Here is a 70,680-nt window from a genome sequence, read left to right on the forward strand (position 1 = left end):
TTCTTACCAGCTGTGTGACTTTCTAAAACTTACTTTACCTCTCTCTGTCTCTGTTTCATCGTCTGTAAATGGAGGCAAAAGTGTGTTTCTCAAAGAGGGACAGGGAAGTTGGCCTGGCAAAGCAGGAGGTAAGTAAATGTCCCTTCTCTTACCTTTTCTTTCCTGGCTTTTCGCTCACACCCACCTGCCTCTCTTTCCCCCCTTAAAGCTGCTCAGAAACACCCATGCCTCCCGGAAGGCTGGGCCTGCAGGATCATAGGGCACGGCACGGCCCCAGGCTCTGAGGACTGGGCAGTTCCATCCGACTGGGGGGCAGAGCCTGGAGAGAGGCCTCTGGACATAAGGAAAGTCCCGGCCTCTTCCCCAAGGGCAGTAAGAAGGGCCTTCGGCCTGCAGCCCAGAGTCTCCGGATGTGTGTATCGTGAAACGTTAATGTCTACCTTCCAATCAAGCTCAGCTCCTAGGAACCACAGCAGTCCCAACCAGAACAAGGAGAATCCAGGAAAACCCGGGGGGAAAGGCACACAGCCGAGGGCTCGGGGGAAGGGACACACCGCAGTGGCTTCTGAGGACGAGCATCGGACAAGGCTTAGGAAGGCTGAAGCTCAGGGCTTCGAGGCTGTCAAAAGACTGAGGACTTCCTGGCTGGGTGGGTCCCCGGTGCTGGAGCGGATGGGCAGCCTGGAGGTTGGCAGGCAAAGGGCCTGTGATGGTGTCTGAGCCGTGGTAACACCGGCCATGTCAAGTGGGGGTCCCAGGAGGGCCCAGGGGCCAGGGCCCGAGGTCCACGGTGGCCCCAGGTTCCCGGTGCCTCCCCTTCAGGCACACAGGACATCACCTGCCTCCAGCCACCTCACCCATCCAGGAGGCCAGAGCCAGCAGGGCCAGGACAAGTGCCCGGGGCTCCACCCCAGGGGTATAACCTAGGAGAGGAGGGAGAGCCACGCAGCCCCCAGCCCGGAGCCCCCCGCAGCACCCTGTGACAGTGAAACGCTTCTGGGGTCAGGTGTTTTGCCCCTTGTTTTTGTTCTGTCTTGCTTGGTTTTAAGTTTCCAAATCAAAATGGAATGGTGAGGAGGAGGGAAGGAGTCTGGCTCGATTTAAAAGGCCAGAAACTGAGCAGAGAGCAGAGCCTGTGGAACATTCTAGAAAGAGTTCACTCAAAAAGGGGTTCAATGCAGCACACTCCACCTGAAAAGAGGAAACCTGGCATCTGAAACGCTCTCGTACCCCCGGATCACAGTAGATAAAGGAGCCATTGTCCTTTGGGGGCTGCTGGGAGGCTGGCCTTGGGGAGCACTGGTTTGTGGGAACACGGAAGCATCCCTCATCCAAAGATCCAGCACCTCAAATGCTCCACAATCCAAAACGTTAGGAGCACCAGTGTGACTCCTCCGTGGAAAATTCTGCATCATGAAATGTTATTTCATGCACAAAATTATTGAAAACATAAAAAAAAAAAAAACCCTGCCTTTCGGCTGGTAATAGAAGGTGTACATGAAACACAAATTAATGTGGCAGGTTTGGGTCCCATCCCCAAGATCTCTCATTATGTGTGTATGCAAATATCCCCAGTCCCAGAATCCAGACACTGCTGGTCCCAAGCGTTTTGGAAAGAGGGACTCACTCACCATGAAGGCACGCCCTTCTCCTCCGGTGACTTCTGGCCTCCCACAGGGTGAGGCTGGGGCTTGCCGGTGACAGTCCCACTCCCTGGAGGAGGACTCTGCAGGTTGGCTCTGGAGCAGAGAAAGGGCTCTGTGGCCGTCAGGGAGGCTGGCCTGGCCACTGCTGGGCCGTGTGGCCGCAGGCAAAGTGTTGGAGTTCTTCGCAGAGCTGTTCCTGGTCTGCCCCGCAGAGGCCCCACCCCCTTCTGACAAAGCCACCTCCTACTAAAGGGGTGAAACAGCTGGGGGGTGCTCCTCTGGTCCTTCCAGCTCGGACATGAATGGGTCCTGGTCAGTGAGGACCTACAGAATCAGTTGGAAGTCTCTAGAAAAGACTGTCCTGCCGGACTTAAAAGAGGGGTGACTCAGGGGTAGAGCATGTGCTCAGCTTGCCCAGGGCCCTGGGTTTGATCCCAGCACCAGTAAAATAAAATAGGGAGGGAGAGATAGACAGACAGATAGATGGATAGAAGGATAGATAAGAGGGGAGGGGAGGACAGGGGTGGAGGAGAGAACCACAGGGAGGCCTGAAGCTTTTGCCACCAGCAGCTTTGGATGCAACGGGGGACTCAACACCACAAAGAGGCTGCCCAGAGCCCTGGCCTCACCGTGCCTCAGAGCAACCCCAGAACACTGTTCCCCGATTCTTCATTGAGGACAAAAATGATCAAAGTCACTTTTCGTTGGTGGTGTTTCTGGCACCCCAAGCCCTTATGGCTTAGCTAGAGTCAAGAGAGAGCAGAGGGAGTGACACTGAAGGGACGCCCCCAAAACACAGCAAACATGAAGTACAGCAAGGTACGTCCCTCGAGGGATGGCCACCAGACGTGGCCCCTCTTCTTATGGCCAGACCTAGGCCTTGGCCTCCAAACCCAACCATGTCTGTGAGGCGTAAAGGCCAGGTTCCCTGGGCCCACCCCACACCCAGGGGCCACCGGGGGCCAGGACTTAGGAGAAGCCTCGAGGGCCCAGAGGAAGAGGAACTGCCCAGGCAGCCCAGGAAGGCCGGGAGCAAACACGTGAGCGCGTGGAGCGGGAGGGACAGTGTCAGGACAGTGGCTCACAGGGCCCGGGAGCGCCTGACCCCTCCGGAGAGCACCGCCTCGCGTAAGGCCAGCGAGCTTCATTTCCAGCCCCTGATTTCATTAATAAGATAATGATGAGTCATTTAACTTTGCATCTGAAGAGTGAAGCAAATTACCTGTGTCGCCATTGCCTAATGACGGAGGCGCTAACAGGACCTTTGCCGCCTGCCAGAACCGCAGCTGGCCAACTGCAGGAGGCACCTTTATGCCCTGGGGTTTGCCAGTGCGCTCTGTGCCGGAGCCCCGCATCCCCCACCGCCCTCCCTAATCGGCTCTGGGTTTTTATAACCCGGTGATCCTGCGACCATGAGTTCCTCCCTGGGCATGAGCCGCTGGGCCCCCTCAGCCGACGCTGGGCACACAGGTGTGAAGCTCCGCCCCTCCTCACCCCCAGGAGATGCCAGCACTGCCCGTGGCCTTGGGGCGGAGGATGGTGAAGGCAGTCAGGGCACAGCCGGCCCCGAGTCTTCTGCGGCCAGAGAGGCTCTGGCCATTTCCACATTTCAGGGTCCCTAAGGGTTTTTGTTTGGTTTTTTCTTCTAATCACGATATAATTTCCAAATAGTGAAACTCACCATTTGTGAAAGTGGGTGGTTCTGAGTGTTTACAAATACATCGCCACGCAGCCACCACCACATTCAAGCCCATGCCACCCGCCACGCCCAGTGCCCTTGTGCCCATGACGGAGGGTCAGCTCTCCTCCCATGCCCAGCCCCACCCTGTGCTGTGGCCGGGCCATTTCCAGCGGGTTCTGTACACTGGGCGGCCCTTCCAGTCTGGTTTCTTTCATTTGGTCCCCTACGTTCCAGGGTGACCATGGGGTTTTGCACGCTGTAGTCTGCTCTGAGTGGGTGTTGGTGCTATTGCACAGTATGCATGGGTCACAAGGGGTTTGTAGGGTCAAGGGTTTCAGTGGGGACCTTGCTGTCCTGAGCCGGGCACTCAAATGTCTATTCTGTTGACCTGTCTTAAGAAAAAAATGGAGGTAGGCCTTCCATTATCTTTAATTTAGAGAAAGGAGCACGGGCCACACAGCTAGCAAGAGAGGACACAGGCAGGGTCCAAGCAGGCACACAGCGCCACCATCCCCCCCCCTCCCCGGCTCCCCTCTGCCTTCCAATCTGTTTCCAGTCATTTGCTGAAGCAGCAGCTCGGGCAGCCCCTTCCAGGGACCAGGGAACCCGCCCTGTGATGGGCAGCTGGGGAGAAGCTCAGTCCAGCCCTGCACCCTGGGGCTTGGGGTCCAGGCCCCTCCTGACGTGGGGAGGCCACTGGGCTTTTCTACACCTGACACTGAGGAGGCCACATTGGGTGGGTGGGTGATGGCCCAGAGGACCCTCCCCGAAGCGTTGGGAGAGAGAAGACTCAGGCAGCCCCAGCCTCCGGGAAGCGACCGGCAGCCGGAGACGTGGAGAAGAGGCCTCAGAGACGTTTCCCCAGCCCGCGTGCTCCTCAAACAACAAATCGCAGGTTTCACACACAGACCTGCCAGCCCCGGCCTGCAGCTAAACAGAGCTGCCCCCGCATCCAATGTCTCCATCACTTGAACTCGGGCCACAAAAGCAGAGAGGACCAGGGGGTGGGGGGAAGGAGGGGACAGCAGTCCAGCTATCACGGCCTGGTCTGTTCCATCCCCTGCCCTGAAGCCGGCCCTCCCCAAGGAGGCTGACACCCTCCCACAGCCTCCCCTGCCTAGGGAAGTCCTCCAGACCTTGCGGCATGAGCACCCATGGCCTGCAGGGCCCAGATTCTGCCTGGGAGCCCGGCTCCTGGGAAGAGCTTGGCTTCTGTGCCCTGAATTACACAGGGCACCCCCTACATTGAGGGTACACCCCGTCCTTCCCACATGGGAGGTCCCCGCTGGAAAAGTCCACACAGATTCTAGAAGCTTCTCAGGAAGGTACCCTCTTCATATCTGTTCTCCCAGCTCCTAGCAAGGTGCCCGGTGAGTAATATTTAGAGAAAGAGAGAAGGAAGGTGGGGAGGGGAAGAGGGGGAAGAGGAGTCCTTGGAGGGTCTCCGTCCCCCACTTCTTACTGAACAGGGGAAAGACGTGATTTCTCCTGGGTGGTGAAGAGCAGGAATTTGGGGATTCGAATGCTACCTTCTACCACTTCAGAACTGGACAGGTCACTTTGCTTTTCTGAGGCTCGGTTTCCCGTCTGTAAAACCTGGGACCCATCTCCTGGGATTTGAGGGAGGGTGGTGTGAAATCACTTTAGACCCCAGGCTGACGCCCAGTCCAGGGTGATGGGTGACTGCAGCCATCCCTGCTGCTCTCCTGGGTTTAGCTAAAGGGCCCTGTGCAGCCGGAAGTGAGCAAAGGCCACACTGTGGCTGGGCACCCTGCTCAGAGTGGACCCTCCTGGAGACTCGGCTTTCATTGCTGCCTTGGGCCTCAGGACGGACAGTCCTGCCGGGCTCCAGGGTGTGCATTTTTTGGAGTCTCCTCTTGCACCAGTCACGTCCCCGCCCCACCTGTGAGTGGGAGGCTGGGAGGGGTGGAGATGTGCAGGGGTCATTGCAGGCCACGTCCCCCTGGCCTAAGCTTGAGGAGGGGTGGAAAGAACTTTATTAAAATGGATGTCAGAGCTCCGGTCAGCCCTCACCCAGCAGCTTACACTAAATTATTAACCATCAGCAAGGACGCCGGGGGGCTTTGCCATTTGCTAACAGATGGCTTTCAGCTGACTCTGTGCATCGTCGTGATGGAATACCATCAGGAGAGTGAGCACAGCCCAAGGGGCACAGCCCTGCAGGAGGAAATCCCTGGGGCCTGAGGACAAGGCCCGCCCGGCACCTCCAACTCCCCACTACTCACCCACCTCCCGTCCCCTGCCAAGGGGCTCTCACGGTCCAGCAGGGCCCAGACCTGCCCATAGCAGCAACTGCGATAATTAATGTTGCATGAGGGCCCACTTTGTGCTCAGCATTCCACACGAATTATTTATTTAATCTTCGCAGTGATCTGCTAGGGAGGGATCGCTAACAGGCTTTTCATAGTTGAGTGCGCGAGGCTCGGAGTGGGTAATCGCCAGGGTCACGCACTTGCTGAGTGAGTGGCAGAGCCAGGGCAGAGACCCACGTACGTCCCTCTGGTGCCTACAGCCTCTCTTCACCCTCCTGGGCCACTGTCCACCCACTCCAGGAGCCCTGTCCAGCTGTCCCCACCCAGACCCCCTCTGGACTCCACCCTGAGAGCAGGTTAGAAAAGAGAATTTGGTCCTTGTGGCTGGACAGGCTTCCTCATGGAGGTGGGACCCCAAAATGAGAGGGGCCGTCCACCTAGGTCTGTGTGCTGTGGTGAGGCAGCTCTCCCGGGCAGCCCTCTGCCTGTCCCCTGGCCTCCTGAAGCAGTGTCCTGCCTGTTCCTGTCGTTACTATTTATTGTAATTGCTGCGTTTTATTAGCACTTATTCTCTGCTGGGCGTTAGAGTAAAACGTTACCTCGTTTAAATCATCACTCAGAAGATCCTCATAAGCAATGCAGCGCCAGTGAGGGGCTGGTCACGGGGTCACGCAGGCCCCTAAGGCTGAGCCCACGCCAGAGTCTTGGTTTTATTTACTTTGCAGCTGAATGGAACCACGGAACCGACTCGGGATGAAATCCCAGGCAGCAGCGGCTGACTTCCACCCCTCAAGAGCCCTGGTGCCCGTGTCAAGGGCAGCTGGAGCCGGGGGCTTGGAAGAGCAGGCGCATGGCCAACTCACTCGAATGACCTCTCCTGAGCAGAAGAGCCCACGTGGGTCCTGGGCCCTGCCAAGGCCCTGGTGGGACAGAGACCACCCAGGACCTGCGGGAAGACGCACCGCCCACCCGCCTCCTCCCCAGAGCCCACCTCCGGCTCTCAGCTGAGACCCACTTGTCCATGGGGCGACCTGGCTCCGAGGCGCCAGCTTCAAGCCTCGCTGTTCAGGGTTCTCACAAGCGCACTTTCTGGATGCCTGTCCTCTGTCCGTTCAGGTCCTCTCGCTGGACACCCCCATCACGTCAGAGAAGAGGAATCCCAGCCGCGGGCAGCAGGCCAGGCCCTGGGCATCAGCAGGCCAGGCTCAACAGGCGCCGGCCGCCTTCCCCACCTCGCGGCAGCTGTTCATGAGCAGCGCTTTGGTGGCCTTCGCAGGCCGGAACGTGGCAAAATGCAGATCCGAGGGGGGAAAAGCCCGGAGTCGCTCCGCCATTTGTCCTGTTCCGAATGTCATTAGGCGTTCCATCGCGGCATATTACCGAGATGATTAGTGGCATCAAATGACTTCTGAAAAATGATTATGTGCCATTAAAAGCATTAGTCTGTCTGAAACCAGCACAAACAAATGGCCGTGTGACGATGAGTCATTAGTCGGGCGGCTGGGAGCTGTGACAGGGCTGTGGAGAGCCGGGCAATTAGCGCAGCCAACGGGTTGGGGGCGCTGAGCCCGGGGACCTGCCACCGCCTGGCAGGACAGACAGGGGCCTGGGGATGCAAACTGCCCCCATGGAGCCCCGGGCACTGAGGGCCTGGGTCTGCCTCGCAGGACCTGCCTGCCCCTGGCTGATGGCAGCGATGTCACAGGTGTCCCCAGCTTAGGACGAGGGGATGAGGCTGATGCCCTTAAAGGTTATAGGAAAGGAGATCTGGGGAGAGAGGAGGGAGCGAGGCCTAAACACGGCAGAGATGAGGGTGTGCCGGGGGCCAGGGCAGGGGCCCAGGGCAGCGGCCGGGGCGGGGGGGGAGTTCTTAAATTGACTCAAAAAAAACAGTGGGGATCACAGGGTAATTTACAGGGACAGGGAGGGACATTAGAGAAGCTATCATTTGAGAGATTAAAAAAAAACATTCTTTTGAACATTTACCAACCTCTGCTTCCCTGGCAGGGCTTTGGCCGCAGGGCGATGGGAGTGAGCGCCCTGGTCAGCCCTCCTTTAAACATGGTCCAGGCCTGCTGGAGGGGCTCCTCGGGCAGCAGGGCTCCCGCAGGCTCAGGCTCCCTCCTTCCGTCCTCCTCCCCCTCCCCTCGTGCCTTCAGCCGGTGGGTGGGGCAGGTGAACAGCCCGCTCCCAGGCTGGCCCGCGGACAGTCCTCAGGTCACCCAACTCAAGCCAGTGCCGGCCCACCTCTTCCTCCTGGAGAGTGTGTCCCATCAGGGAGCTGATCCCCGGGAAGTAAGCTTCGTCCCCAGGCACCAGGCCCTGCTCTGAGCTCCTGCCCACACCTGCGAGGCAGGTGTCATTTCTATCAAAACTGTCTCACAGGGTCACACCACTGGGCCCCGTGCCCACCCCATAGACCCCAGAGCTGGAGAGGTCCAGGGTGCGACTCTCCTGGTTCACTGTGGCCACTGCATGATCTATGGAGACCTCCCTCCCCAGGGCACCCAGGGGACCAGGATCCAGCCAAGGTCCTGCTGAGCCTCGGAAGCCACCTGCCCAGCGGGGCCAGGGCCACCTGCAGACGGACATCCATGCCCTCCAGGGCGACGCAGAGGCCCCAGTGTGACCCAGTGACAGAGATTCCCAGGGTCCTTGGCTGTTTCGGGAGGGGGAGGGGGACCCTGGGAGCCCTACTGATGGGCCAGGATGTTGTAGAGGGCAGTTTTTGGTTCCTAGCTTGGGATTCAGACGGCAGAGACGGCCAAGGGCGTGAACCCAACTGCGTAGACTAGGAGGTTCTCAGCCGGGCGAGAGAGAACCCATTGAAGCTGCTGGACACTAGCCATGCCAGGCCCAGCCCTGGTGAGACGGAGAACCCTGGGTCTAGTCCACCTCCTGCCTGTTACAGATGAGGACACGGAGGCTCCCAGTGGCTCCAACAACGGCTCAGGGTCAAACTGCCACTCAGGGCTGAGCCAGGCCAGGAGCCAAAGGCCTCTGGAAAGCCACTGCCCACGCTCCCGCCTTCTCTCTCGGTCGGGATCCCTCGCTCCACCTGCCACTCCAAGCCAACCGCAGTCGGAGCTGGGAGAGGCGGCCATGCCACGGTGCAGAACCTGGAGGCTGTGGACGCTGATTGACAGCTGTCACAGCCCGCTGCTCAGGTCTCCCAGGCCAGCCACAGGAGCCTCTGTCCACGGCTGCCGCCTGTCTGTTGGCCGAGCCTGCAGCACGGGGCCAGTTTCCCGACACCCTTCATCTCTCCCTCCCGGCCTCACTGGGGACGACCAGCTCAAACGACCTGCTGCTCTGCGTCTGTATGAACCTGGCTGGGCGGCTGCGTCACTTTGAGAGGGGAAGGCTGTGACAGGAGCTCCGAAGTACAGCGCAGAAATTGTTTTCTCCCTACTCTTCACCTCGTTCTGTTAGAAATACATGAAATCTCCTTCCTGCTCTCCTGGGTTTTTTTTTCTTTCTTCTAACACAGAGAACAAGGTGATTTTTGACGACAGTTCTGTTTGTGTCTCAGCTACAACAGGTCATGAATGCTTGTGAGGTGAGCCTGCTGAGCTTAACTCCAACTGCTGCATAAAAATTAAGAGCAGTCATGGATATGACCCTGGCTTCCAGAGCTGACTACCCTTTATCTCTCCCTTCTTGACACTCAAAATAATTGGTAAGACTCCTAAATAGCCTGGAAGTTCTTCAAAATGTATGACCTCAGTCTTTGCTGCTGCATCTCAGTCTTTTTTGAGTCAATTCCCACGATTCACAAGGCATATCATAAGCAGTCTGTCTTCTAGCAACAACTAGCTCAATTTAGGGCATTGATTCCAAGGCCTGCCACCTAGCGAATGCTGAATTAGCACCTGGGTGTCCAGTACCCAAAGCACTCTGCACACACGTTGACATTCTCTCCTTGTCTGCAAGACTCCCTCAGGGACATCCAAGGACGTGGGGTGCACACAGCAGGAGCAATCTGATCCCTGAACCTCCTTCCCCATACAGAATCTTAATGTTCCCAATCTCGGGGCTCATCAGAATCGCCTACCGACCTGGAGGTGGTGTAGACCAGACGGTGTATCCCCGGGAATTGCCAGGGTGCTGGTTCTGCGGGTGGTGATTAGAGGAAGTCGGAAGGGCGAGGCCCCAGGGTGAGGCTAGGTCCTTAGGAAAAGAGATGCCAGCTCTCGGCCCCAGTGAGAAGGTAGCTGTCAGCCACCCAGGAAGAGCCCTGTGCCTCAGCTCGTCAGGGGGCTGCTGTCAGTCAAAGTCCTGCCCGATTTCTAAGACCCAATGGCATCGTGGGAAGGCCCCACTTCCAGGAAGAGCAGCTGGCGGGTTGCCATGGGTTCAGGCTGACACCAAACGGTTGCCTTGGGGACGTTGGAAGAGGCAGCCTCTCTGGCCAGCCCAGGTGACAGGGGAAGAACACCAGCGGCAGAAGAGGAGCCTGACCAGGCCTGTGTGGCCACTGCAGAACTGCTCAGAGCCTGGTGGAGCCGTCTTTAGAGACGCGCCCTCGTCCGCCTGCTCCCTCCAGCTCGGCAGCAGCCATACGGGGACGTGGGGGGCCTCGTGCTTCAGTCCCCACCCCATGGCTTCAGTAAATGCAGAACTTGAGACGCACAGCACGATGGGGTGGGGAGGTGGGGAGGGGCACCCCTGGCGGTGTCCTTGAACCAGGAGGGACAGCTGTCCCCTGCCTCTGAAGACCTCCTCCGTCACGTGGCCTCCCTGACAAGGTCCCTGGTCAGTCTGTGTGACTGATCTGCATTTGCCAGTTGCACCTGCAGGAGGCACAGCGGGGTTCTCTCAGGTGGAGACCGGGGCCTCCCCCAGCTCCTCCAAGGAGCAGCGCCCCTGTGGGTGCAGAGGCCAGGCTGCGGACCATTTGCTGGCTCACCTCGCCACCCCTCCCAGCTGGCGGGGTGGCTGACCTCTCCTGTGGCCAGCTTCTCCGCCGCAGTACATCGGCTGCCTCTAACACAGGGCACCTGAGGGTGACTTAGGGATGGGGACATTCCTTCACCCTAAGCTTGAGCCTGTGACAAGTGGCTGTCCCCAGCCTGTAGCAGCACAGTTCTTCCCCACCCCTCGGCTCCCCAGCTTCCTGGCAGGCTGGTCTCAAAGCCTCCTCCCGCCTCCCGAGGCCCAGCCTGGGACAGGGGAGGAAAGCCCAGCACCTCTGTCCATGTCCTCCCTCCCTGTGGGCCCCACGACGCGGAGGCCAGGTGAGCAGGACTCTCCTCCCTGCCTCCAGGAGGCCACCCCGAGCCGGGGAACAGGTGGTCTTATGTGTTAGATGGGAGTTAGAGGAATTGGAAAATCTCTTCCTCTCCTACTATTTTGGCAGGAAATCGTATTTTAACAATAAAAGTTGAATATTAGCTCCCCTTTGTCTTGCGACTATCGCAATCCTTTACCCCAAGGCTGGTATCACCCCTAACGAGACCCCAGGCCCCCAGAGCCGGTTCAGGTGGCCTCGTTCCCAACCTTGCAGCAATGGAGAGTCTCCTAACGCCCCTCAGACATGGCTGCTGGGCCTACGGTCCGTGTCAGGCATGGACGTGCTGGACAGCCGTGGGGTCCCGAAGGGGGCGCTGGGCCGCCGTCTCGGGCAGTTCCGTTCATGTTGTGCACGCCCAGGGCCTCCTCTGAGCAGAACACCCCATTCTCTGAGTGTGTCCCAGGAGGGAACAGATTCAGGCTAAGCTGGTGGCTGTGCTGCGACCGGATGATCCAGGGATCAGCTCAGAGCTGCGGCATGGTGGGTGCTGAACCCACATCTGCCTCGTCCTCTCCCGGGGCTCCCCTACTGCACCTGAGGGCAACAGGGTGGTCCTGACGTCACTGTGGTGAGAGCTGTCCACTTGGCGGCTGTGCCCACTGTGCTTTGGGCTCAGTGTGCCGAGTGCACCTGCAGAGACCCCCCTGCACAGGCAGGTGACGGGCAGCCCTGCTCCCTCAGCTCTGCAGCCAGACTTAGAGACCCGCCCTGCCTGTTGACCCTTTCCACAAACCTTAGCAGCTGCTATTACCAATAACCGGGACTAGATACGAAAGTAGCCACGGCTGCCCCCACATCTGCTCCTTCCAGGAAGCATGGCCGCTGTGCCCAGCTGTGCACAGGATGCTCAACGGGCCTCTCTTGGAAACCCCCATGGTATCTCTTGGGCATGTCAAGTTGTTCCCATTTTGTAGATTTAAAAAACTGAGGCCCCCACTGGAAAAATGGATCAAGCTCATACCACCAGGAGACTGGACCCGGTCCTGTTTTCTGTGCTTAGCCAACTTATCCTTGAGGATGTGAAAGGATAATTTTGCAAAAAAGGTAAGATCCCGACTCTTGTACTTGAATACGTACGTGTTCAAGTGTTTGTTGGACTCAGTATTAATGGGGGAACGAGGCAGACGTTGTAACCAGTCTACGAAATTAAACACAATGTATACAGAGGCAAGAAAAGTGGAAGTGAATTTACAAGTAGACCCAGACTTGTTTTCCCTTAGGGAAGAGGGTAGTCAATGGAACCCCGGGACAGAATTTATTTGCATGCCTATAGACAAGAATTATTTTGCCTTGCTATCGGTTGTGTGCAACTTACAGGGTCATAAAACAGCACAAGGCACTAAAAGGCTGGTATCCAATCGCCTGTAAGCAGGGTGGGTATTCAAACAGCCAGTCTCAGCTGGGTTCACTGGCCTTAATCCCAGCCGCTGGGATGGGGGAGGCTGAGGCAGGAGGATCACAAGTTCAAAGCCAGCCTCAGCAACTTATCGAGGCCCTAAGCAACTTTGTAAGACCCTGTCTCAAAATTAAAAAATAAAGAGAGTTGGGCACGTGGCTCAGTGGTTAAGTACCCCATGGGTACCAAAATCCCTGGTACCAAAAAAAGAAAAGAAAATGTGACACCCAGGGATCTTTTTTGCTTAATCCAAATTTCCTTATAGGGGTCTGTGGTTTGAATGCAACCCCCAAAGTAAGAATGGGAAACTTAACCCCCCAGGGTCAGATGTTGAAGATATTAAGATATGGAGCTTTTAAGGAGTCCCTGCCCCTTTTATTTTTTTCTTTTGAAAAAGGCTCGTGCTAAATTGCTGAGGCTGGCCTCAAACTTGCCATTTTGCTGTGTCCTAGGATCACAGGTGGGTGCCACCACGCCCAGTGTCCCAGATGGCTTTTATTCCCATTATTGCTGCCAACCAAAAGATCCGTGTGGCCTGGCTGGAGGCTAAAAATGTGGCGGACTTATGTTTTATTTTATTTAAAAAACAGAAAAATAAAATAAAATAAAATTAAAAAACAGGACACTTTGTTTTTTTTTCTGGTAAAGAGAGTCTAAGTGTTCCAGAGGATCGGCATATGTCATATACGTCATGTATGACGGTCTGACATTATTTGGGTGATGAGTAAAGATCTTAGATCTGAAAGCCAATCGATATCATTTCAATACATTAAACAGGAAGAAAGAAGAAGAAGAGGAGGAGGAGGAGGAAGGAAAGGAGGGGAGGAGGGGACAGGTCATGCGGCCTCCTCCTGGGGAAGGGACTAGTGCCGATGTCATCAGAGCAGGTTATTATAAAGGGTCCCACACCCTCGCTTGGCTTTGCTCTTTCATTCACTCCCTGGCTGTTGTCCCATGATGCCCTCTGCCCTGGTGTGACACAGAAGGCCCAACCAGACACGGGCACCTGGCTGCTGGACTTTCAGTCTCCAGAACTGTGAGACTTTTTTTCTTCATAATTGTGCGGTCTGTGGTGCTCTGTGACAGCAGCAGAACACGGACTGTGACAAGGGGCAAGGGATCTTCATAGTCGCGCTTCCTGGTGGTGCAGGTTGATGAAGGACACGGGCCCCAGATTCTTCCCCAGCAATGTCTGAGACTGAGGGAAAAGAAAGCCAGGTCAGCGGCAGTGGGCACTCTGAAACTGCCAGTCGCGTGGAGGAAGGAGGAGGCCACAGGCCCAGCCTCACCGAGCAGGCAGCTCCCCCCTCACTGAATCCCCGTGCCTTGTGAGGACGGTCCTGCTGCTGCTCCGTCAACAGATAAGGGAGCTACGGAGCGTCCCAGGCCACCCTGCTGCTAAGTGGAGAAGCCAGATGTGGACGCAGCCAGCAGGTTTCCAGAGTCGTGGACTGGAGCTTGGCACACCCTGCCTCGCAGGCCCCAGGAAGGCAAAGCAGAGGTCAATAATAACAGGTGGTGACAAGGACCAAGATGGCAGGTGGGGCTCAGGGCTCGTTCCCGCCTCTCTGGTTCTGGAGCCCTTGGCTTCTAGAAGATTCTAGCAGTTCTTCCCGTGGACTCCCCAAGCAACCCCAGCATGCTCCCACCTACTGATGTCAACACCTCCCAAAGCCTTTTCTATTCCTTCAGCTCCATAGAGTCTTGACTTATAAGGTTGTTAAGTGACAGAACTGAGACTCAACCCTCATCTGCCTGAAATGCATGGCTGTCTCCGTCCTTCCCCTCTCCCGCAAACCAGACTGTGACAGACCTACTCTGCTGGGCCTGGGAGAGAACGAGGTATGTAGACCCCACAGAGCTCTGAACATGCGCCCAGCACTAATGACACCAGGCACAAGTTAGCATGGCTAGCAGCTCCAGTCTGCAGGCAGGTGAACTGACACAACCTGTGTCACCGTCCTTTCCAAGGCTACTTACCTGTCTCTGCGTATTTGCCAATGGCAGGGCCTGTAATCAGAGCCTATCGTCTCCCCCTCCCCCCAGGAGGCCCTGGAGAAACCATCTGAGCCCTCCTTTGGTCCAGAGCTAAGTGGCTAGTGGTCCCGGAGCCTGGAGCAGGACTCCAGAGCTGAAGCGCCCTTTCCCAGCTCCTGCAGGAGCTGATAGACAGAAGCACACGCAGGCGGGCCGGAGCGCACAGCGGCCCCCACTTAGCTGGGGGTCTCCCGCACATGGGCCGCCCCCACTGCTGCCTGCTGCAGCATTCTGTACCTGGTCCGCCGAAGCCATCGCTGCCGCCACTTTGCCACCGTGTGCCCTGTACGCAAGCATAAATCCAGTTAATGCGTCCAAAAAAGAAAAATCAAAATGTCAGATCTGCAGAGATGGTTCAATTGAAGGAATATTGATTGTCACAGAGAATATTCTCACTTTATTCACCTACTTAGGCTGCTCCCCTAGGCGCATAAGAATTCATCAAATATTGTCACCGCACATGATAATGCTACTTCCTAGTGTTGTCGTGACTGCGGGGGCATTGGTCCTACTCACCGTCGGCCCCCAGGTGGTGTGGGGGAGGGAGAGGGTGTGGCCAGGACACTTCCCCCAGGACAAGGCACGTGAACCTTCAAAATACAGCGTGAGGGAGTGGGGGGGGGTCAGCTAGGCCCATTGTACAGATGGAGTCAGCAAAGGTAAGCAACTCCCCACAACCAAGCTGTGAGTACACGAAAATGTGAAACTTGGTGTTCAGGCGGCAGCTCCCTCCCCGCACTGTGGCTCTCATCACAGATGGTGGCCCTGATCCAGCCAGGCTGCAGGCAGGGGCGGGCAAGGTCCTCTTGGCTCTGCCTTGCTGGCCAATATCACTATGAATCAATCCTGTGTGCCCAGGTCCGGCCGAGGCTTCAGGAGGTGGTTGGCACCCTTGGTGCACTCAGCAACAGGGAGATGTGGAGGCTGATCCTCAGAGTGACAGTTGGAACCATCCAACGCCACAGTGGAGACTTGACCCTCCAGAAATGTTTACGGAGCAGCCACCAGCACAAGGCCAAGGTGAGGGCCCTGAAAGTCCCAGGAAACCCCAGGAGGGGTGTCTTACCCGCTTGTGACTGTGTTTCAGGGAAAAAAAAAAACTGACCAAGAAAAGGGAAGGGGAGGGAGGGAGGCTGGCCCTGGAACACACCTGCATGGAGAGTTCTGGGCCTTTCCAGACACTGCGCAGGACAACATGGGCCTAGAGTATGTAGACCGGCATGTCCTCAGTGAGTCCCAGGAACAGGAGTTCTGCAGGTCTGAAGAGGTTTTGTGGCCACATGAATCTGGGGAGCTTTAAATGAGTTGATCCAGGGCTTCTCAGAGCCTTTACCTCCTGACCATGATCATAACGGCCTGCACTGACCACAGCCCCAGCACTATTCACGTACCAGCTCATGTCAGTCTCACAACTCTATGAATGGGTGCAGCTGCGACCCCACTTTGCAACTGAATAAACCAAGGCTCAGAGAAGTGAGTGACCAGCCCCTCCCCGGTCAAGAATCCCTGAGAGACGGATGGGACGAGAACGCAGGAATCTGCAGCCTTGACCTCTGTCCACAGGGCTGGGGCAGGGGGCGCAGCGTGGAACACAGTCTTCCCACCTTCAGCCATTAGTCTGGCCTGTCCCATGTCATCCCAGAGCTGTTGCTGGGACCAGATTCCATGGGATATTTGAGAACTGGCTCTGGCACACCAAGGAGCGAATGCAGGTTGACAGGTGTCTGAGCTGCGGGAAGCTCCCGGGCTGTGACTGGCCTGAATCCAAAGGCGGGAGTCAGTCCCGGGGAATCCAGATGCACTGGTGGGTGGGGCCCGAGTTCCACCTCCCAGCCCTGCCCTGGGCCACCTGGAAACAGGTAGCTGAGAAAAGTGGGCTCTGCTTTCTCCTCACCGCCACCCCTGGCTCACCCCCAGTTCTGGAACATCCCAGCCAGAGGCAGAAAGAAATTTTCCATTGATTGGGCTCAGCCCAGAGGGATAAAGATGCTCATCACTCCAGGCAGCTGCCCCCCCCCTCCCCCTCCTGGAGCTCAGTCCCACCCACCGTCATTTCTGGCTTGATTCGATGCTTTGTCTGGAGTCCCTCAACAGGTGCATGAATCGGGAACGTCACTCCCAGGGGACTTTGCCAAGAGACCATTCCCTCCCAGGGAGAGGGGCCCGTGGCCTCGGCAGAAGAATATCAATCGGAATCCATGGTGGGAAGCCATGGCTGGCCAGAGCTGCTGAAGGAGTAATTAATTCTACTTAAGTGAAATGTTACTAATAATTAAATGTCCTAATGAAGAAAAACTGGATCAGCTGTTGTTGGTGTAGCACAGAGGCCGGGGACCCTGACACCTTCCTTGGGCAGCTTCCTGCTGGGAGTGGACGGAACTCAACGCAGAGACAGTATCCCTTTGGGGCCCAAAAGAAATTGGAGGTGTCGGGAGCTGGAGAGGCGCCCATGGGAGGAAGTGGCAGGCTTGGGGGTCTCTGGTAAGGTGACGAGCCCAGGAGGCTGGAGAAGACTCCGGGAGGCCACAGTGCAGCTCAGAAGGATCTAGAACCTTGCCCCCAGCATGCCCACCTCATACAAAGCCCGGGAAGCCTGCGCCAGAGCAGACCTGCAGGAAGCACGTCAAGAGCAGTGGTGAGACACTGGGGGGACTGACGGTGCTGCTCAACTAGGGTCCTTGCATCCAGAGCCCTAGAAATGCACGCTGGACCCAGAGAGAATTTAGGCACAGGGAAGCCATTGTGAAGGGGCTTCTGCTGAGCCAGCACTGACGGGGAGGGGTCAGGCTGGCTCCAGTAGAGAACAAAGGTGCACAGTGTCCAGGGCATCCACAGGGTGGGCAGGAACCCTGTGCCTCCAGGTCATCTTCTGGAGAGGTGGGACCTGACCGCTGCTGTGCTCTATCCTCCTCTGTCTCTTCAGGCCAGCGTGTCTCTACCACCCTTAGTCTCCACCTGGTGGTGGGGGGGGGGGGCTCTGCTAGACTACCAAGGTGCAGGAAGCGGGTTACATTGGTGACTATGCCACGTGTTTGCTCCTGGCCACCTAGAGTTGCCCTTGTCATCTGGGAATGTCTCCGATATTGTTTTCCAGAATAGCACAGAACCGGCTTTCTCTGGCCTGAGCTGGCTCCTCTGCTGACCACCTGGTCTCAGAAGGCTGACAGTCTCCTGGCGTGTCCTCACCCATAGCTTTGAAGACTAACTCACCTTTTAACTCCTAGTTTTTGGAATGGCGTCCACTCCGAAGCTGGAGAGCTGCCTTGGACCTTATGGTCCTTTAGAGGTGTCCACTCCTTAGTCCTAAGGGGACCCTCTTTCTCATGGGGGTCCCTAACTAGTCCTGGGATAGAAAAGAGACCAGGAGAGGACAGATCAGGGGCCAGGCAGGGACGGGGGAGGGACAGGTGTCCTGTGTTCCGTTAAGTGGATCCTCGGTGCTCAGGTAAGCAGGGAGCAGCGTCCTCGGAGAAGCCGGGACAGTCAGACAGGTGCAGTAGCTAAGGCAGGCTCCGTGGCCTGGCACTAGTGACGTCTGCAGTGAGGTGGTTCTTGTCGTGGGGATGCCCTCACCATTAGCAGCATCCCGGATCCCCACACACCAGGTGCCAGGAGCACTCCTGCATCCCTCCAGTCAAAATGTCTCCAGGGGCTGGGGACGTGGCTCAGTGGCAGAGGGTGAACTGGGCATGCGTAAGGCCCGGGTTCCAGCCTAAAAAAAAAAAAAAAATCTCCAGACATTGTTAAATGTCCCCTAAGGTCAGAATCACCCTGGACTGAGAATCACAGAGCTGATTAAACCTCAGCACTAACAAAACAAAGGAATTGCTCAGGCCCCGGGAATGGGCTCTCCAGAGCTTTCCCCCTCCCTCCAGGCTGCCTGGCTAGGCCCCTGCCACCCCCCTTGGCATCCAGCTAGACAATGGCCCGAGGACAGTCAGGCAGTGTGAGAGACTTTAGGGGCCAGGCCTGGACATGACCACCCCCTGTGTACCAGTGCACAGGCCACTGGCCCATGTGACAGCACAGGATAAATCTGGCCCCAGAGTGAGCAAGGAGACTCCAGACCTGGCAGGCTGCCAGCCCACCTGCACCTCCTCTTTCCTGGCTTCCACCCTGACTGCTGTGGGCCCCCCTCGAACCCAGCCAGTCCCTCCTCCCAGCCTCAGTTTCCTTCTCAGGGATGGATCCCGGAAACAGGGCAGACAGAAAAAGAAGACACAAAATACTGTGTGAGTCCCTTTGTGTGCAGTGTCCAGAGCAGGCAAATCTAGAGTCAGGAAGGTGAGCGGTGGCCAGGGGCAGGGGTGGGGAAGCAGGGAGTAGCCGTGGAGTAGGCCTAGGGTTTCCTCTGGAGGGTCTGCAGAATGCTCTGGAACTGGACAGAGGTTCTGAGTGTCCTAGATGCTCCTGGCTTACATACATTCAAATGGTTTCTTGAGTGTTTTGAGAATTTTACTTCAATTTAAAAAAGGAGAGTCCCTTCGGGTTCCAAGTTGAGTGATTACTTAAGATTCAGGCAGGGCAGGAGCCAGGCTTGGGCTAAAAGTGGAAAAATGGGTTCAGTTCTCCCCGAAGACACACTCTGGATAAATAAGTAAACAAAAGGCTTTGCCCATTGAATGAGCACCACACAAGCAACCTGCGTGAGCTGTAAACCCTCCATAAATGTGAGCGAATGTCACCACTCTTTGCAACCTTCTCGGTATTCTCCTAAATAGAGCTTGGGCCGGACTGGACCCGGAGTGAGCAAGCCATGTAAACGTGTGTGTGTGTGTGTGTGTGTGTGTGTGGAGGACCGGCCAGCACAGAGGTCCCAACACGATGGCCCAGAATAACATTAAGATTAGAGGATGTCGACCCATAATGAAGCTGCCACTCCTTGCTACCTGGGTGCCTGACGCTGTCTATCACCCACGTGCACCTGCTCAGAGAATCCGCTCTGTAACCAGGATCAGAACCATTTTGCAGATGAGAAATGGAAAACTGCAAGGTTCAGCGGATCGCTGTGTTAGTTACCTACCTACCGCTGGGTAACAAATGATCCCCGAATTTAGCAGCTCAAAACAAAGTTCTTGACTCATGGTCTCTGGAAACCATGGGTCCAGACACAAGATGCACACCCCAGTGCACATGGTGGGCGGCAGGATTCGGTTCTCGAGGGGCACTGGGCTGAGCGTCTCAGTTCCTGGCCATGTGGGCCTCTCCAGCATGACAGCTTGCTTCCTCAAAGCCTGCACGCTGAGAAGGCACCTTGCTGGGTCCGGCTGGTTAGAAGTCGCTAGGCTGTCCCACACTCCCCGGAAGGGCACACAGGGTCATGAAACCCAGGAGGGGATCCAGGAGGCGCCATCTCGGGGTCTTCCTGTTATGCCTGCCACGATTCCCCCAGAGAGGAAAGAGCCGAGCCGCCTGCGCCCTGGAGACTCGAAAGGTCAGTTTCCTCCTGCTGATGGGCCCTCGGGGCAGGCAAGGGGCAGGGTCGCAAGGAAGGCAGGAGATGGGAAGGGAGGAAAGGATGTGCTGTGTGCTTCCCGACCAGGCCTCGTGGTGAGGCTGTCCTACAGGACACAGCCCGGAGCCTTGCTGCCCCCAAGGTAATGGTGTCCCTCGAGGTGCGTGGCGGCTGCATTTTAATTACCTGGCAGCTCTGAGCACCCCCCGGGGAGGCTCCCACCTCCTCCTCATCATGACTGTTAATGGGCTGGGAGCACAGAGGGTTCCTCCGCCCCAGCTCCCTGCACCACAGGCAGCTCGACGGCCCCAGCCTGCCTTAACACCTGCCCCGTGGTCCTGCCGCAACCGAGGCTGCGCCTGGCCATCCCTGAGGGGGGGAACACGCGTGCCTGATGCTTGGATCCTCTGAGCACCTGGGAGACAGGGATGAGGACCCAAGCTGTCCCCTGGCCCTTCTCAAAGGAAGGGCCTCATCTGTCCCCAGGCTGACATGCCTGGCGGCCGGCACGGTGCCCAGCAGCTGGCCTCAGTGGCTGTGAACGGCATCCCTGGCTGCCCACCAGAGCACATCATCTGTCCCCTCTCCATTCCCCGGCGACCATCAGCGAGTCCAATCCGACTTCCCGCTCGCTAAAGCAGAGGTGACAGCCAACTCCACACTCCCCATCACATCCATATTCACAGGGGTCACCACCTAGGGACCTGAATGGGCAAGTGGGAACAACATGGATATGCAGGAAGCTGATAACTGCTGCCAGGGGAGGGGCCCACATGGCCACTCGCGGTCACCGCAGGCCGAGTGGGCTGGCAACGGCACCGTTCCGATCTGCAAGGCTGGATCACAGTTTGCAGGGCGTGTTATCCAGAGGCCACAGAGACCTCTGGGTTCCTGCCACCCAAGAATGAGTAGCTCCTGCCCTGAGAAGCTGTGGCCAGGCAGGACCCACTGACAGACGACCCAGCCCTACCGCCTTCCCGCTCGCCCTCTCCCCCGAGCCTCCCCCTGCCTCCTCCTGCCTCCCCAGGCCCCGCTTTCTTGTGCTAGGGGCAAAGAAGGCTTATTGAATTTTCGCAAGTAGTTTTGCATGGCGTCTGATTTACAATTCATAACCTGGATTATGCTGCAAGTTCAGCCTTCTGGGGTCGGTGTAATTCAGATCTCGGAAATATTTGCCGTGCTTTCAATTCCCCTGACGTCTGGAGGATTGGAAACGGATTCCACCCCTGGAGGTTTATTGTTTGGAGGGAGCCGTGGAAGGGGTATGGGGCTGAGGTCGAGGGGTGCAGCCAGACCCAGAGGGGTGAGGAGGAGAGAAAGTTACCCCCCGTGGAGGGAACATAATAATGTCATGAGAAAAGGAACAGGGGAGGCAAGGTGACCAGGGCTTCTGTCCACAGCCCCACAATGGCTGATGGCCCGGGGACATGGCACTGGTGTTGCTGGCCAAGGGAAGTGGCTTGGTCCGTGGAGCCACCTAGGGCTGAGTCAAAACATGCCATCTGCTCGCCCTGCCCCTGCCTTTCTGGGGCAGGGCCACATCTTCAATTATATTTTTTAAAACAATTTTATTGAGATATCATTCACGTTCCGTATGAAGTGCCGTCTAAAGTGTGGGATTCGACTGCTTCCAGTGTATTCACAGAGTTGTACACACGTCACCTCAGTTTCCGAAAGTTTTCTCTACCCCCCAAAAGAAACCCTACAGCCCCTAGCTGTCACCCCTGACTCCGTTCTTGGGGCTGCCCTAACAAAGTGCCGCAAACTTTTCCTTTAAAATAACAAAAATTATTCTCACGCAGTTTGTAGGGGTCAACGTCTGAAATCCAGGTGCTGGCGGGCCTCGGTCCCTCAGAAGGCTCCGGGAGCCTCGCTTCTGGTGGCCCTAGGTGTCCTTGGTCTGCAGCCACGTCACTCTAGTCTCTGCTCCGTCTTCACCTGGCCCTTGTGTGTCTGAGTTTCAAATCTCCCTCTGCCTTCTCCGGCAAGGACATGTGTCATTGTATGTAGGGCCCACCCAGGATCTAGGATGGCCTCACTTTGAAGTCCTTAATTATATCCGCAAAGATCCTGATAGAAAGTAAGGTCACGTTGGCAGGTTCTAGGGGTGAGATGGAGGACACATCTTCCGGGGGTTCCCGATCTACCTACTACTTCACTTTGCATGTCCCCAGCTGCAAATCCACCTTCTGTCTATAGATTCACCCACCCTGGACCTTCCACAGGAGTGGAATCGCATAATGCGTGGAACCATGTGTAATGCGTGGTTCTTCACAACTGGCTTCTTTCACCTACCGTGGGGTTTCCGAGGTCCGTCCTGCTGCAGTGTGAGTTCTTCTTCTGACTGTTGCAGAATAGTCTCCCGTATAGACAGACCACAGCTACGTTGCTCATCATCAGGACATAGACATGGGAATTGTTCCTATTTGGGGCTGTTTTGAAGAACGTTGCCAGGAAAATTAATGCACAAGCCCTAACCACTGTCCACCATTAGTGAAATCGTATTCACATATACCTTCCCCAGGTCCCCAGGGTCATGGTGAGTGTGGTAGGCAGCTTCCAAAGAGGCTCCGGTGACCTCCTATCTCCTGCGTTTCCTGCCCTGGTAGAATCCCCTCCCCCGCGTGTGGCTGGACCTAGTGACTTGTTTCTAATGAATAAAATATGGCAAAAGTGGCAGATGTCACTTCCAGATCAGGCCACGGGCACTGGACCTGCTCTCACTCTGAGGCTCTCTAATGAAACACACGGCCATGTTGTGTGCTGAGCCATGGAGAAGCCCACGTGGCAAAGGACCGAGGGCAGCCTTGGTCAGCAGCCCTCTGGGAAGAGAGGCCTGTTGAACTTGGAGGAGAATCTTCCCCAGCCACGACTGCAGATTGGACCACAGCTTGATGGCAGCCCTAGGAGGCTCCGTGAGCCAGAGGACCCTGCTCAGCGCCCCGGGGATTCCCAACATGCAGACGGTGAGATAATAATATGCATGTGGGTTTAAGCCACTAAATCTTAGGACAATTTGTTACTCAGCAATAAATAATTGATACAGCGTGAAGAAAGAGCAGCTAAGCTCAGGAGGCCCAGGGCCTGGGATATGGGGTCAGGGATGAGGTTTTTGGGAACTGGCACTTGACCAGGTGAGCTGGCCGGGGGGAGGGTTGGGGCTGTGGACATCCCAATCCCAATCCCAATCCCCAAAGGGCAAGGAGAGGAAGGAAGTGCTCCTAAGCTGGCCGAGGGGGGTGGCGATCTGCAGATAAGAAAATAAAACCTTAATGAAACTATCAAAGTGTCCAACCCTGTGTTCCAAAAATGGCCACAACCCCCATCCTACGTTGTCTCCTCACAATGTGACTTTGCCACTTCCTGAAAGAGCATCGGAGTCCGTGAGGAAGGATGCTGCGTGACAGGCGGGGTCATGAAGGGTGACAGAGCTTGGGCTGCCTGGGGCTGGCTCTCACTCTTAGGAACCGGCTGCCACGCTGTGAGGAACCCCAGGGCACGTGGAAAGGCCGTGTGTGGGAGTCCTGGCAGCCCAGCCAGGGCCTCGGGCCAGTGGCCAGCACCAACCCGCAGACGTGGAAGGAAAACAGTCTTCCGAAAGGCCCCCGGGGGGCCGCGGGCACCATGTGAGAGAAACAGTGAGAACCCACCACCTTGGACAGGCCGACCCCCAAAACCATGAGAGAGAACAACAATCAGTGACTTTCTCCTTTGTACGAGGGATTGAACCCCGGGCACTTGACCACCCAGCGACATCCCCAGCCCTTTTAATTTTTTTTATTTTGAGGCAGGGTCTCTAAGTTACGGAGGCTGGCCTTGAACATGTGATCCTCCTGCCTCAGCCTCTGAATCGCTGGGATTACGGGCATGCACCACTGCCCCGAGCTAATGACATTCACTTTACACCACGAAGCTTGGGGTAGTCAGTGATATACATAGGAATAATGGAAAAAACGGAAAGAAAGAGAGAGAAGGAGGAAGGATGAGGGGGAAATTAACAGGCAGTGAACGAGCACGTACCATGTGCCGGACACTAGAGCAAGTGATGGTTGACCTCACCTCCTTTGCCATCTTCACAGCAGCCTTCCGAGGCCAGAATTCTCCCCATTGACAGACACAGAAGCATAGGCTCAGAGAGTCTGAGCAAAATGCCTGAGGTTACCCAGCTAGTGTGGACCGGGTTCTCCTGAGTGCAAAGTCCATGCTTCTAACATGCAAGGTGTGGAGCGCAGGTGAGCTAGAGACGGTGGGCAGCTGAGGGAGAAAGTGACGGGAATTCCAGGCTACTGACTCGAGAGGACTTTTACTCTCCCAGCCTGGCCTCTGTTCTGGGCACCTCACTTCAAGATTTTGTCTGCACTGGGGAGGGAGATTGATTGGATTATGTTATGTGCAGGTATGGATCTGGCATAATGAGTCTCACTACTGTGCATACTTGTAGTGCACCAATAAGATTTTTTGTAAAGATTTTCTCTGCAGTGCACCTCCCCCTTACTCCCCTCTTGAGGAGTAGAGGAGAATCGACTCCTTTACCGAAGAACAAAGAAGCAAAAGAAGGACACTGCTGTGCCGTCTTCTGCCCTGGAATGTGATAGCCAAATGGGAGGAGCTGGCTTGCTGTTGTGGTGATGATGGTGGTGCTGGTGATGGTGTTGATCGTAGTGATGATGATGGTGGTGATCACGGTGGTGGTGTGATAATGATAGTGGTAATGGTAGTGGTGGTAGAAGTGGTGATCATAATGATGGTGGTGGTGATGATTATGATGGTGGTGGATGGTGGTGGTGATGGTAATGATCATGGTGGTGGTGGTGGTAATCATGGTAATGATGGTGGTGATGATCATGGTGACGGTGGTGATATAGTGATCATGGTGATGGTGTGGTGGTGGTGGCAGCAGCACTAGTGGTAGTGGTGAGGGTAGTGAGCATAGTGATGGTGGTGCTGGTGATGGTGTTGATCGTAGTGATGATGATGGTGGTGATCACGGTGGTGGTGTGATAATGATAGTGGTAATGGTAGTGGTGGTAGAAGTGGTGATCATAATGATGGTGGTGGTGATGATTATGATGGTGGTGGTGATGGTAATGATCATGGTGGTGGTGGTGGTGGTAATCATGGTAATGATGGTGGTGGTGATCATGGGGCTGTTGGTGGTGAGCATTGTGATGGTGCTGGTGGTGATGATGCTGCCACTGCTGGTGGTCATTAAAATTCATGAATCCCCTCTGCAGAAAGGGAAGAGCTCTGGCCAGAATCATGTCAAGCCCTCTCTTCTGAAGCCAATTGTAGCAAGAGGAGATGGGGTAGCAGGTGGCATCTGTAGACCACAGCTGGTTGCATGAGGCCCTCCCAGATTCTTCCAGAGCCAAGTACCCTGAGCCTCTGGCACTTGCCTTCTCTCCTACGCATGTTCTATACTAGCTTCACTTGGGCTCAGGGCTGATTCTGGTTCTAATTAACGACCTCAGGCAAAAGGAGGGTTCTGGTGAGTTGAACACCCTGCCCCAGGGCTCAGCACAGATCCTGGTCGGTGACAGGTCCTTGGTAACACATTTATGAATAACAAACCCTTCAGTGAGCCATTGTCTTGCAGGGGACCAGGAACACTCCGGCTGGGTTCCCAGGTCCCTCCTGAAGCTCTCAGGAAGGCTGTGGGTCCAGGGTCTGGACAGCAGGGGCCTCGCCGAGGACAGAGATGGCCTCAGGTCCCAACTGTAGAGAAGAACGTGTCATAACCGCATCATTCCGAGGTGGAGACGGGGGTTTGCTGAGTGGGCCTTTCCTGTGGCCTGGAAGAAACACATTTTGTTTTTTACTGTAATAAAAAGTGATGGCTAATATTTCTGATGGCCTGTAACATGCCACTTTAAAATTCTATACCAATTCACTCACTTGAACTCACAGCAGCCCTGTAACATGCGTATCACCCTCATCAACAGCAGCAGCAGCATCTTACGGAGGGAAAGCTGACACGGTGGGGCGGGCAAGCCAGCCGCCCACCTTCCACAGCAGGAGTTGGTCAGTGGCAGACCTGGACACGACCCAGGAGGCCCAGGCTCCTAACCACTGCACCACACAGCGCCAGCTGCCTCGTGCGACCCCCCACCCTGGCCCTGCATCCTGCACCCCTCCTCCAGATGTGTGTTCCGCAGTGGCTTCAGCCCCTGTTGGGGGACGGCCAGGGTCCAGGCAGGCCCTCACGAATGACGGAAGTGAGTCCTAATGAAGGGCCCTCTGGCAAAGGCTGGGGGTCCCAAGAGTGGAGAGGGGAGGGCTGGACACAGGTCCGGCCTAGCAGGAAAGGGAAGCCACCGGGTCCCTAGGATCACTGACAGCCACTGCCAAGCCACCCTGGCAGGAGGCAGCCCTGTCCAGCACCCCAACCTCTCTGGTCCCCTCCTCTGAGTTCCTGTTAGTGCTGCCCCCTCTCAAACCAGAGCTAAGGGCTACTGATGCCCTCGGGTGCAGGGCCCAGAGGACCCCCAGCCAGAGGGGTGGAGAAGGAGGAGTTCAAGACGCAGAGACAGACAGGTGGGGCGGCTGCCCAAGGCCACAAGCCCGAGGTGGGGCCAGGGTGACTTGACTCCCAGACCTTCCCTCAGCCGCCCCTGTGGCCTGAGTCGCAGCCTGGAGGGCTTTGGGACACGGTGATGATCATCCTCCAGGCTCCAGCAACCGCAGTGTGCTCACAATGGGATCTTCATTCACTCCCTACCGCCCTCTGGGCCGAAAAGCGGCTCCTGTTTGTCTACTCCTCATAAGCTGCTGCTCAGAACCAGGAACTCGAGGCAGCCCCCGGGGCCACTGACCCAGGGCAGGTGCACACTCCCTGGGCCAAGCCCCTTTCCCAGGTGGCCTTCTGCAAAGGCCACCATCCTGCCTGTGACCGTAAGCACACCTCTGGGAAGGGGACGGGGCCCACTGTTTTGGGAGACTGCCCAGCAGCCAGCTAGCCCCAGATGTGGCTGCCTACCCACGGGCTCTGGAGCCCAGAGGACCCGAGGCCCCACCCGTCCATCTTTCTCATAGTGGAAGCGACGACGCCGCCGCCACCGCCGCCACCCGCTGCTCAGGCTGGAGGTCTGTGTCCTCTCTGATGCCTCTTGCCCCCATGTGCACGTCTGGTCCTCAGGCTGATAGACGGTGACCAGTCCTTCCAGAGAACCGCCCGCCGTCTGTATCTTCCCTGCCACATGCCGGGTTGGCTTCTGCCCCTTTGGCTGCTCTGCCCTAGTGAAATTGCAAAATTCCCTTTACACGTGGCGCGCCCCTGCAAATTTGTGCTTAAACTGCATTTTTGTAAATTGAATCCCAGCACGCCATGGCCTCCCGAAGCTCCTCTGAGATTGGCTCCCAGGGAATCCTAACACTTGAACCTTCTCTCTGCCCCGGCACAGATTTCCAAAAGGCGGTTTTCATGGATCCACCCATGCTTACACCCCGGGTGGTACCGCGGGTCTTCTTTAACGGCTGGTCCATGCACTGAGCTCCTAGGAGCTCTGGGGTAACTTGAGCCGGCTGCTCCCCACTTGCCCCTTTCTTCCCCAGCCCCCACCACCCCAACCACGCCATTCTTTCTTCCCGCAGGGCGACCTCTACTGAGGGTATGGGCCAGGCCCTTGGTCCCCCGCCTTCTGATTGGATTGGGCCAGCTGCAGCACAGGAGGTGCCAAGGTTTGTCCCACCCTCCCCTCCCTCCCGCCCAAGTCCTGGCAGAGACTGTTTCCATGGGAGCCACCAGTCCCCCTGGGTGGCTCTGGGTTCCTGGCACACCTTCCTTTCCCTTGACCTCAAGGGGACAAAACTTCCCCTCCTTCTGGTCCCTGAACCCTACACACCTGCTGTTGGTCCCTCGACTCTGCTCACAGTCTCTAGGTGGCCTCTTCACGGAGCTGCCTCGCCTGGAACCCTCTGAGGGTGCCATCTGGAGCCTGCAGGGACCTGCCGGGTTCAGACCTCACAATAACCATGTGCCACACTCGGAAGCTCAAAACCCTGGCTCCGTCCACCCAGGGCCCCAGGTCACTCACTTCTAGCCCTTGGGTAGGCCGCGAGGGTGAGCAGATGCCTGGGAGAAGCAGGATGTAATGTGGGGTGCTCACCCCCCGCAGGCTTGCTCAGCCTCGGCACTAGTGAGGATGTCAGCTGGGCCCTTCTGTGCTGGGGGAAGCCGTGCTGCACAGGGTAGGGTGCTCAGCAGCCTCCATGCCCCCTGCCCCCCCCCCACAGACCAGGGCTCCCCTTCCCAGCCTTCACCTGTCGCCAGATGTTGCCAAGTGCCTCCTGGGGGCAGGGGGACAAAATCACCCCTGGCTGAGAGTCCCACTTCCTAGCATCATGGGATGAGAGTTGAGGACCATCTGGGCAGGTTTGCTTCTCAGGGAGGGGACAGGACAGAGCAGACAGCCCAGGAACACAAAAAGTGTGTCCACAGCGAGGTAGAAACTTCTTGGTGGCCGGCCAACTAGGCAGGACCAGGCCTTTCAAAACGCAGCTTGACGCCCGGCCTGGCCCCTCCTGGCTCCCTCCCGGCCCTCCCCCTCCTGCCCTCCCTCTCCCCTTGCCCGCCGTGGGATGATCTGGGGAAGCAGCTGGCAGCAGGGGAGTACAGCTGCTGCGAAGTTATCCAAACGATTTATCTTAAGATTCATGCAGAATTCATTGTGTGGGGCCCGGGGTGGGCTGCGCTTTAATATTCATACAGATTTGGAAGAAATGGTAATCACGGGGTTGGGTAATTTGCACTTTTGCTTAAATCTCCTCCCAGGCTGGGCTGGCCAGCCCCTGCCCCCCTCTCCTCCCCTCCTGTGTCCTGGATTCCTCCCCGTCCACCAGGGCAGCTGGGGAGACTCAAAGACTGCGGGGGGCGGGGGGGGGGAGGTGCCAGCCTGCGTCTCCCCCTGCCGAACTGGTCCCATAGCACCTTTGACAGGGAGCATGTGGGGTGGGCAATGATGGGGAAGAGTCACAGGAGCCCCTGGGACATCTTGACAGGAAGTAGATAACCTGCTATAGCAACCAGATATGTGCAAATTAGCATTGATCAGCCTCAAATTAACAGCTTGGGCATTTCAAACCCAAAACAAGGGCTCAGCTCTGCTCTGATCTCTCCCTCCCTTCCTCTGGAGCCCCCCCCCCACGGCTTCTCCTCCCCACAATGACAACTGTCGGTGCCTGATGGCGGAGGAGGCTGGCTTCCTGGGGAAGGGGGACCCAGGGGTCTCCAGCCACCTCTCACCAACCGGCTCTTTCAGCCTCACAGAGGGGAGACCCTTCTGGATATTGTCTGTGGCTCTGACTGCCCAGAATAGCCAATGTACCCTCCCAGCTGGGGTCTGAACCCCAACTATACACAGAAAGAGCGTTAGGACTTCCTTCAGGACTCGAGGCCACACGCCACGAGCAGGTGTCTGCCTCCTTCCCAGGAGAGGCGGAGCAGCCTGGTGATCCCCAGGGTGATGTCTGAGAGGCCCCAGGAGGTGCACTGGAAAAACTTCCCCGGAGAAGGCCCAGGTCCCCCCGGCAGATGGCCTCTGCTTCTCTGCGTCTCCCCTCCCTTCTGCAGAGAGGAAGGGTAGAGCCCAGGGAGGGAAAGCCAGGAGCCAAGGTCACTCAGCAAGCTGGAAGAGGAGGCCGAGCCCGCCGCCCAGCAGAGAGCGCACCGTCTGAGTGTCCAAGAGGGAGGGATTTGGGCAGGGATTGGGGGCGCTGGTGGAGGAGGGCTGGAGCCACCCAAAGGAGATGGGAGGCAACTTGGGAGATGGTGACAGCAGGAAGCTGTCCCTCCTGCAGCCCAGGCAGGAAGGGTGAGGGAGGAGAGGCAGTCTCCAAATCCGGCTCTTCTGGAAGCTCTCCACAGGGCAGTGCTCCCTCCTCCCTGGCCGCACCACACAGAGCCAACAGGGCCCCTCTGCCAGGGTCAGGCCCAGAGCTGGAAGCATGAAAACCGGGTCTGAGGATAGGCAGGCCACTGAGCAGCACAGGGCTCTCGGCCCAGACATTGTCCCCTCCCTCTGTGAGGCCTTGCAGGGGCTTGGCAAGAGGGGGCTGGAGAGCAAGGCCCGGGACGAGGGCCCTGGCAGGGCTCTCCCCAGCCCCAGCACTGAAGGAGAAGCAGAGCTGGGCTTGACAGCTGGGGCTGAGGGACTGTGGCACTGCCACCTGCCCTCTCCTGTCGCCTTCCTCCATCCCCTGCCGGCATCTGGTCAGCTTCCGACCCCAGCACCAGGCACTACCTGCCACTACCCGTCAGCTCCCCACCACCACGCAGCCGCCCGGCTGGACCCAGGATAACGGGAAACACGCCACCACCCAGATGCCACCCCTCCCCCTCCCCCTCCCTTGACAGTGAAGACTGACTGTCCAAACCCCTGAGACACACCCCAACACACACACACACACACACACATCCCAACACACACACACCACACACACACACATACACACCACACACACACATCCCAACACACACACACATCCCAACACACACACACACACATATCCCAACACACACACACACATCCCAACACACACACACACACACACACACATATCCCAACACATACACACCACACACACACACATATCCCAACACATACACACCACACACACACACATCCCAACACACACACACCAAACACACACACACATCCCAACACACACACACCACACACACACACATATCCCAACACATACACACCACACACACACACATCCCAACACACACACACACACACATATCCCAACACACACACACCACACACACACACATATCCCAACACACACACACCACACACACACACACATCCCAACACACACACACCACACACACACATATCCCAACACACACACACACACACACCACACACACACACATCCCAACACACACACACATATCCCAACACACACACACCACACACACACACACATCCCAACACACACACACCACACACACACACATATCCCAACACATACACACCACACACACACACATCCCAACACACACACACACACACATATCCCAACACACACACACCACACACACACACATATCCCAACACACACACACCACACACACACACACATCCCAACACACACACACCACACACACACATATCCCAACACACACACACACACACACCACACACACACACATCCCAACACACACACACATATCCCAACACACACACACCACACACACACACACATCCCAACACACACACACACACATATCCCAACACACACACCACACACACACACACACACACACACACACCACGTGCATTGCAAACTCATGCATCAATGTCCTGGAATTAAAGTCCCCTGGGTCACTCTCAAGACAGACTGTGTCAAGATGCAGAAGTTCATTAAAGCAGAAAGTGAGTGTGATGGCCGGGAGGGAGCCCTGGGAGATGGTCCCAGGTCTAGTGTGTCTGGGGGAGGAGACCTCGCAGCACCAAGAGCTGACGTTTCTTGAGAGACGGCTCCCGGAACACTGAGGATGCGGCAAGGATGCCACTGTGCGTCTCAGGCAAACAGTGAACACAGCGACATTCCTCAAGAGGCTTGGTCACCCCAGTCATTGTCACCTGCAGTAGAGGGCCCTTGGCTCTGCACTTGGGGTATGGCAGGCAGCACTGTTACCTGCCTAGCATGGTAACCTTCCTCTGGGCTCTCTGGGGGACTCTTGTGCACTGCATGTGACTCAAGCAGGTGACCTGAGCTGTCCCTCCTCCTGGTTCTGGACACGATCACACCCATGGCTTGTGTCATCATGTGATTGAACTGTCATTGCTGCAATCCTCCCTTCAGAGTGATTGGCTCGGAAAGGGGCTGTGGTTCAAGCCAGCCAATGGGAGTCTTCTCTGAGAAAAAACATACTAACTCTTTTGGAAAATGATACTTTATAGATTTCACTGATCATAACAAATGTATCCCTCCGGTGCAGGACACAGTCAGTGGGAGGGGGTGGGGAGGAGTATGATGACTCAATTTTGCTCTCAATTTAGTTGTAGTTATGGTTTGGATATGAGGTGTTCCCCAAATCTCCTGTGTTAATTCAGGAGGTGAAGTGGTTAGATTAGGAGAGTGATGACCTAATCAGTGGGTTGATCCATTTGATGGGTTAATAATTTGAAAGCACTAACTTGGTGGTAACTAGGCAGCTGGGCTGTGGCTGGAGGGGTGGATCACTGGGGGCACGCCCTTGGGATTATACCCTGTTCCCCTGGCTTCCCCTTTCTCTCTCTGCCTCCCAGCTATAATGAGCTACGCAGTTTTCCTCTGCACCCTTCCGCCATGATGCTCACCTTGCCAAGCTTCAGACCCAGAGCAAAGGAGTCAGCCGACCACAGACTAAACCTCTGAACCCAGGAGCCCAAACCGAACGTTCCTCCTCCTCTAAGTTGTGCTGCTAAGATGCTTTGGTCACAGCAATGCTAAACTGACTAACACCACTGTGAACCTAAAACCCTCTAAAAACTAAAATGAAGCCTATTTTCTTAGAAAAAATAAAAAGATTACATTCTTTAAAAACCAGGAAGAAGACACCTGAAAGGTTGATGCAAATATAGAAAAGGACGAAATACATTTATAATTTAATGTTAAAATAGTTCTGGATGTGAGGTTGAGGAGCTGATATTTCCACTTTATAATTAAAAGCTATTTCTGTAAAATTATATGAGGTTCTTTTTTTTTTTTTTTTTTTTGGTGGTGGGAGCAGGTAGGCATTTAAAGCACAGAAACGACTTAAATAGCTTAGTTTCTATTGAACTGCTTTTGGGTGTAGAGAATGAAATGATATGAAAGGTCATTTGTAACTATCTTTTTAAAAGTCATCTTTATCGAATTTGAACAAAAATCACACACTTATTTTTTAAAATGATCCTTTGCATGGTGGCTGCTAGCACTGGCTCTGAGAGTCTGCAAGGCCAGTGGGCATCTGCCTGGGCTGAGGAGTGGCCTGTCATGAGAGTGAGTCCAGGGAGAAGTTCGAGGAGGAGAGAAATGGAGAAGGCTCCTGAGCAATTGTCGGCGCCCTGGAAATAGGTACGCCTAACGTGAACACAATTCTTGAAACTTCCAGACACGGGAGCCAATGAGTGCCCTAATTCAAGCTGGGTTTCTGTGATTTGCAACCAAAACATGTCCTAATAAAATGCACGAGTGGATGAACAGGCATGCAAACCCAAGCCTGGAGAGAGAAGGAACAAATGCCCACTCCCATTCCTGAGACTCGGAGCTGAAGAGACGGTGATGGACGGGGCAGGGTGGACGGGCCTGGCCTCGCACATAGCTTAGCAGCAGGGGAAGACGGAAAGCGCCCTCTTGTTATCAAGCCCAGGCCCAGAAGCTCATTCCACAGGAAGAGCAATGTCTGTGTTGGGAGAAAGAAAGGCTTTATTCCGTGGCCAAAGAACAGAGAAGAGGGAGAGCTGTGCTCCCGCATCAAATCCTCTACTCCAGGGGTGGGGGGGTCACAGACACGGGAGGGAACCGTGGGGGAGGGATCCTCATCTTTCTGGGAATAGGTGGAGATCTTGCAGGAACTTGGCTGCCACCTCTTTTCCTTGTTTTCATGGTCTGGCGTTAGCCGTCATGGTGACAGGTAGGGGTCTTTAGCCTTGAAGCAGGAGGAGAAAGACCAGGCTAATCTAGGTTGAGTTGGCCCTGTGTCACAGTTTTGGGCAAAACATTTCTCACATGATCAACAAGTCTACATGCAGAGCTGAGCAGAATCTGACCCAAAGGGACCCAAAGGTTAAGGCCCTGTTATGGTTGAGATGTGAAGGGTCCCCCAAAAGCTCATGTGTGAAATAACCGAGAAGGTTTAGAGGTGAAAGGGTTGGGTTATGAGCCTTGTCGCAGTCAGTGAATTAATCCCCTGACAGGGATTAACTGGGTGGGGAGGTTGTGGCTGGAGGAGGAGGTCACGGGGGCTGCCTCGGGGGTACATGTTCTGTCCCTGGACAGTGGAGTCTCTCTCTGCTTCCTGGTGCTGGGTTCCCAGTTGCTCCCCTCCCCTACACTCCTCCACCATGATGCTCTGCCCCACCTCAAGCCCCCAGGAACACAGCAGCCATCTGTGGACTGAGACCTCTGAAACTGTAAACCCCAAAGTAAGCTTTTCCTCCTCTCATTGATCTTGTTGGGTCTTCTGGCCACAGCAGTGAAAAAGCTGACTAGATCGGGCAGCAAAGGGGACAGACCCGGTATGAAGGCCGAGACGCCTTCTCATCCCATTCCAGCCGTCCATCGGGCACTACAGGCGCAAGTGAAGACTCTGTGTTTTCAACAAAAGCAGCCCGCAGGAGCCTGGGGGGGTGACCCAGGGAGCCATCGTCCTCATAATCCCCACGTCAGACATCAGAGATGTGCTCTACAGCAAAGCTAGTGGGAGACTGGCCGTGTATTGTCCGGCTGTGTGGCCTCTAAAATGAGTGATTTTCTTAACTAAAAGCAAGTGAAGAGAGTATTTTAAGTTTTTCCCTTGGGAGCACTTTGATGTGTAAAATGATCTTGAGGACAGGTGGAGTCCAGGCTAGTGACCACCTCAGTGCATCCTACAGTTCATGCAGAGAAGCAGATTTTACCAGAAGGTCGGGCTGATGTTGAAAGCTCCCCAGATCAGATCCTGGCCCATTGGTTGCACATGGGGAGTAACTGGCTGGGCACCAAAGTCTGAACTACAGGGAGATGAGGTCCGGGTGCCCTTCGAGGGCACCGCTGCAGCTTGGACTGGGACTGAGCTTGGTGCCATCCTGGAGATGGGGAATGGGTCCTTGTTCCCGGTGTGGAAGATTAAACACCTGGGAAATGCCAAGGCAAGTGTAGAAAGCAAGTTTTATTTAAGGAAGTTGATAATGACAGACTTCTCCAAAGAGAAGGGGCCCCGGAGCTGGGAGTCTAGGGAAAGGAGTGTGTCTTGCTCTTTCAGAGACCCCAGACCCTTCTTTTGAATCATTGCCTTCTCTTATCCGTGTGCTTGCCTGGGAGCCGGGACAGGAGTTAATTGTTAGCAATTCGGAGTGCCCAGGAGCACAATCACTGAGGTTAACAACCTGTCGTCCTCCGTTTGATAACCAGTGATAACCAGTCCCCTCCCTCTCTGGACCCCCATCCTTCATGACCTACACTGACTGGCCAGGTAGGGCTGCAGGCAGATTGCTTTTTGGCAAAGAAATTGTGTTGGTGGGGCAGTCAGCACATGTGGGCTCATTTTATAGAATCATTCTCTTAACCTCATGTTCCCTCCAACCTCCCCTCTCTGTTCCCTTACAAGACCATGAAGTCCCTGCGTCAGTGTCAGGGCTGCGCAGGACCAATCTCCAACAGCGCCACCATGTGGTGGTAGGAAGTGATGGCAGGAATGGACAGATGAGACGTGGCGTGGAGCTGTACCCCTGGATGTGGTGGAACTAACTTCCTGAGGTTCTTGGACACAGCACTGTAAGGGAGGCCACAAGAGGGAGGTCCTGAGCATTTTGAGGATTCCAATAAACAAGGAAAAAAAAGAGCTGTAACCTATTGTGATATTCTATAATACCGGGCTTCTCTGGGTAGGAATGCATCCTGCTGGAGAGAGCCTGAGCAGAGCAGGATCCCCTTCTGGCACACCCACAGTCTCTGGGCAACGTGCTCTGCAGCCTTCCTGCTGTGGGTAGGCATGACTGCTCCCCCCAGAGCACGCCCTCCATGTCCTGTGGCTGCAGGAACTTCGAGAGCACCTCACCTGGGGAGGAGCCTCCTGGGGCAGGAGCATGCACAGGGGGCGGCCGTGTTTGGTCCCTTTGCACCGTCTCCCACAGGGCAGCTGTCATCATCCCAGCCCAGCCCCAGGGGGGCTGGACATAGGCCTGACACCCACTTGGGGGCCCCCTGCTCCCTCAGCCCTCACCTACCCTTTTCTGAAGAAACTGTGAGCGGAGCAGGACCTCTCAGAAAGCCCTGGACGCCGGGCCACTGCGCCTGTCTGTCACCAGGGAGGGGACTGAGTCAGGTAAGCCTTGGGGTGGAGAGAGGAGGGGTCAGCAGCAGAACTGGTGAGGCTGGGGCTCAGCAAGGCCGTCCTCACCCGGCACTCTCCCTCCTACACCCCCGGAACCGTCACCCTGGAGGGAGCTCCTCTTGGCACAGCATGACCAGGGATGGTGGCGGAACAGGGCCGAAGCGGGGGGGGGGGGGGGGCAGGCAACAGGCGCCTCTGCCTACGTGCCCCCTCCTCGAGCCCAGGTTCTGAGCCCACAGTGATCCGCTGAGCTTCGGAAGGCCAGGCCAGCTGCTGCGGAAGCCGGTGGGCAGCAGTGCAGACTTAAGGGGGATTCGGGTTGAGCAGGGAGAAGGCAAGCGGAGTGGCTGAGGCCCAGCGCTGAGATCCCAGGGGATTGATTGGGGATGCAAAGAGCATCGCGTGCCCAGGCTGGATCCAGGCTCAATGGTAAACCCCTTCCCGGCCTTAGAGGGAAAACAGACAAGCTGCTCTCCACCTCGGCTTTAAACGGAACCCATCCACGTGTTTCAATGTTCTCTCCCCAGAATCGGCCCCTGCGTTCCATCTTCTCTAAGCTGGTAGAGAAGAAGGGGCACCTCTCCCTTTGCCTGGAAATAGAAAGCTGGCCTTCGTGATTTGCTCTGAGAGACTGTGCAGTTGGTAGGACAGGCTTGCTCAGGCTCGCGTGCTCAGACGGCCTCAAACCGCGGCTTTGCCCCTTACGAGCTGGGAGAGCAGGAGGACACTGCTTTATGTGTCTGAGTTCCAAATTCCTTGTGCACTAAATGAGCGGCATCGGCTACTCTGTGAGTTCTCTATGTCTGCAATAAGAAATTGCCACCGATGTAGTGGCTTGAAACAGTACCATTCATCTCACACTCTCAAGTTCAAGAGGTTCAAGTCCCAGTGAATCTCACTGGACCAAGGTCCAGCTATCCTTGTCTCACCGCCCCCTGGCTCCATCTCCAGGGCCAGCAGTGTGGCATCTCTGTCATCACTCTCCTTCCCTGACCCTCTCTTCCACTTCTGAGGACCCTTTTGTGGTGACACTGGGCTGATCTAAGCCACCCTGTTTGGGCTCTCTGTCCCCACCAAGATCCTGGACTTAATTGTATCCTCCAAGGCCCCTTTGCCATGGAAGGCCACACGTTCCCAGATTCCAGGGATCAGGATGTGGACAGCTTCTCTGGGGAGGGGACATTATTCTGCCAACCATGCCTACCTCTTAGTGTGGCTGAACAGGCTTGACAAGATAATGCATTTAGTAAAGGGCTTAACACAGTGCCTGACACACAGAAAACACTCAGTAAAAGCAGCTATTTTTAACCACATGGCCATCTCTCATGATATCTAAAAAGGGCAGCTCTGCCTGCCTGGTGGCATGCCAGGCCCCTCCCTGTGCACACATGGCATGCTGGCAGTGCCCGGGGCACAGGCCAGGCTGCTGCCTGCTCTCTCTCTGCACACAGCCCACCTCTGACCCCAAATCCAGCTGCCACAGTGTGTTTTGCTCATGCCCAGGCGTTTGCATCCTCTTGCTGTGCCACAGATGTTTGCACAGATGTTCACCTGCTAGTGGACATGTGTGCACACACATGACCTGCTGCTCAGGCTCAGATGGGCACACACACGTGCACACAGTTGCTGTGTGCATGCCCACACTTCCCGAGACCTCCCACCCAACAGACAGAGTCCCCGCTCAGACTGCTACAGATGCTTCTCCCATCCCCAGGAAGTCAAGCGGCCCCCACAGCCCAGGGCGACCGTCAGTCTGTCGGCAGCCATAGCAGCCCCCAGCCTGCACTCGACACCCCCTCTGTCCTAGGTGTCACCACCTCCCCCTCCTGCTCCCTGAGCCTCGGCTCCATTGATTGGCCTTGCAGCTCGGCAGCCGGAGATGTGCCCCAGCTGGAGGAAAAAACGCTTGTAATTTATGGAGTGTCTGATTTTTAATCAGTTTTTTGTTCCTGCGCTGTAATTGTCCTAATTAGATATACATATTTTGATGAAGGTTTTTCCAAAATAAAAATTGTAATCGAATCTTGCTTGACATTCTTTACACCCACTCGCTCGGATTCACACTGTGGCAGCCTCGGAGCCATGCGTGTGGCTCGGGCCTCTCCACCAGCCCCCTGGGCCACCCAGAGCCACCCAGCCGGCCTTCATGGCGGGGAGGCAGGCTTCCATTAGACGGGGCAGGTTTTCTTTGGACCTGGGCCTCCAGGTGCCCCTTCAGGCTGGGGCGGCCGGCCCCTGGGCTGGGCAGGGCGAGGAGGCCTCCCTGGGCAGGCTCCAAATTGCCTGGCGCTGGCCTGCCCTCCCTCTGCCCCAGCTCCCGCCCTGCACCTCCCTAGGAAAGAGAGGCCCTGCAGCCTCGGGGCCCTGGCTGGTTTCCGCCAGCCCCTATTCTGATAAACAATGACCATGCCCACCACTTAGGGGCTACCTACCATGTGCCAGACACTGTGTTCCATGTGCACGGCCCTAATCTGCATGACAGCCCTCCGAGGGAATTTCATCCAGGAAGAAGTCAAGGCTTGGAGAAGGTAATTGGCTCCTCAAGGTCACAGAGCAATAAACACAAGTGCTGCCGAGTGTCTCGGTCCTCAACGGAAACAGTGTCCCCAGCAGCCCCTCTGAGTGAGAGACCCACACAGCTGCTCTTACCGGGACGGCAGCATTAATCTGCACTTGACCTTGAATGGCTTCCAGGCACAATTCCTTCTGGGAATCTGTAGTAGAGACCACAGGTGGGATGCCCGCGTCTGTCTAGGACCTGGCAACCCTGGTCCAGGGCTCAGTGTGCTGCCAAGGTGTCAGCACTCAGGCTGGCTGGCGGCGGGCACTGGAGCTGGTTCCAGGGGTCTTGCACCTAAGGAGAGCCCCAGAGGAAACCCACCAGAGCCAGGGGACCCAGCCAACTACTGTCTGTGCTGGTCCTTAAACCCTCGCCTCTCCCACCTGCTTTGAGATGCTGGGCCTGGCCCTCTGTCAGCCTCTATTCTGCTTGAGTTCCTTCTAGTTGGGGTCACTGGAGGAGACAGGAGAGGGACGTCATACTTCCTCCTTGCTTCTTGTCCCTCTTAGGGCCACACCAGTGGTCCTTCTCACCTGGCTCCACGCTCAGTAATTGGCCCCCGTTTTCAGTTTTCACTACCATAATGAGCCCCCCGAGCCCCCTCAGAGATCCCAGCCACAGCTGTGCCTGCCCTGCCCTGCAGAGCTCAGAGTCCCAGCTCAAGGGAGCCGACCCTCCAAGCTCCCAAATTCTAAGAATGCCGACCTCTTCCTCTGTCCCCCCGCCCCAGGGACGGTGGCTGCTTCCTGCAGTTGCTTCCTCTGCAATTGCTAAGTATGAAACAGAACTCTTGAGATCAAGGAATCACTACAATAAAAGGATTTATTGAGCAGTTACTAGTAGCCAGAAAAAGGACCAGGTCCTGGGACAAGTTCCCACAACCAGGAGCAGCAAAGCTAGCGTGCAGCTGGGAAAATGTCCGCTAGACCTGGAGCTAAGAGCATTTTTATAATGAAAATCTGGGGGAGAAAAGCCTAAGGAGTTCACATTGAACCCACTCTGTTTGTAGACAGGAGGGGCTTCAGGACAGCAGGGCCGTCCATAAGGAAAAGACACTGTTGCTTCAAGATGGATCAGGGTGAACGTTCCAGAAAGCTTATATACAAACAGGGTGCCGTGGCCCTAGTGGGGCCTCTTGTGTTCCCTGAGCCCTTTCTTTTCCATCCTCCTGAAAATTTGTTATCCCACTTTGGACATCTGTGAATTTTTCTTTGGCCATATCACAGAACACTTGCAGTTCTCTATTTAGCAGTCATTTAACCAACTCCTTCCTTTAAATTCTCTCTGTTAAAGTAACTGGTGTGGTTTCTGATTTTTTACTTAGCACACCCTGCACGGTGTCCAACTTCAAACTGGACAAAGAATATTGAGGGAGGCAGTAGCCACACCTGCCTTGAAGGACAGGGACGGCCCCGATGGCCCCCTGACCCACAGAATCAAGCAAGGAAACTCAGCAAAGTGTGCGGGCCTTTCCCGCTCGCTCAGCACATGCTGGCTGAGAGGATGAAAGATAGTGAGCTAATGGATAGAAGAACTAATGGATGAAAGAAAACGGTCAGCCTGGGGCACCTGCTCCAGACCCAGTCTTACAAAGTCCAGCCGAGCAGCCGGGCTAACATCACCAAGCACATCTGGTTAGTAGTAGTAGAGATAAGAAGCCAATTGCCCTCTGGAGTAATTTGACACAGAAGGTGGCAGTGGGAGTGACACAAACTGAGCACGTGCAGCCGGTAGTAATCAAGGGAACTAGGGCTGACAATCAGCCCCCAAATCTCAGCGGCTTAACACAATGAAGGTCTCTCTCTCACTCACTTGAATGTAGACGTTGCTGATCAAATCAGTCCGTCTGGGAGACTCTCCTCCAACTGTCAACTCGGGGACCCAGGTTCCTTCCATCTGGAAGCTCTGCTGTCCCTCCGACTTCCTGGAAGTCTTCGGTTAGGGCTTTAGAGAACGTGGAGGATCTCACACCCAACGTTTGACCACCTTGGCCTGGAAGCAGCATCATAATTTCCCTTCATAGCCCATCAGCGAGAATAAGTCATGGGACTCCTAGATGTCCCGGATGCAAGAGGAGCTGGGAATTACACCCATGGCTGGGCAGCTATCTCCCACTGACTGATCCCTACTCTGGAGGGGGGAACGCGTTGGCCAAGCAGCTTGCCACTTCTCTCACCTTCGGGCATGGTATCGAGTGGACGACATGATGTCAGAAGTGTTTGGCCCAACCCTTGCTTTCAAGAGACCACAAACAAGAGAACCCAGACAGACACCGAGCTGTGTCGACTAAAGAGGCAAAACACAGATGGACATTCTGCTCCATGGGTAACGGCCAAAACCCTGGACCTTGGATATGAGAAGAAACCTAAAAGTCGCGCATCTTACAATTCCAGACTTTTTATTGTTTTCAGTCCAATTAATAGGATAAGATTTGTGCTGATGAAACATGCAGAGACCCGTCCAAGACAAATAGGATCTGCCAATCTTGGCAGGCATGTGTTCATAAATGGCTGGATGAGGAATCGTTGCCACCCCAATATTTCCTCTTATTTCCATCCCAGCAAGAGCATCCTAATCCGATGACCTTAACAAAGTCTTTGAAAGGTCTTACTATTACTAGACATGCAGCACCTCCATCCAAAAATTACAATGAAGTTTTTTTCCCAAGAAAAATCCATCCAACCCTTCATGTAGGTTGGGCCATGACCCTTCCCTGATGGCTCAATTCCCCCCACCCAAGGTCCTGAGCCCTCTGCAATCTCCAGCAAAGGAAAGTCCATTATCCAACCCTAATACCCCATCTCTGAGGCATAGCAAAGAGTTAAAAGGAGACTCAAATTGGTCGAGGGAAATCTTTCCCTAGAATTAATTTGAAGATACTAAAGGGAGGGATGCCTTTTTCCAGAGGCTGATGCACTGGGGGAGGATGAACTTGGGCTACTCATGGCCATGAGCCTCACCGTCCCGAGAGGTCTGACTCCAGGGTGAGTCAAGAAAAGAGGAGAGAAGAGGTTTGAGTCCCCCACCCAGTCCCGAAGGCCGGGTCCCTGCTGCTTTCCCAGAATCCCTTGCAGCTCCTGCACCAGCACATTGTCATTTGCTTGGGCTGCCCAAGCAGGGTCCCCATCATTTGCAAACAAGTTCCTGACTCCTCGATGGGCTCAGTTCTGTGCTCAGCACATCTCTACTTTCCTGTTAGAACAGCAGCTGGCCGACAGAACTGGCCATGAAGTGCTTCCTAAAAGTGCAGATACCTGGGCTTCCCCTCAGGCTTGTGACCCAGAATCTCTGAGAATGGGGCCCGGGCCTCTGCAGGAGCTTCCAGGGACACTGACGCAGACCAGTCTGCAGGCCTCTGGATCACCCCAGGCCTGCTTTCCGGCTCAAAGCCCTGTGGAGAACAGCGCTGGCTCCTGTCACACTTGAAGATGGATATTGAAGGGCACCAACAGGACAAAACAGGTCAGCGAGGGCGCTCAGGCTGTTCTTCCTCTGATGTGTTTTTCAGAAATCAGGGTGTTTAACCAGGGAAAGAGCGAACTCACCGGGGACGTGCTGTCTTCAACAGTGTGGAATCTGTCATGTGGAACGGGGACAGATTGACTTTGTGGTGTCCCAGAGGGCAGGCCCTCAACCAAGGGCATCATGGTGCCCGATTTTAGCTAAACAAAAGAAAGAACTTTCCTGCAATTAGAGCTGCCCTGTAGTGGAAGGGCTGCCCCAGAAGGTAGTGAGCTGCCCGGCTCATCCATCAGGAGCTCGCCATCTGTCAGCTGCCCTGGCTGGGGCTGTCACAGCAGACAGAAGTTTGGACGAGCCGCCCTTCCCTTGCCAAGATTCTTCAACGTGGTCTGGAGACCAAAGAGGCCAGGCTCACCAGAAGGGCCGAGTGGCCAGAAGGGCTGAGAGGAGCCGGGGGTGCTGGGAAGGATTTGTGAGGGACACAGGAGCCGAGGTGGACCCTGGGGGCAGCACGGGCTGTAGCTGGAGTCAGGCATTTCCCACTCTGTGTGGCTTGGTTTTATGTCACTCTATCATCGTGACTGTGAGCTGCTCTTATACAAAGGGGACATTTCAGACATTTCCATTTTGGGAAAAAAGAAAAAAAGCGGTTGACCAGCTGATGTTTCATGGCAAATGTTTGCATAATCAGGAGTAATTGGGGGATGCCGGGGCCAGGGACCTTTGGGTCAAGGAAAGCAGAGTCTGTGGTTAAGACTCCAGTCACCTGTTCCTGACTGACTTAAATGTCAGAGTGGCCACCACACCTGAGCTATGCCTTTACTCAGGGTTTCTCGGGCATCTAGAAACATCCCTCACTCTGCCCCTTTATGTCTATAGGGAGAAGGCCGGAGCTGTGTGCCTCCCCAGCCACCAGGCAGAGGACAGGAGGGAGGGGGATGCTGGAGGGGGCACTGGACTTGCAGGTGTGGTGGAGAGAGGACACGGGGTTTATGACCCAGCCCCACACCCAGAGAGAATAAGGACACAGGGCTGGCTGGGTCTCAGTCCTGGGAAGGCCAAGGTGGTGCTCAGAACTCTACGGTTTGCAAGTGACAGAAATCACACTCAGGCGGTTTGATCAATGGGGAGTGTGTGGGCTCCTGGGTGGGGGGTGTGGGAGAGCGCACAGGACTAAAGGCCCACGTTGCATCCTCAGTGAGGAAACTTGCCCTCGGCAGGATCCACACCAATATCACAGGAAGGCTCTGATGGACCCTCTCCTGGCCCCTTAGACCAATCACTTCCACCCAGGGAAGGGGGCCCTGTGACTGGCCAGGAGTGGGGCACAGGCCTGTCCCTAGAGGCCTGGGAGGAGTGGATGACATTGATCGATCTCAGGGCTTAGGGTCAGCTTTGGGACAGGGTGGGGACAGCATTAGGGTTTAGGGCAATGGGAGGGGGGAGGAAGAGCAACTCGGAGCATGGAGGAGGGAACCCCTTACCTCCCTCCTGAAAGACCTGGTGGGCTGGTGGCCAGGGTGGGACTCCCTCCAGAATTGAGGGCAACTCTGTCTTCCATTCATGGAAAGATGGGTCAGAGCTGCTGAGGACAGCTTGTGCTGGCCCTGGGAGGACAGGGTACAGTGTGATTCATGGCAATGGAGGAGGAGACCCCAGGGAGATCCCACACCCATCAACGTCTGCATCCACACACAGACACACACAGACACACACACACCCGCACACTCTTTCACAGCTCACCCCCACACACACTCGGGTCCATGTACACTGTCATCACCCCCCACATACACACTCACACTCACACTCCCTTGGAACCACCATTTGCCCTCCCCTGCCCTGCAGACAGGTCACCTGCACCTGACCATCCAGTGGATGACATTATGTGTTGTTTCTAAGTCCTGCAGATGAGATGACATCTGCTCCGGAGATGGAAAGAAGAAAGAGAGTTTCATCTCTAAGCCGCCCTGGTGGCCAGGAGCTACAGGCTGCCATGGAAAGTGTCCATGCCCCACCCACCTGCCGGACTGTGCACCTGCAGGCCATCTCCACCCCGTCTCTGAGTCAGTCTGTATGTGCACAGTGGAGGTGAGCACGCCTGCCTCCCAGGGACACCCAGAGAGCAGACACCCCAGCACAGTGCTGTGCTCGGGAGTCATCCAGTGAGGTGGCTCCTCCCCTGCTCAGCTTCCGGCTGCTCAGACTCCCCGAGAGTCCCAAGGAGAGCCACCCCGGCCAGGCCCACCTCACCAGTGGAAGGGGTCCTCGTCCTGGTGAGGCGCAGACCTCGGGTCAACACCCGCTCGAAGCTGTCTCCCCAGAAAGGAAGCCTGCTCTGAGTCCCCTTGGAAGCCCGGCCATCAGGGCCCCTTGCCGTCCATCTGCTGGGCGTTTTCCTCCTCCCCCCTCGGTCTAGCTCTTCATCCACCTGAGCTCATGTTCCTCCTCGCCTCCAACGCCCTTCCTGTCCTCTGGTGGCTCAACAAGGCCTTTCCCAAGGCCACCTCCTCCATGAAGTGCCCCAAAGCCACATCCCCTTGACCCTGGTCCTTAATGACCCCCCCTTCTGCAGCCCACCTGTCCCCCTGGATTTAGGTGACCATTGGCTCAGCTAGACCTCGCTCCAGGGCACATTCTGCATGTGGCAAGCACTCTGTAACCCAGAGCTGGCCCAGTGCCAGCGGACAGTAGGGCCCCTGCAGATTGCACTGTAGAGGCACACGCACTGTGTCCTCGTCTCCCCTGGGAAGACGTCAGCTCAGCTTCCTCCAAAACACCCTCTTCTCTTCCCAGAGCAGCCCCTGGTATTTAAGGGTAATGAGCCCAGCACATCGGCCCCCAGTGAAATGCCTCTTAAGATACCGACTCCCAACAAGTTGACCACCCAGGAGCCTGGGGCTTTGGTGGCAGCCAGAAGAGAGCAGGCGGGAGCTGCAGGAAGGGGTGGCAGGAGCCAGGGCATGGACCCTCACCCCATTCCATACCAACAAAGAAGAGGAAACAGCACAGGCTCGGCCCCCCCCAACCCTGCCTCCAATCCAGCCAGGCTGAAGCAGGTGACGTCGGGCGGCTCTGGATGGGAAGTTGACAGCACAGAGGGCAGAACTCTCTGTGTCACTGGGGCGGCACGGAGTCGAGGTCCCTGGAAACCAGCATGGCTTCCCTGGGTGCCTGGCCGGGGGAGGAGCTGGTGCCAGGCTGCTGAGGCCCAGACACAGATGAGGTGTCCTCGTGAGCGGGGGTTCACTGGAGGTCACCGGCAGAGGCGGGTGCTCTTAGCAGGACCGGCTCACTAAACCCACCCCAGTCTGCGGCAGCTTCTCCAGAATCGGTCTGTCTCCAGGGAAATGGTGGCTCGGGGTGGGAGCTGGGGAGTGCCCCTCGGCTCCATGCCTGAAGCACAGGAAAAGAGCTTTAATTCCAAACAGGCGAGGGGGCCCCTTCTGCCCCATGTAAACACCCTGGGACTCACAAGCTCCGTCCTATGCGCTCGTCCTTCACTGCTGCTGGGGACATCCATGGGCCAAGGTTCTGGGGAGTCTGGGGCTGCCAAGTTCTTCTCCCAAAGCCGTCATCAGGGTCAGACCCAAGGCCCTGGGACAAAGAGGTTGGGAAGATTCTCCCTTTATCTTCACTGTTCCAAAGGGACAGTTGGGAGCCCCTACTCCACCCCAGCTTGCCTGACAGGGGAGAAGGGAGGGCCGAGGGGGAAGATGAGCAGGGGACAGAGGGCTGGCGGCCTCTGCACGGGAGCATCAGGCCCTGAGATGCAGTTAGGGCTGCTAATGTCGGCCTCCCTTCCTCTGCAGCTCCCGGTGACTTGGCAGACTCTTTGGGAGATGCTCCAGGCTGCATTAGTTTAGCATCCTTTGACCTTGAACGTCTTCTGCTATTCACACACCCCACTGGCTGCCTTCCATCCAGGCAGGTGGGAGCCGGGAGCCAGGACTTTGTCACTTTCCCGAAGACCAGATCTGTGGCACAACTAGTGGCCTGAATCCCCGTCTCCATCCCAGGCTGCACGTGTCCCTTGCACATTGAGCCGGTGAGACCTCCTCTGCCCCAGAGCTCTGTGGCACCCGGTGGGCCGGGAAGCCACTCCTCTCCTCCCCCACAGAGTGGATTCCTCCATGCAAAACAGCAAGAAAGGACAGCAGGCCTGAGCCCAGGAATGGTGAAGGGGTGCACAGCCACAGCGCCCTCCGGCTGCTCAGCTTCCAAGTTCTCGTCCTCCTCGCCCTCTCCCGCCCCTGCCCAGGGGCTGCCTTCCACACATGATGCTCCAGGATCCCTCTCCTTGCTTCCTGAACCTTTTCTTTCCCTCGGGTCCCACCCAGGAAGCAGCTGCACAGGCTCCTGAGGCACTGCTCGTGTCTTTCCCACTAGAGCACCTCCCGCTCACGCTGGACAGAAGAGAGCCTGGGCCTGCCTGGCCATCTGTGGGCCCCAGCGCTGCCCTGCCCAGGATCCAGGCCCTGCACTGAGGTCTTTTCACCCACCCAGCTCTCTGGGCTGCTCTGCATGGCCCCCAGCCTGGTGGTCAGAACTGAGAGGAGAGGAAAGGCCCTTCCCCGGATGGTCAGCCTCCGCCCCAGCCCTAGGCACAGTGATGGGCCTCTCAGACCAGCCCAGGAGAGGCCAGAGGAGAGGGAAGAGAGAAGACTTCTTCCTCCCACAGCCTCGCACTGTCTCAGCTCCCCCAGCATGGCTTCCCAGGAGCGCCTGCTTTCCAGATCCCCCTCCTGGCCACCCCCCGCCTGGCACGCGCTTCTGACCCATCCCTCAGCTGAGAACCGTGATTCTGCACATGCTGTCACTTGGGCCCACTCCAGGTGTTCTGCCTTGATTGGCCTGGGGCGCATCCTTATGGATATTTTCAAAGCCTCCCAAGTGATTCTACAGCCAAGGTAGAGGCCATAGGGTGGCCAAGGGGCTTTGAGAAATGATTTAAGCCAGTGTTTCTCAAACTGTCGTATACATTCAGATCAGCTGGGGACCGTGTTGAAATGCAAATTTTGATTCCACCATGGTGGGACCCCAGAGTGTTTGTCTCTGACAGCTGCCCAGTGATGCTGGTGCTCGTTCTCGGACCACACTTTGATTAGGAAAGATTTAAGCCAATGGTTCTCAAAGTGTGGTCCCTAGACCAGCTGCATCAATATCACCTGGGAGTCTGTTGGAAAGGCAGTGTCCTGTGGTCTGTCCTAGACCTGGTGAGTTACAAACAGGGCCATGCTCAAGATCACTGATAGAGGCCAGCCCCTCTCCCCAGGATACATCTGTCCCTCTGTCTGAAGGATGCCTTCAGAAAAGCCTTCTTGGATATAGCTCCCTTCCTGGACCAGCCAGGTGAGTGTTATGGGGGTGAGAACAAGTGGGTAGGAATTAATGAGTCCATATGTCAATTTCTGGCAGAGAATAAATGCACACGGTAAGAGGACAAATGTCTAGTTTTCAGACCCCAAGGGAGGGGGGGGAAAACACCTGAAACACACCAGCAATGGAGAGATGAAATTCAATTCCAAACTAAAAATACACATTATTTATCATTATCTAGAAGGAGGTTCGGAGAAGGCCATTAGCGAGAGTTTTCTGGCTGGCGCGGTTCTCAGTTGAAGAGCAGCAGCCAGGAGCGCCCATGTCCTACATTCCCCTTTGTCCCAGTCACGAGGCAACGAGGCAACAACTCCAAGGCCGGCGGCTGCTCCCACCGGAAATGATTTCCAGTTGCAAGGAGACTGGTGGGGAGGGCACCAGGCTCAGAGGTGCCAGCTTCCCAAGGGGTAAGCCATCTCCTGATGTCCCGGGGGGTGGGGACCTGTGTGGGGTGGGGCACACTCTTGACACTTTCCGGAAGCACCCTGGGTGTGCCCAGGCAACAAGGCGGGGTGGGGGGGGTCTTGGGATTATCAGGGAGGACCGGGAGCCTCCATGGTGACTGTGGCTATCTGTCCTATCCCCTGCCTGGGAGGCAAAGAAGTTTTGCTGGAGAATGTGGGCATGTTGCCCTGGAACCCACGTGGCCTCGCAGCTCCCAATCAACTAACCTTGGAGAGCTGGGGAGGCCCGGGAGAGGAGGCGGCCAGTTTTATGTTCAGAAGAATAAGGCTGAACCCTAAGAGGGCCAGGCTCAGGGAGGGAAGGAGGGGGGCAGACAAGAGGTGTACCTAGCAGTTAGCAGGAGCTGCTTCCACACCCAAGCAACCCAGTGGCACCTGTTATCAGGGGACCGTTCATTTAGGGAGAGAGAGGACATGGCTATGTACTTCCCTAATGAGTTTTAAGGGGGACGCTAGCAGTTAACATCTCCCTTTCTCCTATCCCGGGTCCCATTGTGCAAAAGATCAAGAGAAACACCTTGTCTCTGAGCCAGAGAATAAAATAGCAAGTGTTGGGCAGGAACTTGGGGTTAGACGAACATGTTCAAACCCAACTCCCCTACTTAGCTGTGGGGCTTTGGGCAAGTCACATACCCACTCTGGGCTTCATTCTCTTATCTGTAAAATGGGGAGAATAGCAGTACTTCCTTTGCACAATGCTTACTGGGGGGCCTGGCGCAGGGAGGGCACCAATAAGGCACACTGAGCTGACAGTGTGCCCCCTCACCCCCGCTCACGCCCGTGCCACTCCCTCTCTGCTCTGGAGGCTTGTGCTCCCCAGGGGGCTGCCCCTTCTTTTCTCAGGGGGGCCATTGTGGAGGGAGAAGGAAATGGAGGAGAGGAAAGCACGCTGAGGCCCAGCCCCTGAGGCTACATCGCTGGGCATGAATCCCAGGCCAGTGCCGGCCACCTCCCTCCCTGTGACATGCAAATAGTTCCCAGGTCCAGGCACAGACCCCCTCTGCCATGGAGGCCCGGCCCCCTGCTTTGCACCCCTTCTCCAACACCCTGAAGCACCTGCTGGGTGCCAGGCAGGGGAGGTGGGGCCCCTGTCCTTGTGGCACCCAGCCCCAACACTGTCTTGTTGAGCTGCGTAGATGTGTGTCCCTATTTGCCTGTGGGGACTGAAACTTCCTGAACACGGCGTGGTAGGACTCCTGGCTCCCAGAGCCAGCCCCTGGAACATCCCCACCCCAGCCCCACGTCCTCACCCCAGCCCCACGTCCCCTCTGTGTCCCTCTTCCTGTGCTTTCCACGAGGCCTGACAGTCTGTGGCTCCAGGTCCCCGGGAGGTCTTGCCATCCCATTGCCTTGTTTACCCATAAACTGGATTCGGTGAAATGGCCTGAGTGAGCCTCTGGGCCCCACAACCTCAGGAACCTCTCCTGGGCTGTAGGTCAATTTCTTAGAATGCCTTCATGAAGACAAAGCGGAAGCCATCAACAAAACTGAAGAGTCAAGGCAGCGAGTAAATCCAGCCAATGGCCCATTTCAAATACTGGCCCCGGGGTGAATTGGATCTCAAAGAAATGACCTTCAGGGAATTAGGCTCCCTCCCCTGGGGCCCTCCTCACCCAGGTCAGGCCACGAGGAAAGCTCACAGACCAGACGTGGCCGGCTGTCCCCACAGCCCTGGGGTCCCTGGGGTCCCACTGGAGTCCTAACGCTGGATTCCCTCATTCCAGCTGCTGATCACACTGATTTCATGGTCGTCAAACAAGCTCAGAGAGGATTCTGGAGTTTTGCAGAATGGAAGTGATACCTGAGAGGGGAGCTGCTGAGAGGAAAGGGCTCCGTGGGCTCACAGTTTCAGAGGTCTCAGGGCCAGACCGAGGGGCCCCTCCACTTCAGGCCTGTGGCAGGGAAGCACAGGGAGACAGGAAGTGTGGTGGGCAGAGGGCAAAGGGAGAAGGAGGAGGGGCCAGCTCCCCCCAACCACCTAAAGACCTCCCGCCAGGCCCCACCTTTTAAAGACCCACCACCTCCAATATCACCACCCTGACCATGCCTGTCACACATGGCCTGAGGGAGACACTTAACATCCAACTATAACAGTTCATTGTGCCTCACCATTAGTCCTGATGGTCCCCACACTCCAGCCAGCTGGTGTCCCTCACCATCAGTGACTTTTTGGCCTTGCTTTCCCAAGCTCCATCTGTGAAGGACAGGAGGCTGCAAAGGCCTAGGAACGCCCTAAGCATCAGACCAGGAGCCCCAGCCCACCTGCCCCCATGAGTGGTGACAACGCTTCTGCTCCACCTGGTCCCTGGAACTGCTTGGCAGGGGTCAACTGACGCCTCTGCTGCTGTGCTGCCTGACTCCCTTTTCAGAAAACCAACCTCATCGAGCTCAAGTTCAAGTTCACCACTTCAAACCTGCTGTTCAACGGACCTTAATAAATATGTCACCCAAATCACCACGATTGTGTGCTCACAAGGACAGGCTTGGCCTGGACCGCTCAGCTCAGTTCCAAGGACCTCAAACTCGGAACATCTTGAGTTCCACTCGTCAGACTGGCTCCTCCCTGCCTCGCCTCCCTGGTGGATGCCCTATCGCCCCACCAGCACCCAAGCCACGGCACCACCATCACTCTGAGCTGGGTCCCTGCAGGGGCACGTTGGGGTCTTTCTTTCTGCATCTTGGCCACCCACCCCATCTCTAGGTGGCCACCAGAGCTGTCTGAGACCCACATCTGGTCAGGCTCCACCCTGCTGAAGTTATCCAGTAGCTCTGCTGATTCCAGGTAATGGCCACCCCCCCCACACACTGGGGATCATTGTGTTGCTGTAGATGCAATGATTATGGGTGGCCTCTGCCCAAAACCACTTTCGCAGACTCTTGGACAGAAAAGCCAGGACTCAGCAGGGATTCAGAGGAGCTACCTACCTGCTTCACCCCATCCCAGTCGGCCTGTGGAGTCTAATTCTGCATTGCACAAACTGACCACTGGATGGGCACTGACCTGTCCAAACAGGCCTCTGGGACCAGGACCAGTGCATTGGGCCCCACTGACCTCATCCTCACACTGGGTCAAAGGAGCAGGTCTCCTTCCTACTTTGCTGGTTGCACATAGAGAGAGTGAACAGCAAGCTTGGCACCGCCAATGGGTTCTAAAAAAATAAAAGAAATTAAGAAGAAAAAGCAGCTCCATCTATTTACAAAACAGGATTACCATCCGCCGAATCCCGCGGGGGGCCTGGGGGATTTTGAAAACACATTCATTTTGTTTCGTCCTTATCAGAGTCACCTGTTCTCCCTGCCCCCACCCTGGCTGGCTTTATTACTCAGAGACCAATGCCTAAGCAGGTGTCCCTTCCCGGGCCCTTAGAAGGCCTGCTGCTGCTCCCCGTCCACCACCCAGGAGAGTGAGAGTGGGGAGACAGAGGCAGCTTTCCCCAGAGACCAGACTGCTGGCCAAGGCCACTGTGGCCACTCCTGAGACCTCCCCAGAGTCCCGAACCTGCAAGAAGAACCAATCTGCCTCCGAGACTCTGGTTGTCTGGAGAGAGAGAGAGGGAGAGAGAGGGAGGCTCCAAATAAAAGCCAGGGCAAGGTAGTAAGGGACTGAGGTGTTGTGAAGGGTGTTGGACGCCCATAATAATAAACATGTCGCAAATTGCAGTGTCACTCCAGGACTAACCCTGATGCAAAGGCTTCCTCCCGCGCCAGAGAGGGTGCAGGGTAAACAGCAGGGGAATCGATTCCTAACGCACTTTGTTCACGGAGCTCTCGGCCCATGTCCTGCTGGTGACTGTGCCAGTCCCCCACCTCCTGATCCTCTCCTGTGAGCTGCTGGCCTGGCTGAGGAGAGGGGTCAAGGTTTGGGGAGGTGAGTCCGAGGAGGCACACAGTCCTGGGGAGGTGACACAGCCTCTTAACTCTATTCTGGTGGGGTAGGGGGTGCAGGAAAGAGATCACACACTCGAGGGACTTCCCAAAGCGTCTGTTTCAACCATCTTACTTTACAGATTGGGAAAATAAATCTCAGAGAGGGTGTGGAGCTGTGAGAGGCAGCACCAGCCCATAAAGGAGCTACATGGATGGGGTCCGGTGCGCGCTTCCCGGGAGGAGAGGGAAGCGCTCTCTGCAGGGCCTCGGGTCTTGTTGTCCGAGGTCAGCTGAAGAACTCTTCAAGGGGTAATGGCTCCGTAACTCAGGCGCTAAAGTAATGGACGCGAGAGGAAGATGCCCTCCTGGCTCTAAATCTCAGGGGTGGCGGGAGCTGGTGGTGGGAAGGAGAGAGAAGTGATCCCCCCCCCCGACGTCCCTGAACAAACGCTGGTGACAAAAGTGCTCAGGGACTCATCGCATCGAGGAGTGGGGGGGTTGCCCTTCAGCTGGTAAATCTCTCATTACCAAGGACGCTTCCTCGCCAGCAATCCTCGGGCTGCATCCCCCACCTCCAGCCGGGGACAAGGGGAGCCCAGAACCTGACCTGTCCCTGGCACTGTGGAGAGGAGCCCTGGGGCTGCAGCTGCCCCGCACACCTTGCCAAGTACCCGTCGGAGGGATCAAAAGATCTGACATGTTTCAGGGAGAAAAAAACACTGAAGACATTTTGGAGGTTCAGACAGGGTCAATATAGGTCACAAGACCCCCAAATCATCAATGCAGGACATGGGCACACCAAAGACCCCTGGCTACCTCCTGACCCCAGTGGCCCAACGCAGCAGGCTGCCTGCTTCTCCCAGGTTCACTCCAGGTCATGCAGACCTGGTAATCTGAACGTGTCTCCTCCGTGTCCCCAGGTCCCTCCATCACTGGGGTAGAGCACCCAGAAAAAAGGGGGCTTCTCATGAGTGTGCTGATAGTGCCCTTGCACTCTTACCCCTGTGGTCCAGGAGGGCTTCCTGATGGCAGCAGACTTGAGGAAGGTGGGGAGAGAGGATCCACATAGCCCAGAGCCCCAGCCTCTCCAACACTTAAAAGTCTGAGACACTCTCAAAGGATCATACACCAGCACTGAAATGAAAGTGACAAGGTCTTCAAGGGACACAAAGCCATTCGCTCTGACCTCTGCATGGGCTGCCCTGCAGGCACCAGGAAATCCTGGACCCTTCCAAAACGTGCTCTTCTACCTGTGACACGGGGACTGGTTAGAGGTCTGCCAGGTTGATCTGAGGACCGTGCAGGTGGTCGGACACACACACACAAACACACACACACTTTCCAACAGTAAGCCACTATGCACTGGACTATAAGCCACTAATAAAACCGGACATGAACTGACATAGAGAACCCACTAAACATTTTATGTCTTGATCTCAGTGTCTCTCAATTAATCTCATCGTCCCAGGCCTGTGGGGCGAGTCTATTACTTCTGCACTTTACAGCTGATGAAGCTCAGAGGTCCAATAATTGCCGGGACTCATGGTTGGCCCATGAAAGACCAACCCCGATTCCAAACCCATCCAACCCTCCTTTCAGCAACCACACGGAGGGTGTCAGCTGCATTCAGGCAGAGCCAGGGGCATCGGGGAGGAAGCCGCACGTGGGACCCCACACTTTCCTGCCGGCATAGAACCCGTGCTCTATTAGAATTGTAACCACAGGGGGCTCAGTGGTAGAGCACTTGCCTAGCATGTTCAAGGCCCTGGGTTCAACCCCCAGCACCACATAAAACAAAACAAACAAGAAAAGAATCGCAACACAGGAGCAAGTATAATTGATAAAAAAAGCACTTACAAGTGCTGTTTCAGGGGTACATGGTCTAGGAACTAATATCATTCCCATTTTGTCCAGAAAGGCAAATCAGAAAGGTTAAGTAACAAGCTCACGGTCACACAGCTAATACCTGGCAGAGTCTGAATGAGAAGCCAGGTCACCCAACCCTGGAGGCCTCCTCATCTATGCTATAGAATACAAAGGGCTTTTATTACCGTGATCCTCCTAATTGCCATAATTAAAACCTTGGGGGGAGGGGGAGCTTAGAAATCATCAAACCAGAATTGGTGAGTCAAGTTTGTGAAATTTAGAGAGAAGAGGCGAGTCACTGGATGCCAACTCGTTGCAGGGGAAAGCTCACATTTTCCTTCCACGATGAAGGTAGGAGAGCGAATTTGAGGCTGCAGCTTAAAGACAAAGAGAGAGAGGGAGGGAGAGAGACGGGTCTCCGCGTTATGATCTGCAACATCTCCACGTCGGCACTGCTGCATGCCGGCTCCCGGGTCCCCTCGGAAGAATTAGCTCCTCACTTCAAGAGCGCTCCCTCGCTCCTCCATCTATCAGACCGACCGGGTGCTGGGGCTCAGCGCTGGAGTCAAGGACTGCAGAGCCACCCTCCCAGCCCCCGGCCGCCGCAGACAGACGCACCCCGCCCATGCGGTGACTTCACCCGAGGAAGGAAAAATGGCTCTCGAAGCTGGTACATTAAGAAGCGTATAATTATGCATAATAAAAAGACACCGGCCCTTGTGTATACAAACACTGCTTTGACTGAGTACCTTTCCCAAACAGCCCTTCTGGCTCACAGCCCTGGCAATCAAGCATCTTAAACATATGGTCGCCACTCAGGCCTCCAGGCGGATCTGGGCTTGGGGAGGAGGGAGGAAGGAGGAGGTGAGGACAGTCGTCTAGGGAGGGGGCTGAGCCAGGGCTGCAAGGCCAAGATTAAGGACATGTGCACTTGGGCCCTAGGTTGGACAGGGATCGCTCCCCCAACCCCGTTCAACCGTCATCCTGTGCCCTCCCCTGCAGACTCCAGAAGACATCTCCCCCAAGGGGTGGGGGGCTGGACCACATTTCTCCAGGGAGGGGAGCTACTGCGTGGCTTGGCCTGTCTGTCCATCAGGAATAGCTTCTGGTTTTGATTTTGAGGGTGGCCCCCCATTTCCACCCACACTGCTGTCGGTGCCTATCACCTGGGAAGGGACGTGCCTGGGATACGCCTTGGGATCTCCCACCTTGGGTCCCCTGCCTTGGGGCCTCTCACCAGAGGCCGCCCTCCTTAGAGTCCCCTGCCTTGGGACATTCCACCTGGGGTGGCCAACTGCTCCTGACCAGAGCAATGTGACTCCCTAGCTGGTGCTCAACTCCCAGGTCAACAGAGTTTGTTGACCCTGTGCTTGTGGACAGGCCTGGCATCAGGCAGGTGGCCCAGCTGGTCTGTGCACTGTGCCCACTCGGGGTGGAGGAGAGGACAGTGCCTGGCCTCCTCAACCCACAGCAGGTCCCGGATGGGCTGTTCACACCGGCCTCCTTCCTATTCCCCTGACCCAGAGCATAAGACGAGGACGTGGGCACAGGGGTTTGTCTCGGAGGTGACCCCAGGAAGCGGGCACGAGGAGGCAGGGAGAGCAAGACTGGAAAGGGAGAGAGACAGCCAAGGTCTCTTCCCGGGCCAGAGAGGGCATTTCCCGTGGACTCCCTTCCCAGTGGTGGGGTTCACGTCTTCTCCCTACACCTGCAGGATGCTCTGCCCCAGGCAGGGAGTCAGGGTGCACTCGAGGTTGGGGTAGGAGGCCACATGCATTGAACTGTCCCCTGCAGCTACGGACAAAGCAGAAGCCACTAAGGACTGCGACCAGAGCACAAAAGGATGATGGTGGAGTAACAGCAGCCCCAGGGGATGGGAGAGCCACTGTCCGCTGCCTGAGGGTCACTCTCTGTGAGCTTGCCTGTGGGCAGGGGCAGTGCCTCAAGATGATGCCCAGTGGATTTTTGGTTGGTTGGGGGTTTGGGGTTTTGTTTTTTTAGGGGTGCAGTACTGGGGGTTGAACCCGGACCTCATGCAAGCACTCTACCACTGAGCTGCACCCCAGACTAGGAGTGGGGCTTTAACAGGCCAGGCAGGAAGGACACCGCACACCACAGCCAGGGCACAGGCTCAGCCTGGGGCCGGGGGTGCAGGGCAAACGGCTCAGGCAGCAGCTGCCGCTTCCCCACCAGGCCCAGCGGTAAGGGCCTGCATTTTCTTCTAATCACAGGGACACAGGGAGCAAAGCCTTCTTGAGCAAAGCCAGGTCCGGGGCTTGGAGGAAGCAGGCCTCGGGTCACAGGCAGCCCTGACCCACCCGTCCACCCTGACACACCCCCGGGCTGTGACAGTGAGACAGAATCCTGAGTGTGGGACCCGGGAAGGTCTCTAAGGAGGAGATGGAAATGATCAGCCCTGACTTTAGAAAAAAACCTGGGATTTGGAGAGAGTCCCGCCACCTCTCCTCTCGGAGGCAGCAGACCCTCGGGGCACTTGGAAGGCACTGGGCATTTTTCCTTTTTGCCCTGAGGGGGGATGCGCTGCTGCCTGGGGCGGACCCGCAGGACCACCTCCAGGTGGCACCCGCAGGACCACCCCCTCCCAAAGGCCACAGATCCCCGGTGGGGAACCTGCAAGGGGTTCCAGGTCAGCCCAGCTCAATGCCACAGGGGGTTTGAAGGACTTCTTGTTCCTCCAGAAAGAAGAGAGGGGCAGGTGAAGGATCCAGAGGACCAGGGTCAGGTGTCCTCACACCTGGGGAGAGGGCCCAGGAGCTGGGGTGGGGTGGGAAGAAGTGGGTGTGGACCCGGGCAATCTTGAGGTCTGGTTGTCATGGGAAACCACCACAGGGCTGGCCACAGTGAGCACACTAACCCCAGGGTCCTCCTGGAAAGGTGGGCAGGTGGGGACACAGAACAGGGGCTGGGCAGGCGGGAGGAGCTTGCGGCTCCGACATCCTCCTTCTGCTCCCCATCACAAGGAGCCGTTTTCCTGTGACCGGTAGCCAGAGGGGGATTGGAGATGCTAATTTCATTTCATTAGATCCCAGCAGCTTTGGATTACAGCAGGCAGGAGGGAGGAAGCGGAGCCGGCGTGGTTTAAAAAGCTGCAGTTTTGCACTGTTTTTAATTTAATGCTGCCGGTAAAAGATGCCGCCTTGGAGTCGCTAATGATCCTTGTGAATTATTTCGGTTGATTTACACACCCCTCCGACTTTAAATAACGAGGGAGGAGGGAGGAAGGAGCACAGGGGTCCCCCCTGGAGCTGGCAACCTGCAGCTGAAGTCAATGCTGGTGAGGCTCCAGGGGGCTTGTCTTGGATTTCTGTTTCCTCCAGGTGGGGCCATGGCATTTAGAATCAGGACACCAACGTGGGGCACCAGGCTCCTCAGACCCCCCCTCTCTTCAAGCCATGTCCTTGGCCAAATAGTGACAGTGACCTGTGTATTCAGAGTTCACAGGGGGCCAGATCTGGGGCAAGGCCCTGCATCTGCAAAAAGCTTCTGATGCTCACATTTATGCTGAGACTTGCTGTGGCTCTCCTTGTGTCCCTGAGAAGGAAAATGAGAGGTTAGGGAGTTTGTTCAAGGTCACCCCGCTGGGAAGCAGCACAGACAGCCTTCAGACTCACTCTGTGACAGCAGCCCCCTTCCAGCCTGGCTCAGCAGTTTACCTGCAGGGCTGCCCGAAATGAAGGAGCGAAGGAGCCCAGATTTGTCTGAATCCAGATCCGAGGCCCTCGTCTGGACCCTCAGCGGGCCATGGGTGTCCAATCAGCAGCCGCACCAGCCTCTGCTCCTGCGTCTTGCCCCAGGGCACCCAGGCAAGGATCAGAACAGAGCCTGTCTGCCCGAAGACCAGGACCTAGTGGTCAGAGCAAGTAACAGGAAGGAGCCTCCATTTATCTTGATTCTCGACTAGCCTCTACCAGGGGAAATGTCTCCTGTCCTCTCCTGCCCCTTTCCTTCCCCCTCTCTCCAAAATAAAATTAGAGGCAGCCGGTAAATGCATTAAGCTGCTTCCAAATTTTCTTTCCTCATCTGTCATGTCAGGGCAGAAGCCTCCCAGGAGTGAGGGTCTCTCTGCTGAGAGCAGCAGGTGGCGGGCACAGGGCTGGGAAGGAGACCAGGAGACCAGGGAGAGGCCAGGCCACTCCGTCCCCAGGAGGTCAGAGCAGCTGCGTGTGCTTGATTCAGCCCAGCGGGAGGCTTTGGGCCCGTCCCAGCCAGGACAATCAGAGAAAGCGTCCGAATCAAGAAGAAAGAAATAGAAGCCCAGAATGAAGGGTCCTCATCACTTGTCAAAAGACAAGCAATCAGTGTCCACGCCACATGCTGCAGATGTCCGTCTCAGGCATGTCATCTGGGCAAGCGGAATTGGAAGGACCCAGGCTGTGAAGGTGGAAGTCCTAGGTTCAGATCCCAGCTCTGCCATCACTCACTGTGTGGCCTCGGGCAAGTTATTGAACTCCCCTCAAATTCCGTTTGCCTGATGGAAAATGGACCAGGCAGGGAGCGGATGGCGTCCTCCAACTCGGTGACCAGGAGAGCTTAACAAAGGGACCCGGAAGCCACAGAATTTGCAGTCCCAGCACAAAATGAAAACGCAGGCCCTTGTTCAAGAAGGATGAAGAATTCTGTGATGATGGCAGCAGGAGTGACGTCCAGCATGGGCCCTGCTCAGACAGGGCCTGGTGTGACCACACAAGCCACGTGCCTGCCAAGCTGGTCCTGGGGACATGTGTTAGACAGCTTCCCATCGCTGTGACTTAAACACCCGACAAGAGCTACTTAAAGGAGGAAGAGTCTATATTAAGCTCACAGTGGCAGAGGCTCAGTCCCTGGTCAGCCAAGTCCGTGGCTCTGAGGCAGAACATGGCAGAGGGCGTGGGGGAGGAGAGCTGCCCGGCTCATGGCGACCAGGAAGCAGAGAGCAGGGTGGGGCACCAGGGACAAAATACAGATCCCAAACACATGCCCCCTGTGGCCCACTTCCCCAGCCGGCCCCACCTACGTCCCGTTACCGCCTGTCAGTCCACCGACAAGATCACGCTCTTACAGTCTGACATGTCCCCCCTGAACATCCCCGCGCTAACCCAGGAGCCTTGGAGGTCACCTCGCCTCAGACCATAACAAGGGCCTGCACCGAGCGTCAGGGCGCAGGGAAACCACTCCACAACAGTGTGAATGGCTGGGGAGGCCATGGCTGACCCCGCTCTGTAAGGGGCCTCCGAACAGGACCCTCCTGTGGACCAGGGGAAGGGGACAAAGGGCCCTGGGAAGTTCCCCAATTTTGCTCTCCCCTGCCCTGCCCTGCCCCGGCCAGTAACCTGCACCAAGAGAGCCTCCTTTTCGAGGCCCCCAGAGGTTCTCCCACAGGGCAGTGGGGGAAGGCTGGCATCATGAGGAGGCCTCCCTGAGTGCCTGGACTTGTCCCCCGACCCCCACCTTCACGTTCCCTGTGGAGTCTCCCATAGCAGGTGCTGGGGGGTTGCTGAATGGACCTGGTTATGGGTGGAGACTCCTGCCTTCCCCCAGGGACTCCGGGCTGCCCCCGAGCTCTGTCCTCCCTGGTGATCCAGGAAAGGAGGGAGGGAGGGGGACCTGAGCCTGGGTCCCTCCGGCCAGGTGGGGTGCAGCCCCTCAGAAGGCAGCCACTAGACCAGGCAGCGAAGAAAGGCCAGCATCAAAGTAGGAGGACAAAGGCCGGGGCGGTGTGGAGGGGGGGGCTGGGACAGTAGGGGGGGGGCCGGGGCAGTGTGGAGGGGAGGGAGGGCAGTGTGGAGGGGAGGGAGGGCAGTGGGGGGGGGCCGGGGCAGTGTGGAGGGGAGGGAGGGCAGTGTGGAGGGGAGGGAGGGCAGTGGGGGGGGCCGGGGCAGTGTGGAGGGGAGGCCAGGGGAAGTCCGAGTTCTCCAGAAGCCCGGGGCGATCCTCCCCTTCCTCAGCCCCAGGAAACACTGAGGTGAGAGGAGCAGGAGCTCTCAGCACTACGTGACCGTCCAGGCACAGCCGTCCACTGTGAGCAGGTGGCGTCCCGCCTGGGAGAACTGTCCCCGTGCGCAGAAGCTCTGTGGGTCCCCCGCCATGGCCGCGGCCGGCTGCCTGCCCGGGCCGTGGGCATGGCCTAGGACCTGCTTCCCTTCCACCCCCAGCACTCAGCTCATCCGGTGCCCTCGTGCAGTTCCAGTGCCTGGCCCTGTCTTGCTGTTTGGGGGGCTCAGGAGCACCTACGTCCCCATCTACCCAAATTCTGCCTCCCGTGGCTGAGGCTGGTTTCCCTGAGAGAAGGGCTGGAACACGGCTGGCTGATCAGGAGGGGAACAGGGAAGTGGCCAGAGAGGGGCGGACAGTCGGGAGTGGGCGGAGAGTGGAAATCAAGAGCAAGCCCTTTACCAGAGCAGGGGACCGAGGCTCAACCCCTGGGGAAGCTCCAAGAAACCATGCAAAGCGAGCTGTGCAAAGGTGCCCCCCCACCACAAGGGGCACCCTGGGCTGGGGGCCGCTCCTCCTGGGGGAGGCTGACTCCGGGCACTTGGGCTTGCTGCCCAGGAGGGCAGAGGGGCCGCATGGGTGGATGCTGGGGGCCCCACCAGGGGCAGGAGGCAGCTGGAGCGAGCCCCACGTGCAGAGGAGAAGAGCTGGGCGCTTGCAGTGTCCACTTCGCCCTCCGGGTGCCGGGTGCCTCTCACTTTCCTAAAGCAGGTATTAAGTACCTGCTGCTGTGGCCAGTTCAGAAGCAGAGCCAGAGACCAGTGCGTCATCTCAGAACCCAGTGGGGGACAGGCCTGGAGCACAGCCTCGCAATGGGCAGTCGCGGCCCAGGCAAGCCAGCGTATCAGGAACGCAGCAACGGAGCGAGTGGGGGCTGGACATGTGTCCTCCAAGAGTCATCCCTGCCCTGGTGGCCTTCACCATCATCTGTACGTTAAAGCTGCCAGATTCACATCCCAGCCTCGACCACCTTCCTAGATTCCAGACGTGCGGATCCGCCTGCCGACCTGCCATGTCCACTCGGGCATCTAGCATGGATCTGCACTGGTTACCTAAGGCCACCGAGCACACAACACCGCGCTTGGCAGCTTAGAGGACCAACACTCATGACGTTTCCAAGGTCAGGGATCCATCCCGGCTATTAAGTTCTACTCAGGAGGTCGGCTGGGCTGCAGTCACCCGAAGGCTGGGCTGGGGGCGAAGGGTCCACTGCCAGGGGTGTGCCCCATGGCCGCAGCCTGGAAGCTTGGTTTCCTCTCACGTGGGCTTTTCTTTCTTTTCTAAGGGCTGCTCGTCATCCGGCAGCTGGCCTTTCCCAAAGCAAGTGACCAAGAGAAACATACGGAGCATGAGACCAGAGGAGGCCAGCACAGTCCCGCCTCGGTGCTGGCCCGACACCACTTCTGCCCTGTTTCATTGGCCACGCTGACTGATTCTGATGGTGTGTAGTAAGGACTTCGCAAGAACGTGACGAGTGCCCCCCGGGTGCCTGGGTCGTGGGACCATTCTGAAGCTGGCGACCAGAGGATCAGAAACTTAACCGTGCCCCAAACAGGACACCCAAAATCTCTCCCTGCGCTCACACCAGCTGACTTCTCTAACTCCCCACCTCAGCAAATGGGGATCCATCTTTCTGGTTGCTCGGGCCAAGCCCTTGGAGATGACCTTGGTCTCTCTCTTTGCATCACACTATGTCCAGACACTTAGCAAATCTGAGCATCTCTGACTTGAGAATATATTGGGATTCTGAGCATCTTCTACCACCTCCTTTGCCACTGTCCTGCTCTCAGCCACCTGGCTCATCATCTCCCCTGGAGTCTTGCAACGGACCCCTTCTGCTTCCGTCTTTGAGCCCCTACAGCCATAGTGGTCCTGTTCAGAACCTCCCCATGATAGTGAAAGGGCCTTGCAGGGGCCTGTCTATCTGACCCCAGCACCGCAGCCCCGGTCTCACACCCTACTCCCACCTGGCCCGACTCCATCCAGCCACACTGGGTTCTCCTCACACACTCCTGCCTCAGGGCCTTGGCACTTCCTCCAGGCGTCCACAAGCCTATTTCCCCATTTCCTTTAGGTCCTAACGCGATCCCTCCCTGGCTCCCCTATCTATACACTTCCTGTTCCCTTCTCTGCCTTTCTTTTTCTCCTTAGCACTTTCACCACCTCCAAATTATACATAGCACTTTGTGTTTCTGATTGCCTGTTTCCCTCCCTAGAACGCAAGCTCCATGAGGGTTCCTGTCTGGTTTTTCACTGTCCTATTCCCAGCACATAGAGCTGTGGTGACTCCTGACAGGTGCTAAAACACACTCAGTGAACAACTGAGACGGGCAGGAGAAGGAAGGTGTTTCAGGGACCTAAACCTTCTCTGCAAACTACCTTAAAGTGAGAGCTTACAACATCAGGGATCATCTGTGCTCAGCTCCTAATCCTAATCATGATTCATCTATGATCATCTATATTCAGCAGTGTGGGCGGGACTTGAAGACAGACAGCTCCTCCAGCTCCACGAGATGCTGGGGGGCCTGAGAGCAGGGGGCTGGCATCAGCTGAGAACTTACTATTTCCTCCTGACAGTGTCCCTGCCACCTCCCATGACCTCATGGGGGCCATCAGCAGAACCCCACAACGGCCCCTTCTGGGGCTCTTCACTTCCTCACAATATGGCTGCAGCGTTCTTAGAACAGTAAGAACCACATTCTCCTGGTGAAGGGGTCACAGAGCCCAGGCTCAAGGCTAGGAGACACGGACCCCACACATTTTTGGCGGGTGCTGGGGATTGAACCCAGGGGTGCTCTACGACTGTGCTGCATTCCTTTATTCTTTTGTTTTTGTGATAGGCTCTCGCTAAGTCGCCCAGCTGGCCTCACACCTGTGATCCTCCTGCCCCAGCCTCCTGAGTAGCTAGGATTTCAGGTGTGCGCCACTGTGCCAGCCCAGACCCCGCCTCTTGATGGGAGAAGCAGCAAAGAATGGCAGGGCCAGGCGGGAGTAGGATGTGAGACCGGGGCTGCGGTGCTGGGGTCAGATAAGGCAGGCCTCTGCAAGGCCCTTTCACTATCATGGGGAGGTTGCCCACTTAGGAAAGGAAAATGGGGATCACGTTCACTGGGCCCTGACCTTGCGCAGGCTCCGTGGAGGAGGCTCCGATCCATGAGCTCGCGAGGGAGGGCATCCTCAGGTTCATGGTAGAGAAATGAAATGTGCCAGCCCAGGCACGTGGCGCCCGGACTCTTCCCTCCAAATCACCCGCCTTCCAGAACCAGAGAGGAGCACATTCATGGTAGGAGGAGAGTCCCCACCAAACCTAAAGCCAGGGGCTGGGGTTGGGACTCAGTGGCAGAGCACTTGCCTAGCATGTGTGAGGCCCTTCGATCCTCAGCACCACCTAAAAATAAACAAATAAAATAAAGGCATCTGTCCACCTACAACTACAAAAATTCCTAGGGCCAGGAAAGCACTGGGGGTGGGGGCTCCTCCTTCCCTGCAGTTGCCCCCTCCCTGAGCCCCTGGTCCCTCACAGGCAGGTGAGCCACCCCACCTGGGGCAGGGTTGCTGCGGATGGTCTGCAAGCCCTCCAGAGGCCGTGCATGAGCCTGGCTGCCCCTGCTCCCTCTGTGAACAGGCGTGTGTGGGCACGCGCTGGGGGCAGCAGGCAGGTACACGGTGGGTGCGAGTGTGGGCTGCCGTCTTCCAGCTCGCCCAGCCTGAGCGTCCGGGAGTCGGAGAGTGAAGCACCCCCCACCCCACCCCTCAAGAAGGGGACTTAGTCAGCCTCAGGTCACGGGATGTGAGAGGCTTTTCCGGAAGCCCTTAGTTACAGATGGACCAAAGCCACCTCCTTTTAAGGCAGGGGCATCTCTCCAGCCCAAAGAAGCAGGGGACGGTGCTGGGTGGCAGGGTTTCTCGACCCGGGCACCGTTGACAGGTGGTGTCAGTCATTCTTTCCTGGGGGCCACCGGGCGCATTGGAGATGCTTAGCAGCATCTCCAGCCTCTCCAGATGCCAGCAGCCACCCACGCCGTCCCCAGCTGTGACAACCAAACGTCTTCAGATATTACCAACCTTCCCCCTGGGGACAAAGTCACTCCAGTGGAGAGCCACTGGCTCCGAGTTGTGCCTAAGGTGGCATCTGCAGCATCCCCTGAGTCTGGGCCCCGTGGGCTCTGCTGTGACTGCGGGTCCATGTCACCTTCCCGACTCTGAGCCGCGTGCTTGGCCCGGTGGCTGCTCACGCTCGTCACTGGAGCCTCAGAATTGCCCGTCCCGGCGTCTCCCGGGAGGACGAGCACCTTAAAGCCTATTTCTGCTCCAGTTTTGCCCTTCCTTCTCCCACAGACGCGTCGCCGCGTCCCTCTTCTATCTACTGTGGACTTGTGGTCGGCTCCACATCTGTTCTAGAGAAAGGTAGGTGTGCAGAGGTGCATGGACCACTTCTGCCCTGGTTGACACCGCAGGGACACCTCGGCGGGGACACCACCGGGGGGACACCACCGTGGAGATCGCAGAAGCCAGGGGGCGGATGGGGCAGGACCCGGCCTGGAACAGCTGCTGCTGCAGCCGGACTGCGGCACTCCCAGGCCCCAGGAATGGGGAGGCGGGGTCACCCAGGATGACCTTCCAGAAGGACAAATGAGAGCAGCAGATGGACAGAGAGCCAGGGTCAACACCTCTCCCCCAGGAAAGGGCCGTCCCGCCTGGCTTCTGGCCTCAGGGAGGTGTGCTCCTCGCGGGTGTCGCCGGCCCAACCTGCCAGTCCCTGAGTGAGGCTCCTGGGTCCAGCCCTGGTGCAGCCTCCTGCAGCCACCCCGTGTGGAGCGCAGACCTCCTGCCCCACCGGCCCAGCCCCAGCTGCAGGCCAGGAGCCACAGGAATTGCTGTCTGCAGACACGGCCTGGTTGGCCTGGCTGGTCACGCAGCAGTGGGTACCCGAAGTGTCTTTAGATGACTGTCACTGAGCCCCCCAAGACGGCTTCCTGACGTGAGCCTTGAAGAGCCCACCAAACACCTGGCAGGCACGGCTGGTGCGCTGAGAGGAGGGCGGGCGCTGAGCACTGACGGCCAGCGAGGTCACCTGGCCTGGGAACGAAGCCGACCCAAGGCCGTGGAGGGCGATGGACGAGGCTCCTCCACTCAGAGGCTGGGGAAGCCTCAGTCCTGGCTGCTCTGCCCCCCTCCCCCCCCCCAGGCTGTCATCCTGCCGCTCAGTCTTCATTTCTGTCAACATCTGCTACCTGCGTATCCAACGCCTCCTCCGAGTGCTTCGAGACCCGTCCCCACCACACAGCCAGCCTGCGCCCACCCCGCCCTCCACCGGCGTGGCCTTCTGCTCCCCAGCCCAGGGAGCAGCCTTGTCCACGCCATGAATCATGAACGGACCACCGGCCTCCCCTGCTCTCCCCGTCCTAAATGTCGCCGAGTGCTGATGGCTTTGCTTCCTAAATACCATCCAACCCGGTCCGCTGCTCCCCATCCCACCGGGGCCCTCCTCCACCACCTCCACGTGACCCACTGCAGAGGCCTCTGCAATGGCCCTTCCACCACCTGCCCGTCCCCCTCACCTACCCGCCATGCAGTGAGAGCGAGAAAACACAAATTAAATCAAATCGCTTCTTGGCGTAAAGCCTTTTGCTGGTTTCCTGGCGTTCTTAGGATAGGCCAGGGTCTCGCTATGGCCAATAAGGGCCTGCAAGGTCTAGGCCCTGCCCCACCCACCCCCGCAGCCTCACCCCTCCCACATCCCACCTGCCCTCTCTCTGTATTGCAGCCTCCCTGGCTTCTTTCAGTTCCCAAATCTTCATGCTCCTCCTGCCCGAGGGCCTTCGCACATGCTGTTCCCTCCTCCTGAGATGCTCTCCCACCTACCCCCTCCCAGCACACACTTCCAAGAGGCCTTTCCCGCTCTCCTTGACCAGGCCAACCCTCCCCTACCCAGCACCCTGGAACCAAGTGGCATCTCTCCTCTCAGGCACTAATCTCCAGTTCACGGAACTTTGTGTGACCCTTAGTGAACATCTTCCCTCTGCTCTGGACTCTCAGCTCTTGACAATTAGGACTGGTCTGGGTGCCAAGAAGCTGGTCCAGGGGCACCTAGTAAGCACTCGACACGTGTTGAGTGAACACACAGGTTGTGTGCGATGTCGAGAGCAAGAACTGCTACTCAGCAGAGCGCTGGGACCCGGGCCTGAAGGGGAGTTGACGTTGTATCAACGCAGACATCTGAAAGGGTTCTGGGTGTGGGTCAGAGCAACGGGAGGGCGGGTAGGACTGGGGTGTGTGTGTGAAAGAGTGTGAGTGTGTGGGTGAGAGAGTGTGTGACAGTGTGAGTATGTGTAAGTGTGAGTGTGTGGGTGAGTGTGAGTGTGCATGTGAGTATGTGTGAGAATGTGTGTGAATATGTGTGAGTATGAGTGTATGAGTGTGTATGAGTGTAAATGAGTATGCATGTGTGAGAGTGTGTGTGTGAGAGAGTGGGGGTGACAGTGTGCGTGCGTGTGTGTGTGTGTGAGAGAGTGTGGGTGGGTGGGTGTGAGTGTGTATGCATGTGACTGTGTGTATGTGAGTGTGTTGTGCGTGTGTGTGAGAGTGTGTGGGTGAGTGTGAGTGTGCAGGTGAGTGCCAGGTTAGTGCAGGCTCAGGCTGGGGACACCAGGGGAGCCAGCAGGTGGACGGCCAAAGCCGAATGGGGAGACAGGATATGAGCGTGAGGGGCTGTGGAGCCCAGGGAGGGCCAGGAGGCTCTCTGCAGGAGGCAGGACGCCCCGTGGAGCGGGCATGGGGACACTGGGAGGCCTGCTCAGCGCCCAGGCACGTGCCGACAAGGACCTAGATACTGAGGGTGGCAAGGATGGAGAGGATGAGGGGGATCTGGAGCCGTGAAGGACAATACCACCCACCTGGTGGCCACGTCTGCAGAGGACCACACAGGAGGCCCCTCCTCCATGCTGGAGTATCAGCAGGAGCCAGGATGTCAGTGCCCTTTCTAGACTCTGTCCCCTAGAGACTCTGCGCTCTGCTCTGTCTCCTCCCAGCTCCGCTCGTCAACACCGGCCACCAGGACTGGTACCAGGGACAGAGGACAAGGTGAGCTGTCTGCACGGAACACACTGGAGACCCAGCACAGCTGCCCGGGTGACTTATTGCTTATTAATAATATAAATATGTAAATGCCACGCGGGCCATATTGATCCCAACCTGTGGGCCATCCATCACGAGGGTGCCGAGCGGGTTTTATAAATACCAAATCGTAGGTGCAGCCTAAGACGTGCCAAGGGAGGTGGCTAAGGCTGGACAGGCCTCAGGGCAATGTCACTAATGACAGCCACTCCAGCCCCCACTACCCAGGGGAGGGGTTATGCAGGAGAGCGGGAGTCAGGGACCCTCAAATGGAAGGGGGGGTAGGGATCCTAGAGAGGAGTCTTCCTCTTTTCCCCATTTCCACAGTCAGGAAAGGCAGTCTTCAGAGCTCCCCAAATCTCAGAACCCCCCGGGACCTGCCAGCCTGGGAAAGCACCCACAGAGGTGTGGGGAGGCCCCAGCCCCAGCCCACCTGAAGCCCAGGCTAATCAAAAGCCACTTCTGCACTGAGGCTCTGCCTTGCCCTGGGCTGGCCACGCAGAAGTCCTCCACCTGAGGTCTCTTTGTTCAGCTCCTGTTTCTCCCATCTTCCCCGCAGGGTGGAGGGACCAGGCCAGGGTCCTGTGAGCAGCCCCCCAGCCCCCAGCCTGGGCACCATTAGTATTCAGCACCCCCTTGGTAATGGGCCCTCTTCATGCCGGTTTGATTTTATTATTATGCCAACACACTTGCTTAATTCTCTGCTGTCTTTCTTCTGCACTGTTGATTTACACTGTTAGTGTTTTAATTATACAATTCAGCACTCCTTAAAACATGAAAAACTGCTCAACTTTTCAAGCAATTAAAAGGCAGCGGAGTATATCAGCAGATCTGAGACGAGATAAGTAAATCAAGCAATTAAAAACCTCACTTGGTGAAAATACAGCAACCCACCCAAAATGAGCAGGGCTGGTGGCCCTCCCGAGGAGGACCTCACCCTCCTCTGGGCCGCGCAGGCCTCTGCCTCCCCCTCCCTCTCCTGCCTCACCTGACCACGCGGCTCGGCTGACCTCGGCCTAGCGGCTCAGGTGGAGAGGCACTGCCCAGAGGGGCTGAGGTGGCGGCAAGGCCCGGGTCTTCACCTGCCACTGAGCAGCTCTGAAACATGACTATGGTCCCCTCTCAGGTTCTCAGCTACAAAAGGGACTGCATCCCTAGGGGAACACACGTTTGTGTGTGTGTGTGTGTATGTGTGTGTGTGAGAGAGAGAGAGAGAGAGAGAGAGAGACAGACAGACAGACAGACAACAAAACTTATCTTTGCAGGGGAGGAAGAGTATCTCTCCCTCACCCATCTGGAATCCACGTCCCAAGGCTCTATAACAAGACAGACGGACAAGAGAGAAGCAGCAGTCTCACCTAGGCCGGGTCGTGCAAGTATTGGGAGATTTCATAAGACAATAAAGACCTCAGCGAACAGCTCAGGGGCTCTCTCTCTGCTGGGTTGGATGAAGAAGTACGTAATCACACTGAACGTAAACCAGGATGGGGGAGCAAGGCTGTGGGTACAGCCGCCCGTGTGTCCCCAAATCTTCGGAGAAAGGATTCCCCTTTCCTCCCGGCACAGGAAGGCTGCCTCTCACCTGAGGGTGTGGGACCTGCCGCAGAGGAAGGTGGGAATATCCTTCCTAGATCTCATGACCTGCTCCCAGGAGAAGGGGGAGGGAGCTGACAGTGAGATCCTCAGATGCCTGGCTGCTGAGCCCTGCCACTGGCAGCTCAGTGCTGTTCCCGTGGCACGGCCACATGCGTGTGGTACAGCCACATGCACGTCCTGGACTCTCTATTTTGTAAAACTGAGACTCTGCCCCCGTGAGACGCTGACTTCCCCTCTCCCTTCCTACAGCACTGGTTTCTGCAGAGCCCCAGGGTCCATCTCAGGGCCTCTAGGGCCACCTGGCCAGGAGCAAGCAGAGGCAGGAGGAGGAAGCAGAACTCTGTGTTGGGGTGCTTAAGCCATCGGGTTGGATTTACTGTGAGCCAACGACTGCAGGTAGATTCTGAAGCCTGGGTATGAGCTGGATATGGACGGGTCATCTTAAAGGCCCGCATTGAAGCCCGGGGCTGGACTTTCTTCAGGGACACTCTGCTCTGCACAGGGAGGACAGGGACCTGGTTCTCCAAGTCCACAGTGGAACAGAACAAGCTCCCTCAGAGGGCAGGGGCACCCCCACATCCACCTCCTCCCAGGCACCCTGCCACTGAGTCCAGCTCCAGGTGACCAGATCCAGCAACTTCCTGTGGCATTCTGAAAGGGAGGGTGGGGACAAGGTGGCGCAGGGGCATCAGGTGCCCAGCCCACTCGTCCATCCCACAGGAGCTGGAAAGACCAGAAGTGCCCCTGGCGCCCGCCCGCTGGCCGAGCTGTCTGGAGAAGGACATTGACCAGGTGAGGTGGGAGGTGGGGCTCCTGGGGCGCAGGGGCGGGCATGAGAGAGAGGAGGGGCTGGGGAGGCAGCCTCTGCTGACCAGCCGCGTCTGGTTCAGGGCACAGCCTCCTAGGTGGACACCCTCCGCATCCTTCACCCACGACTGTCACTGACAGGATTATAAATGGGGGGCCGCAGTGCCTGGAATCTCAACCATGTTGGTCCCCGCAGGAAGAGGTAAGGCCAGTGCCCCCGCCATTTGGCTCCGAGACCCTCGTTCAGGTTCCCTGCAAGAGACCAAGCACATCCCAGAGATGTGCCTGGCGCCGGCCTCCCTATTAGGGCAAGGGACACAGCAGAACGTTCTGGCAATTTCCCTGCTTCAAGGCAACAGAGCTTCTCTGCCATTTTCTTTTCAAACTGAGTACTTCCCTTTAACAACACCCAACGGACCAGCCGGTCAAGGTCTGAAAACGGTGCCCTTTCGAGATGCAGCCATCTGCTGGGTCTCTCTTTAGCAGGCCGCATTCCGCAGAGTTGGGCCCCCAGCCTCTGCCCACAGGGGGAGACGGGGACCACACAGCCCCCGGCTTCTGCCCTGGTCACCCACCAAGCCAGACCTCCCTGGGATCCCCTGCTGGGCCACCACAGCCCCTGTCCAGGTCACCCGTCTGCCCTGAGCACTCAAGCCCCCGTCCCACCCCTCCCCAGCGTTCTGTCCACAGAACCTCCCAGTCTGTCCCACAGCCTCCTCAAGGTTACTCCCCCTGAGCAATTTCCCTTCCAAACAGCTTCTACTGCCGCTCTTTGTAATTCCAGAGCCTCCATTAATCATTCTTGGGCTCTTTGAAGGCAATATTTTCTCTAAGAACCGAAATTTCTTCACAACTTTGCACCCCTCCTGCCATCTCCAATTACTTGCTCTCATCCGTCATTAACAGAAAGCATTAGCATATCTGTGACTTCTGTGTGCCTTGATTAATCTGGCTTGGACTTTTCTCCCAATTGCATCTAACTGGCTGAAGAGTGACCAGGATGGGAGGGGACGTATAGCACACCCTGCCTCAGAGTTAAAACCACAGAGCAGAATACAGTCCTTTTCTATGCACAGGGGGAAACTGAGGTCCGCAGAGATGTCCCAGCGCTCCTCTTCCTCCCAACCACCTGGCAGCATCACCCCGGGTACACTTCCTACAAACCAGTCTCCAGAAATGTTCTGCAAGAAGCAAAGTGTAGAGGGGGTGATGGAGAGACACGGGTGGTCAAATAAATTTTGGAACAGTTCAATAATGTCACTCTCCTGAATAGTCACAGGAGATATGACAGAGCATGTTTAAGGCTTTTGAGAAGACATGACAAAGAAAACTGATAACATTAATTAGAAACTTGGTAAAGTATTATCTTTTGTTTTTTTCTTGACTATGTATAAATAGGGTTGTATGTTTTTCAAAGATCACCCCTAATCTAAGTAGCTGACAAACATTTATCATCTCACAGAGTTTCTGAAGGCCAGGAATGTGTAGACGGCTTAGCTGGGTGGTCCTGGCTCGGGGTCTTTCACGGGGTGGCAGGGACCAGGTCAATGGGGCTGCAGTTGCCCAAGGCTGGATGGGGCTGGAGGACCGGCCTCCAAGATGGTGCTCTCACACGGGGCAGGTCGTCAGCTGTAGGCCTCAGTTCCTCACCACATGGGTCTCTCCATGAGGCAGTTAGTTAAGATATGGCAGCTGGCTTCTCCCAGTTTGAGGAGAGAAGAAAAAAAAAAACCTAGTGTCTTTTGTGACCTCTTTGGAAGTCACCTACCATCATACCACATACCA

General features: G+C 56.6%; 1 long non-coding RNA gene across 2 annotated transcripts; it reads right to left on the reverse strand.

Moving 5' to 3' along the window:
• Positions 1–24,372: 24,372 nt before the first annotated feature.
• Positions 24,373–50,698, reverse strand: LOC124105956 (uncharacterized). 2 transcript variants are annotated; one of them, XR_009228537.1, is made up of 4 exons: positions 50,578–50,698; positions 49,762–49,846; positions 49,454–49,544; positions 24,373–25,573 (listed from the first exon to the last, which is right to left on the reverse strand). It is a non-coding gene; the product is annotated as an uncharacterized LOC124105956 (long non-coding RNA). The 2 variants fall into 2 exon arrangements; XR_006855939.2 differs by lacking the exon at positions 24,373–25,573 and having other exon boundaries at positions 48,935–49,544.
• Between the last annotated feature and the right edge of the window lie 19,982 nt (positions 50,699–70,680).

The sequence above is a fragment of the Marmota monax genome, unplaced genomic scaffold, assembly GCF_021218885.2.
Source record: "Marmota monax isolate L192 unplaced genomic scaffold, Marmota_monax_Labrador192_F-V1.1 WCK01_AAM20220418_F8-fsc00208, whole genome shotgun sequence".
In the NCBI taxonomy this organism is placed as follows: domain Eukaryota; kingdom Metazoa; phylum Chordata; class Mammalia; order Rodentia; family Sciuridae; genus Marmota; species Marmota monax.